General features: G+C 37.3%; 1 pseudogene; it reads left to right on the top strand.

Annotated features, from left to right (window-relative positions):
* The first annotated feature begins 31703 nt into the window (after window positions 1-31703).
* Window positions 31704-44381, top strand: LOC128779054 (transmembrane protein 258-like; annotated as a pseudogene).
* Window positions 44382-72089: the final 27708 nt, after the last annotated feature.

The following is a 72089-nucleotide window of genomic DNA, read 5'->3' as shown; positions in this document are numbered from 1 at the left end:
GGGGGGGGGGGTGAGAGTTCACCCTTAAGGTCAGGAACAAGATAAGGATGTCTTCTTTATCTTCCACCACTTTTATCGAACATTATACTGGAGGTCCTACCCAAAGCAGTCAGACAATTAATAAAAGCATTCAGTAAGGAAGAAGTAAAACTTTCACATTTGCAGATGACATGATACTATACATAGAAAACCCAAAATACTCCATCAAAAACCTATTGGAATGTATAAGTGAATTTGGTAAAATCACAGGATGCAAAATCAACGTACAGAAATCTGTTGCATTTCCGTACACCAGTAATGAAGCAGCAGAAATATAAATTAAGAAAAAAAATCCCATTTACCGTTGCACCAAAAATAATAAGATACCTAGGAATAAACCTAACCAAAGACGTGAAAGAATAGTACTCTGAAAACTAGAAAACATTGATGTAAGAAATTGAAGATGACACAAAGACATGGAAAGACATTACATGCTCATGGATTGGAAGAACAAATATGGTTAAAATGTCTATACTACCTAATGCTATCTGCACATTTAATGCAATCCCTATCAAAATACCAACAGCATTTTTGGGGCGCCTGGGTGGCTCAGTCAGTTAAGCATCCGATTTTGGCTCGGGTCATGATCTCACAGTTTATGAGTTTGAGCCCTGCATGGCACTCTGTGCTGACAGCTTGAAGCCTCGAGCCTGCTTCAGATTCTGTGTCTCCCTCTCTCTCTGCTCCTCCCCCTACTCATGCTCTGTTTCTCTCTCTCTCAAAAATAAACATTAAAAAAAATTTTAAAAATACCAACAGCATTTTTCACAGAGCTAGAACAAAGAATCAAAAATTTGTATGGAACCACAAAAGACCCCGAATATCCAAAGCAAGCTTGAAAAAGAAAAGAAAAGCTGGAGACCTCACAATTCTAGACTTCAGGTTATATTACAAAGATGTAGTGAACAAAACAGTATGGTACTAGCACAAAAATAGCCATATAGATCAACAGAACAGAATAGAAAACCAGGAAATAAACCCACAACTACATGGTCAAGTAATCTTCAACAAAGTAGGAAAGAATATCCAATGGGAAAAAGGCTGTCTCTTCAACAAATAGTGTTGGGAAAACTGGAAAGTTAGATGAAAAAGAATGAAACTGGACCACTTTCTTACACCATACACTAAAATAAATTCAAAATGGATAAAGACCTAAATGTGAGACCTAAAATCATTTTTAAAAATAGTAAAGAGCACAGTCAGTAATCTCTGACATCAGCAGTAGCAACTTCTTTCTAGACATGTCTCCTGAGGCAAAGAAAACAAAATCAAAACTAAATTATTAGGACTATATAAAAATAAAAATCTTCTACATAGAGAAGGAGACAATCAACAGAACTCAAGGGCAACCTACTGAATGGGAGAAAATATTTGCAAATGACATATCCAATAAAGGGTTAATATCCATTTATGTAAAGAACTTAAACAACTCAACACCCCAAAACCAAATAATCCCATTGAAATGGGCATAAGCAGACATTTCTTCAAAAAAGACATACAGGGGGCGCCTTGGTAGCTCAGTCGGTTAAGCGTATGGCTTCAGCTCAGGTCATGATTTCACAGTTCACGAGTTCGAGCCCCACATCAGGCTCTGTGCTGACAGCTCAGAGCCTGGAGGCTGCTTCGAATTCTGTGTCTTCCTCTCTCTCTGCTCCTCCCCCGCTCATGTTTTATCTCTCTCTCTCCTTCAAAGATAAATAAAAACATTAAAAAAAAAAAAGACACACAGATGGCTAACAGACACATGAAAAGATGTTTATCATCAGTTACCATCAGGGAAATGCAAATCAAAACTACAATGAGATATCACCTCATATCAGAATGGCTAAAATCAACAACACAAGAAACAAGTGTTGGGAAGGAGACAGAGAAAAAGGAACCCTCGTGTATGTTGGTGGGAATGCAAACTGGTGCAGCCATTGTGGAAAACAGAATGGAAGTGCCTCAGAAAGTTAAAACTAGAACTACTCTGTGATCCAGCAATCACACTACTGGGTATTTACCCACATAATATAAAAACACTAATTCAAAGTGATACATTCACCCCTATGTTTATAGCGACCTTATTTATAATAGGCAAGATATGGAAGTAGTCCAAGTATCCATCAATAAATTAATGGATAAAGAAGATGTGGTGTGTGTGTGTGTGTGTGTGTGTGTGCACAATGGAATATTATTCAGCCATAAAAGAGAATGAAATCTTGCCATTTGCAACAACATGGATGGAGCTAGAGAGTATAATGCTAAGTGAAATAAGTCAGTCAAAGACAAATTCCATATGATTTCACACACATGTGTAATTAAAGAAACAAAACAAACAAGCAAAGGAAAAAAAAGAATGAGAGGAAAAACAAGAAACACACTCTTAACTATAGTGAACAAACTGATGGTTACTAGAGGGGAGGTGGGTGGGAGGATAGGTGAGATAAGTGATGAGGATTAAGGAGTGCACTTGTGATGAGCACCTGGTGATTATAATAAAAATTTTAATGAATGAATGAATAGGTAGGTAGATAGATAGATACATAGATAGATAGATTAAGACTGAGAGAAAAGAGATAAAGCTTCCAATCTTGCTTTGCCACTAACAAGCTGTGTGATGTTGGGTTACTCACTTTTTTTTTCGGAACCTCAGTTTCCTTTTCTGTAAAATGAGGCTGGGGTATATTGCCTTTATTCTCTCTAGCCATGCTAAAATCCTGCTTCTTGTATTATATCCCTTTCCTCACATTCCTGATGTTATCTCAGATGAAATAAATATTTTTAAGAAAATAAGAATATACCATTAATAGGATTTTATATCAAAAGTTATCTGCAAACAAATGACTTAATTAATTCTGCAACTTATTCATTCTTTCATTCATTCAACAAAATTGGATTTCAAAGTTGAGTACCTATTATGAACCAGATACTGTGGTATCCTATAAAGTCTTCCCATATAAAGTATAAAAGTCAAAAGGACATTTTACCTACCCTCAAGGATTTTATATTCTGGTGGTGGAGACAGGCACATGATTTTAATAAAAGGTAGAAGTAAATGATAGAGGGAAGCACAGCAAACTTTTGGGAGAGAAATGATATACCCTCTTAAGATGGGGAAGGCTTCCTAGAGGAGGAGACACATGACCTAAAGAATGAGTAGGGGGTTATTATTCTAGGTAGAGAAGAAAGACTGTCAAAGTATAGAAGAGTAGAAGTAGAAAGAATTTTGAGATAGTAGTAGTAGCTAGAATGTAAAGCACAGAGTAAGGAACAATTGCATAAGAGGAGTAAGTAGTGGAAATTCTAAGGTACCTTTTAAAGGACCTTCATTTTGTCCCATAGATCAATGCTTTTCAAAGAAGCCAAGGATCCACATGTACCAGAATTACTTGAGACTTTTGTAAAAACAAAACAAACAAACAAAATCTGAGTTTTGATTTTAAGCTAAATCTGCTGATTCAGAATCCCTTGGGATGAGGCCTGGGGGTCTGTATATAAAAGAAATATTCCAGTATTTCAGATGCAACCTGAGGTTTGAGAATCATTTGTATTAGATATTTTTACATCCATTATTTTTACTTAATTTCCACCATGATATTATTAGTAATGGGAATTTGGGTTCCAAGAAAGATGCCATTCCCTAGGATAACTGATGAAAGCAAAATCAATATTATGAGCTGAATAAACATTGGGATCAATGAATAAATGACTATATCAGGAATAGAGAATAAAACTAGGACTTGGGTGCCAGAAGTATGTTCCAAATTGGGGATTTAATTTTTATAACAAGGCAGAATATCAAGGTGAATACTGAAGTATAAGATCAGACATAATAAACACTACAGTTTAAAACACTTTCTAAAATCTCAGTTTCTATCCTGTAAAATGGAAATAACATCTTTCAGAGGCACCTGGGTGGTTCAGTCGTTTAAGCCTCTGGCTTCAGCTCAGGTCATGATCTCGCTGTTCATGGGTTCGAGCATCACATAGGGCTTTCTGCTGTCAGTGCAGGGCCCGCTTCAGATCCTCTGTCCCCATCTCTCTCTGCCTCCCTCCCCCCACAACAAATAAATATTAAAAAAAAAAATAACATCCCCCATTGGAAGAACAAATATTGTTAAAATGGCAATACCATCCAAAGCAATCTACATATTCAATGCAATCTCTATCAAAATAACACCAGAAAACACCCCAAATAGCCAAAGCAATCTTGAAAAAGAAAACCAAAGCTGGAGGCATCACAATCCTGTACTTACAAGATGTAATACTGGTACAAAAACAGACACTCAGATCAATGGAACAGAATATAGAACCCAGAAGTGGACCCACAAACATATCGCAACTAATCTTTGACAAAGTAGGAAAGAATATCCAAGTCTCTTCAGCAAATGATGCTGGGAAAACTGGACAACAGCATGCAGAAAAATGAACCTGGACCACTTTCTTATACCATACACAAAAATAAACTCAAAATGGATGAAAGATTTCAATGTAAGGCAGGAAGCAAGGAGAAAGCAGGCAAAAACCTCTTTGATCTTGGCCGCAACAACTTCTTACTCAACACGTCTCCAGAGGCAAGGGAAACAAAAGCAAAAATGAACTATTGGGACCTCATCAAAATAAAAAGCTTCTGCATAGCGAAGGAAACAATCAGCAAAACTAAAAGGCAACCAACAGAATGGGAGAAGATATTTGCAAATGACATACCAGATAAAGGGTTAGTATCTAAATCTATAAAGAACTTATCAAACTCAACACCCAGAAAGCAAATAATCCACTGAATAAATGGGCAAAAGACATGAAGAGATACTTCTCCAAAGAAGACATCCAGATGAGTAACAGACACATGAAAAAATGCTCAACATCACTCATCATCAGGAAAATACAAATCAAAACCACAATGAGACACCACCTCACACCTGTCAGAATGGCTAACATTAACAACTCAGGCAACAACAGATGTTGGCGAGGATGCGGAGAAAGAGGATCTCTTTTGCACTGCTGGTGGGAATGCAAGGTGGTGCAGCCACTCTGGAAAACAGTATGGAGGTTCCTCAAAAAATTAAAAATAGAACTACCCTATGACCCAGCAATTGCACTACTAGGTATTTATCCAAGGGACACGGGTGTGCTGTTTCGAAGGGGCACATGCACCCCAATGTTTATAGCAGTACTATCAACAATAGCCAAAGTATGGAAAGAGCCCAAATGTCCATCAACTGGTGAATGGTTGAAGATTTGGTTTATATATACAATGGAGTATTACTCAGGATGAAGAAGAATGCAATCTTGCCATTTGCAACTATGTGGATGGAACTAGAAGGTATTACGCTAAGCGAAATTAGTCAGTTAGAGAAAGACAAATATCACATGACTTCACTCATAAAAGGAATTTAAGATACAAAACAGATGAACATAAGGGAAGGGAAACAAAAATAATATAAAAACAGGGAGGGGGACAAAACGTAAGAGACTCTTAAATATGGAGACAAAGGGTTGCTGGAAGGGTGGTGGGAGGTGGGGGGATGAGCTAAGTGGGAAAGGGGCATTAAGGAACCTATTCTTGAAATCATTGTTGCACTATATGATAACTAACTTGGGTGTAAATTTTAAAATTAATTAATTAATTAAAAAAATAAAGACAGAGCAGGCTGCAGGCTTGGAATATTCCAGCTACCTTAGAAAGCAAAACTTCAGTTATACTGTTTAGTTTGCAATCAATTTATTTTTATGATTCCTTTCTAATGATGGCAAGTGATACAGGTTTTCCATGTGGGGTGGTCTTCAAATAAAGTTGTTTTAAGGGGAAAAAACTCTTCCAAAGGACAATGTGGGGGTCTAAGATGCTACCCAACTTGCATGCTAATAGATTAGCCTGCTACAGTTTAATGGATGCTAGAAGACACAAAATCCCTGGTTCAGAGACAAAGAACAGTTTATGACTTATGGCAACAGCAGTAGCCACAGAGCCAGCATATCTGTGCTTGGTCTCCAAGGCCCATTTCCAAAAGGGAGCTGCAAAAAGAGGGTTCTTTACAAAATGGGAACGCTGAGTTTAAGAAACCTGACAGAAGGGGCACCTGGGTGGCTCAGTTGGTTAAGTGTCCAACTTCAGCTCAGGTCATAATCTCATGGTTCATGGGTTCAAGCCCTGCGTTGGGTTCTGTGCTGACGGCTCAGAAGCTGACGGCTTCCGATTCTGTGTCTCTCTCTCTCTGCCCCTCCCCTCCTCACGCTCTGTCTCTCTCTCTCAAAAATAAAATAAGAACATTAAAAACATAACATAAACAAATAAATAAAAGAAGCCTGACAGAAGACATTATCTCTATCTCCCAAAACTATTTGCTGTACAAGCATCCTTCAAAAATTAGTCTGAAACAAATGGGAACCAGTGCCTCACTCACAAGATGTGCAGAAATGTAAGAGACTGACAGAGAACTGACTCATTATGATATATATCTCACAGGCTGATATAATAATTAAATGGAGTAAAATATATAAATTACATAACAAGGTGTTTAGAACACAAAAATAGCTCAATAAAAGTAATTGCTATTATTACTGCTATAGAATTATCATTTTGGGTTTTGTTGCTGTTTAACATTACTCAAAGATTGTTTGTGGTTTACTTATTGGCCTGCAACTTACCTTGACCAAGAGAATTGACCCAGAAGCCTGGAGTTGGGTGGGTCCTGAAGGTGGGACTAAATAGCATGACTGGGGAAAGAAAAGTTAAAAGGCAGAGTGGTCATTAGAGATATGGCCCTTGGGAACCTCAGTGGGGACCACATTGTCAGTCCTCTGCAATCTGTGGTAACAGTAAGTGATGAATTGGTAATTGTTGTCAGAGGCTTCAACCTCTGCTATTTTATATCCTTCTCTACCCAAACAGAATCTGAAATTTCCTTACACAGCAAGCCTGTACCTGTAATGCCTTCCCTTCCCCTCTCTACCATCTGTTTTCTGGAAGGCAGCATATAATGGAAATAACCCAAGAAATCCTGGACTTAAATCCAATATTTGCAACTTACCAAAACTTTTTTTTAAAGTAGAAAATGGAATAAGTAACATTTAAATCTTTTGAATTTCCAGTGCCCAGAATAAGCTTAAGGCAAAGTGATGAGTTTTGACATAGGACTTGAATTTCTTTGCAGTCCAGCCCCTACCCATGGGATAGTTGACCTAGATCTGCCCTTCAAGATCTAGAATATAGGTTTTACTTCTCCTTTATCTTCCTAGGCTATTTGGAATTTGTAGTCTTTATTGAGCTTCTTCACAGGATTTGATCTTTCACATTGAAATACCTAATGGTGCTTTCAAGTAGCTTAATACTCTGCTAATGGCCAAAACTTTCTATCTACCCTAGAAGCACAAATCCAGCTGCTCGGTTATGGATTGCATATCCATTTGCAAACAGTAGGGCCTGTGCCTCTGGAAGAGAATAACATTTAAAATGGCCACTAGGCTTGGAGACAGACAGTCTGGGTTCAGAACCCAGTTTTATTACTTCCTAGTTCTCTGCGAGGCAGCATCTAAGGAGCTGCTAAGGAGCATCAAAACCTGCATCCAGATGGTTTTGAATCCTAGCTACTCACTAACTAGATGACTTCTGACTGACCACAAAACCTTTGTGAGCCTCACTTTTTCCATTTTTAAAATAAGAATGATAATACCTACCTGATGGAGCCTTCTGTGAGTAGTCAGTGAGATACCATGCTTACACAGTGCTCATCACATTATAGCACCCACCTAACAAGTGTGACATCCACTCCAGCCATTCAAGGTCTCATCATCCTCTGAACTCACAGCATGCGATGGCTCTGGCAGGAATGGAACACTTACATGCCTGTGGGCCCAGCACATAACTGAAGTCAATGAGTATAAGAAAAAGAACACTGCAATTTCAGGATACAAAGCAATTAAAAGTTGGCCTCAACATTGGGAAGAAAATAGTAAATGTTGAGGACTGTGGCAAACCAGGAAGTGTGTGTTTCATCTAACACACCTACCACTCCAGCCCATAGTTGCCCCATATTAACAGATCTGATTTTTCCTAAAAGAAGTCATATATTTGGATTTTTAGGTAAACGTTCTCAACTTTTAACTGTTGGCTCACTTAAACATACTCGGGGGCACCTGGGTGGCTCAGTCGGCTGAGTGTCCATCTTCGGCTCAGGTCATGATCTCATGGTTCTTGAGTTCAAGCCCCACATCAGGCCCTGTGCTGACAGCTCAGAACCTGGAGCCTGCCTCGGATTCTGTCTGTCTGTCTGTCTCTCTCTCTGCCCCTCCATCACTCATTCTCTCTCTCTTTCTCTCCAAAATAAATAAACATTAAAATAATTAAAAAATAAATTTAAAAAACATACACAAACAAACTTGGAACTAAAACAAAAAAAGCTTAGTCCAGACCACCAACTAGGAGACTCTATTTAACCACATTCACTCGATACCATTTAAGCCCAGAGCTTATATTACTCCTTGACTCTTTTTATTTTATTGTGTAATTTTTAGTGCTCAAGTTCTGTCTCCAATTATATTTTGTTAAGCTACTTGAGTAAGATATTTGAGAGCAGGGTTGGTGTCTTGCTCAGGAAATAGCCACAATTGGTAAACTCCCCTTTGGGTTATATGCTTTAATCCCTTGAAATGGCTTGCTTCCCTCCAGAAGAACGTATTGACTTCTTTGTGCCATGACACAGGAATACAACAGCTGGCTGCCTCTGGGAGGTTGAAAATAAACAGGTTCAGAAGCTCTGAGGACAGAAAATGGACATTGTAGGTGGAGAAACAGCCCAAAATAAATACAGCTGTTGAGGCAGAAAATTTTATTTACTTTGGCTCTTTTGAGGTCTATACTGGGGGAGGAAGAGTTGCAAATCCTGAGACTTTTCATATACTGATGACAGAGACCCCACTGAGGGACTGATCTCTAGTGCTAGGCACATTTATACTAATCATTCAGTGTATATTTGATGATTAACAGATTGACTAGATAGCTCAAATGATGGAGGACATTTTAACAAAATGAAAATGATGAATCAAAGGTCTCTGCATTGGAGGGCCTATGTTAATGTACATTCTAGTTTGGAATATAACTCACACTGAACATTCTTTAACAGCAAGCTTTTGTTTGCCACATAGACATAAGAGATAAGACATGACACTAGCTTCAAAGGCAGAAAATATGGCCTGTAGTCTTAATTAGCTAACTAGCCATATGACTTTAGTAAATCATCACAATATTCTGGGACCCAGTTTCTTCCACTATAGAGTGAAGGATTCAGAAAGAAGATCTAGAATGGGAGCAGTGGAAAAGTATGGGATGAAGAACCAGAAGGTCCACATTCACATCCTAGCTATGATCATTCATTCCTGTGAAAACTTGGATGGGAAAGAACACAATCCCCAAATCTCTCTCCACCTTTGCAGACAAGACAAATCACAGTCTTCTTCTGGTGTTGTAACCATGAATTAGAGAGTAGAATTTACATAAAAGTGCTTTAAATGGATATACAAGCATAAACATTGGTATCAGACAGAATCGGCTTTGAACCCTGACCCCCCCCCCACTTCCATGTGCTCATAGAAAGGTGACTTAAGACTTTTTACCTTACTTTCCTAATTCAGAAAATGCACATAATGATATCTACTTCATTGGGTTGCTATAATAATTAAATTATGTGTAGTAATATATGGAAATCACAAAGCACCATAAATAGTAATTATTATAGCTGGTAAAAGACAAATGGCATTGATATAAGATCTCTATTGCATTATTACATGGTACTAATTAGCTAAATCCAAAAACAAACTACTTTTTTTACGTTTTGATCTCAATAAAAATTATTCTCCCTTTACAAAACAAAACAAAACAAAAACACCAAACAATGAAACAGGGTGATCTAGTTTAAGTTGATCATGAACCTAGTTGTTTTCTGAAGCCCAGGAGAGAATAAAATCCAGACATCCAAACATTGTGGCTCAAGTTTAATTTGCCCTGCAAGGGCCTGTTGCATTGAGGTAAAAAATAATGGGAAAGTTTCTTTTAGAAAGAAAAGATCACAGCCCATTTTTCAGAAAGCACCCCATGGAAATACTTGGGTGTGTAGTGGTCCAGAAAGCAAAAGCAAAAATCCCAGACAGTCACTGTTGCAGATTGTGTTCTCAGGGCAACATTCCAGGCTTTTCTAAGATCCAGATCACAGGAGTAACTCTTTATCTTAATAGCTCTCCAGATCTTGCCAATATCATAGGGTACACTTGAAATCAAACTTCATCCAGATGGCAAGAAATGAATTGAAACTCTCTTTATCTGACAACTGAATTAATCACTCATTCATCCACTGATTTATTCATTTAAAACACAGCTATTATTAGTCTAATAATATGCACTATGCTAGATGCTACAACCATAAACTAGGCAAAGTCCCTGCTTTCAGTAATGATCTGAAATACAAAGATTCTCACACACATAACTCCAAATGTTTTGTAATGCCAGGTCTATAATGAGTAAATATTAAGATACATGAAATAATATTAAATGTGTCTACTCTATCACAAATATCTTACTGCTGACAATCTATCCTCCACAAAAGGGAAAGACTAATTATATATATAAACATGTTCATGGAACATTTTTCATGGTAGCAATATAAATGCCTAACAAATGGAATAATGGTTCAAAAAGCCAAGGTACATGAAAAAAATGGAATGCAGGCATTAAGAAGAATATAATTATAAAGATCAGCCAGATAAAAATAGCCTATTCATGTGAGATGATAGAAATAATACAAAATTATGATGTGTCAAAGACATTTAACTTGGGGTATAATTACATCTATTAAAAATACACATTTGTTTCTGAGTAAGGTCTGAAAGAGAATATAAAATTTTGTAGTTTTATAAAAGTAGTAAAATTTTAGTGATTTTTTTCTACCTTCTATAGTGTTGTTACATGTGTAAACAAAGTAAGAAGTTAACACATGCTGTGATTTGAGTAACAGGAGAAAGTGTTTCTTAACCTTATAAATATCTCCTTCAGTACCATTTCACCAAATACTGGCTTATCAGTTTTAAATTCTCTTTCAAATCTGGTCTCTTTCTGCATCCTCACTAATATGCTTTAGTTTAGCTTCTCAGTTCACCTGCTTTTTGCACCCATTAATTCACCCATGTCTCCATTTTCAGACTTCACAGGTGTTTGTCCATTCAACTAATATTTATTTTCCTTAAATATTCAGTCCTGGTAATCAAACAACCTTCCCTCAACCCACCAGACATGCACATGTATATCATGTCTGTGCCTTGGATTGCCATCGTCCCTGATATTAGAGATGCATGTAGAAAACATAAGCAGCTTTATGTTTTTTTGACATGACTCATTCTGAAATCCTTCCATTTGTTCCTGGGAGATAGAAGAGTGTACTTGGTAAGACTTTAGGTTCCACACAAGAATAGCTAAGACACTTCTGAAGAATTAGACTAAGGTGAGGAATTTGTTATACAAGATAGAAGACTAATTAACAAGCCAAAATAAGTAAAATAATGTGGGTACTCTGCTCCCAGTAATGATTGAGTAGCTCCTATCAGGCTAACCCTCCACATATAACAACTAAAATTCTGTAAAAACTATTAAAGAAAAAAAAACTCCCTGAAATAACTGAAAAACAACTAAAATCAGGTGGAAACTGGAGAGAAATTTACACTTAGATGAAGATAAATGAACTGAATTTTCCATTTTAAAATGGATTTTTATTTGAGGGCAAGCATTAGTTCACTAAAACTCAAGTAGAAGCCTATAATCTTAGTGGCTTGAAAACAAAATAACAGTTTGGGGCAAACACAGTAGCTGAAAAGTAAGGGGAGAAACCCAGGAAAGGGAAGATCCAGAAAGGGAGAGTCCCAAATTCTGCATATAAATTTTCCCCAAATCTCTGGCTGACCCTTAAACTGTGCATGTATGGAGGAGACTAAGTATTCCTGCTAAGGCTAAAGGGGTTAAACAGAGATTTTCACCTGCAAGGTAGACAGATTAGGAGTATGAGGTCAGCAAAATTAATTGCCTGCAAAACCAACAGTTTCAGGGGAATATAACAGAATTCAGAAACTACAAAATATCATTTACAGTGTCTAGGATATAATCCAAAATTATTAGACATATAAAAATAGAATAATTTAATAATGCATACTGAAGAGTAAAGGCAATTAGTGGAGACTAATAGATCAGATGTTGGAATTATAAAAAATGTTATTGTACCTAAAGGAAACTAGAAGAAACTAGAACATAGATGAAAACATATTCATAACGAATGAAAAAGTAGAAAATCCTCCAGCAGAGAAATAGTAACTATTTTTTTAATAAAAAACTTTAGAATAGAAAATACATATGAAATTTAAAAATAAGAGATTTTTTTCTCAGGAATAGATGGGATGAAAAATAAAACAAAATAAAAAGCCCAGAAGCAGATTCATGAAAGTGTAGATACTTGATATAGAACCGAACTGACATTGAAGACCAGTGGGTAAAAAATAGACATCCACACTAAAAAAAAAAAAAAAAAAGGATTACTCTCTCATACCACACGTGCAGTCAATTGTATACTGATTAAAGATTTAAATGTAAAAGGCAAAAATTTAAAAATTTTAGAGGATAATATACCAGAAAATATTCATGACCTTTTGGCTGATAAAGAATTCTAAACAAGAAACAAAAAGTACTAAACACAAAATTATAAACTGACAAATTTGAAAGTATTTAAAAAATTTTAAAGCTAGATATAACAGAGTATGCTACCATTTTTATCAGAAGAGAAAGTAGAGTGTATATACAGTTATTGTTGTAAAAGAAGCAGAGAAAAGATAACCAACAGATGAAAATGATTATCTATCTATATGGAGTAGAGTGGTTGGGAACTGGATGAAGAGTGAAGAAATAGAGATCATGACTTCTTTGAGCTAACAATTAATTATTAATGTTTCATCTTATTATATATTGCTAATAATATATAGTAATTATATATATTCTGTCAACATATAAATATTTTTAAAGTTAAGTAAAGATGATTTTTTTAAAACCCAAACTCTAAAATTGAACACAAACAGAAATATATGACTCTACCTATAAGTCAAATTGATAGAACACTTAACCACGCAGAGAAAATAATTCAAGTAAATTTTTTTTAACTTTTGAGAGCGAGGGTGCAAGCAGGGAAGAGGGCAGAGGGAGAGACAGAGAAAATCTTAAGCAGGCTCCATGCTCAGTGCAGGGTCCAATGCAGGACTCAATCCCACAATCCTGGGATCATGACCTAAGCCAAAATCAAGAGTCAGATATTCAATAGACTGAGCCATCCAGGCGCCCCTCAAGTAAATTTTAAACAGAATTACCTGACTGTTCACCTTTTGTATGATAGAGGATAAAAAAGTGCGGCAAATAAATTTGGAATTCGATTTAGTTTTGAATAACGGTACTGCTCTAAAACTGTTTTGTGTGCAGTGTAGAATAGAGCAAATGTATAAATGTTTGTGGTGTTGCTTGGGAAGCAGGGTTTTCACTATGGAAAAAGAGACATACCAAAATGGAATGAGAGAAGATAGCAAGTAACCCTGTGGTATTAGATCTGAATTCGAAGTATCAGCAAGAACTCAGGATTTTTTTAAGGGAATTTCCTGGTAGCTAGAAACAATGAGGCCCCAGTAGCAATGAGCACACCTAGAGCCCAGATGTTATGTACTAAATCTCAATCCCAGCTAAAAGGAACAGAGCTACCTGGAGAAATGTCTGATACCGGGTCTAGGATAAGGAGTGTACAAAATAAACCTGAAATATCACATGGTGCCAGAAAGCAAATGCATGCTTAATGACTAGCGGATTCATGTTGTTAACAGCAACAGAGCTACTTTCCAAATGAAAAATTATTTGCAACACTAATATGTGAAAGGGAAAAAGCAAAACCATCCCTGGTCTTTCACCCTCCATCTTATTTCATATCTTCATTCAGTGGCAGCCTCTCAGACCAAGATTTTGAGAACCATTGGTGTATTGAAAAGAGCCTGGATTTAAATGTCCAGAGACCTGGACTCTAACCCAAATTTGGCCAAACACTCCCATATAGTCTTAGATAATTATTTAGTCTCTCTGGGCTAAATTTACATATATTTACTTATATGTAAAGCAGGGCTAAAGCTACTAATTTGCGTATTTCACACTTGTGAGGGTCAAAGAAGATAATTGTGAATACTCTTTACAAGGTTAAATAGAATGGTTCTACACTAGTGTAATTTATTACACCCCATGGGACATTTAGACATATTCTTGTACACCATTTGGCAGCTGTCATTCTTAGCTGTTGCCAAATGGTAAGGTAACAATAACAGATATTTAATACATATCGGGGGAAGATGGAAGTTGCTCTTCACCCTTCCTTTCACCACAGCTTTACTAGTCACGTATGGTGTCAGGCATCTGACAGTACAAAGATAAAGATGCCATGTGTTCACTGTATAATAAAGGAAAAATAGCATAAATAAAATACTTTAATGTAGTATGAGGATGATGCTGGAAACACTTATATTACACTTGCAACCAGAAAACAATGCAATAGGCAGTGCCAGGATTCAGGGTAGAGAGGGGTGGCAGGGAACAAACACCACATAGAAATGAAGGTGCCAGAGGAGCCAAGATGGCAGAACAGCATGGAAGATTTTGTGTGTCTCACATCCATGAAATAGAGCCAGACCAACACTAGCCCATCCCACACACATAGAAAACTGATCAGAGGATTAACACAACAATCTGCACAACCTAAACCACAGAGTTCAGCAGGTACACAGTGCAGAGAGCTGAACATGGGGAGTGAGAAGCCATGAACGGTAGGGAACTGCTTTTGCGAGTGGAGAGAGGACTGAGACTGGGGAGGGGGAGAGAATACGGGAAAAGCACCCCTCCCCAAAAGCAGCTGGAGAGAAAGTGGAAAATTGGAAAGAGCCGCAGGGACTAAACTAAAAACGGAGAAAGGAGGAAGGAGAGGGTTTAAATTGTATTATGACTGTAAACAAGGGGAGCGCAAAGGCTGCAACTCCACAGTTTGATACCTGGTGGTACTCTGATGGAAAGAGCAAATCCCCAGGAACAGAGTGGGGTCTGGGAGGTTCTTGGGCCACATAGGAAAAACCGGTTACACTGCTGGAAGGACATTTGGTAGAGACTGTTGAAGCCACGTGGTCCCAGCAGACCCCAGAAAACAGCTACATCCACTGGTGCTGGGGCAAGGTCGTTAAGGGTGAAGCCTGGTACCAGATGTGTGTTGTGATTTTTCATAATCCCTGAAATGCTGCTGCTACACTATCTTGTGAAATTTTTCTGGGTTGGGCTGGCACCTGGCCGCAGTCTCAGGGCACTGGCAGCAGCAGGGTCCAGCAAGCGTTCCTGGGTGCAGCCAGCATTCAGCCATTTCTTGGTGAGACCCTCCCGCAGTGGGGTGGAAGGGGTCAAAACCGCAGTCCTTCAGAAGTAAGGAGCCAGAGAAAATAGCTGCATCTGAGACAAAACTTGGGAGAAAGGTACTGCCTGGGGCCTGGCCACAGAAAGTGAAAAAGCTGGGAGTGGACGAGAGCTAAAGACAGAGGACAGGTGTGTGATTGCTGATCTGGGAGAACAGACTGGGTAGCTGGGTGGCCCCATTTTCACCGCTCCCGCACATGCGCATACGCTCCTACCAGTGCTGCAACAATCCACCCCAGTAGGATAGCAGCACCATCTAGTGGAGGGCGGAGCTGTTACACTGAGTCCCACCCAACTGGGCCAACGTCACTCTTCAAGAACACAAGTCTCACTGCCGGCTTAATTTACGGACTATAAAGAGCTAAATAGACTGACTTCTATGGGAAAACGAAGCAATTTCAGTCCTACTTCAATCTGTTAGGTTCATCTATTCAATTTTCTTTCTTTTTTTTTCTTTTTCCTTTATCTCTTTTACACTTCTTTTCTTTTTCTTGAATACAGAAAGAGAAAAATTCATTTTTGTTTTGAATTTTTATTAAAAATACCTTTCTTTAATTTTTATTACTATATTTTTTACTTTTGTGTAAATTTTTTCAAATTCTACTTTACTTCCATCATTTTATTTTGTCTACTTCAGTGTACTCACCTTTTCGAATTTTCAAACAACTTCCTTTTTTTCCTTTTTCTTGAATGCAGAAAGAGAAAAACTTCATTTTTACTTTCAATTTCTATTAAAAATATTTTTCTTTAATTTTTTTACTTTATTTTTGCTTTTATGTAAATTTTTTCAAATTCTATTTATTTCCATAATTTTATTTTAGTCTACTACAGTGTATTCAATTTTTCAAATTTTCAAACGATTTCCTTTTTTTCTTTCTTTTTTAAAATCTGTTTTCTCTTTTTTGTTTCTTTTCTTTATCTTGAGTACAGGAAAAGAAAAGATTCAAATTTATTTTTAATTTTTATAAATTTTCTTTAATTTTTCTATTTTATTCTTTACTTTTATGTTATTTTTCAAATTCTATTTTACTCCCATAATCTCATTTTAGCCTACTTCGTTTATTCGTGTATTCATTTTTTCAAATTCTCAAACGATTTCCCTTTTTTTCTCCCCTTTTTTTTTTCCCTAATCTGTCAAACCACTTTCAACACCCAGACCAAAACACACCTAGAACCTAGCATCATCTATTTGATTTGTGTGTGTGTGTGTTTAATTTTTTAATTTTAATATTTTTTTAATTTTAATATTTTTTATTTTAATTTTTCTGCCTCATTAATCCCTTTTCTCCCTTCAAAATGACAAAACAACAGAATTCACCCCAAAAGAAAGAGCACGAAGAAATGACAGCCAGGGATTTAACCAACACAGATACAAATGAGATGTCTGAACCAGAATTTAGAACCACGAGAATAAGAATACTAGCTGGAGTCAAAAATAAATTAGAATCCCTTTCTGCAGAGATAAAAGAAGAAAAAATAGCCAGGATGAAATTAAAAATGCTATAACTGAGTCACGGATGGAAGCAGTGGCAGCAAGGATGGATGAGGCAGAACAGAGAATCAGCAATCTAGAGGACAAACTTATAGGGAATAATGAAGCAGAAAAAAAGAGGGAGATTAAGGCAAAAGAGCACAATTTAAGAATTAGAGAAATTGGGGAAGCGAAGTGCGTTCATCCCAAGCTAAGGACTTGTCGAGGAGGTCAGCATACTTAAAAGTGACACAGGTGGCTTTTACACTGCTAAGCACTGGAAATACCTGCAAGAGTCACAGTGCTGGCTTGAAGATGGCGGCATAAGAGGACGCTGGGCTCACCGTGTCCTGCGGATCACTTAGATTCCACCCACACCTGCCTAAATAACCCAGAAAAACACCAGAAGACTAGCAGAATGGATTCTCCAGAGCCAAGTGTAGTTGAGAGGCCCACAGAAGAGGGTAGGAAGGGCGGAGAGGCGGTATGCGCTACATGGACTGGCGGGAGGGAGCTGGGGCAGAGGGGGAGTTTCCTGGCAAAGCAGAGCCCCTGAGTCTGGCTTGCAAAAGCGGAGGGGCCGGATGGAGTGTGTTCTGACAGCAAGTGGGACTTAACATCTGGAAGGTTATAAGCTAACAGCTCTGCTCGGAGAGTGAAAGGGCTGGAGGACAATGGGAGGGAGAGTTGTTGAGCCCCAGACAACAGAGCACAGGTTGGCGGGGAACAAAAGCGCTTGCCAGCACCATCTCCCTCACCCATCCCCCAGCCAAAATCCCAAAGGGAACCAGTTCCTGTCAGGGAACTTGCTTGCACCACACAAACACCCAACACTGTGCTTCTGGGATCCATCCTGCGGGGGCGGGACTGACTGCTTCCCAGTGCCGCAGGGCCCCTCCCGAAGCAGATCACCTAAGGAAAAGCGAGCTGAGCCTGCCTCTCCCGCCCCTGTGCACCTTGCCGATCCACCCCAGCTACTACACCAGATGCCCAGCACCACAAGCCTGGCAATGTGCAATAAGCCCAGACAGGCCACGCCACCCCACAGTGAATCCCGCCCCTAGGAGAGGGGAACAGAAGGTACACACCAGTCTGACTGTGGCCCCAGCGGTGGGCTGAGGGCAGACATCAGGTCGGACTGCGGCCCCGCCCACCAACACAGGTTATTCAAGACAGCACAGGGGAAGTGCCCTGCAGTTCCGCACCACTCCAGGGACTATCCAAAATGACTAAACAGAAGAATTCTCCTCAAAAAAAACCTCCAGGAAATAACGACAGCTAACGAACTGATCAAAAACAATTTAAACAATATAACAGAAAGTGAATTTAGAATAATAGTCATAAAATTAATCACTGGGCTTGAAAACAGTATAAAGGACAGCGGAGAATCTATTGCTACAGAGATCAAGGGACTAAGGGACAGCCAGGAGGAGCTAAAAAATGCTATTAATGAGCTGCAAAATAAAATGGAGACAACCACAGCTCGGATTGAAGAGGCAGAGGAGAGAATAGGTGAACTAGAAGATAAAATTATGGAAAAAGAAGAAGCTGAGAAAAAGAAAGATAAAAAAACCCAGGAGTATGAGGGAAAAATTAGAGAACTAAGTGATGCACTAAAGAGAAATAATCTACGCATAATTGGTATTCTAGAGGAGGAAGAGAGAGGGAAAGGTGCTGAAGGTGTACTTGAAGAAATAATAGCTGAGAACTTCCCTGATTTGGGGAAGGAAAAAGGCATTGACATCCAACAGGCACAGAGAACTCCCTTCAGATGTAACTTGAATCCATCTTCTGCACGACATATCATAGTGAAACTGGCAAAATACAAGGATAAAGAGAAAATTCTGAAAGCAGCTAGGGATAAACACACTCTAAAATATAAAGGGGGACTGATAAGACTAGTGATGGATCTCTCTACTGAAACTTGGCAGGCCAGCAGACCAGAAAGGAATGTCAGGAAATCTTCAATGTGATGCACAGAAAAAGTATGCAGCCAAGAATTCTCTATCCAGGAAATCTGTCATTTAGAATAGAAGGAGAGATAAAGGTCTTCCCAAACAAACAAACACTGAAGGAACTCATCACCACTAAAACAGCCCTACAAAAGATCCTAAGGGGGATCCTGTGAGACAAGGTACCAGAGACATCATTACAAGCATGAAACTTACAGACATCAAAATGACTCTAAACCCATATCTTTCTATAATAACACTGAATATAAATGGACTAAATCACCAAACCAAAAGACATAGGGTATCAGAATGGATAAAAACACAAGACCCATCTATTTGCTGTCTACAAGAGACTCATTTTAGACCTGAGGACACCTTCAGATTGAGAGTGAGGGGATGGAGAACTATTTATCATGCCACTGGAAGTCAAAGAAAGCTGGAGTAGCCATACTTACATCAGACAAACTAGACTTTAAATTAAAGGCTGTAACAAGAGATGAAGAAGGGCATTATATAATAATTACAGGGTCTATCCATCAAGAAGAACTAACAATTATAAATGTCTATGCGCCGAATACAGGAGACCCCAAATGTATAAAAAAATTAATCACAAACATAAGCAACCTTATTGATAAGAATGCGGTAATTGCAGGGAACTTTAACACCCCACTTACAGAAATGGATAGATCATCTAGACACACGGTCAATAAAGAAACAAGGGCCCTGAATGATACACTGGATCAGATGGACTTGACAGATATATTTAGAACTCTGCATCCCAAAGCAACACAATATACTTTCTTCTCGAGTGCACATGGAACATTCTCCAAGATAGATCACATACTAGGTGATCATAAGTCCTTCATAAGTATACAAGAATTGAGGTCATACCATGCATACTTTTGGACCACAATGCTATGAAGCTTGAAATCAACCACAGGAAAAAGTCTGGAAAACCTCCAAAAGCATGGAGGTTAAAGAACACCCTACTAAAGAATGAGTGGGTCAACCAGGCAATTAGAGAAGAAATTAAAAAATATATGGAAACAAATGAAAATGAAAATACAACAATCCAAACGCTTTGGGGTGCAGCGAAGGCAGTCCTGAGAGGAAAATACATTGCAACCCAGGCCTATCTCCAGAAACAAGAAAAATCCCAAATACAAAATCTAATATCACACCTAAAAGAAATAGAAGCAGAGCAGCAAAGACACCCCAAACACAGCAGAAGAAGAGAAATAAAAAGATCAGAGCAGAAATAAACAATATAGAATCTAAAAAACTGTAGAGCAGATCAATGAAACCAAGATTTGTTTTTTTGAAAAAATAAAATTGATGAACCTCTAGCCAGGCTTCTCAAAAAGAAAAGGGAGAGGACCCAAATAGATAAAAAAATGAATGAAAATGGAATTATTACAACCAATCCCTCAGAAATACAAGCAATTATCAGGGAATACTATGAAAAATTATATGTCAACAAACTGGACAACCTGGAAGAAATCGACAAATTCCTAAACACCCACACACTTCCAAAACTCAAACTGGAAGGAATAGAAAGCTTGAACAGACACATAAGCAGCGAAGAAATTGAATCAGTTATCAAAAATCTCCCAAAAATAAGAGTCCATAACCAGATGGCTTCCCTGGGGAGTTCTACCAGACATTTAAAGCAGACATAATACCTATCCTTCTCAAGCTATTCCAAAAAACAGAAAAGGAAGGATAACTTCCAGACTCATACTATGAAGCCAGCATTACTTTGATTCCTAAACCAGACAGACATACAGTAAAAAAAGAGAACTACAGGCCAATATCCCTGATGAATACAGGTGCAAACATTCTCAATAAGATACTAGCAAATCGAATTCAACAGCATATAAAAAGAATTATTCACCACGATCACGTGGGATTCATTGCTGGGATGCAGGGCGGGTTCAACATTCACAAATCAATCAACGTGATACATCATATTAATAAAAGAAAAGATAAGAACCATCTGAGCCTGTCAATCAATGCAGAAAAGGCCTTTGACAAAATTCAGCACCCTTTCTTAATAAAAACCCTCGAGAAAGTCGGGATAGAAGGAACATACTTAAAGATCATCAAAGCCATTTATGAAAAGCCCACAGCTAATATCATCCTCAATGGGGAAAAACTGAGAGCTTTTTCCCTGAGATCAGGAACATGACAGGGATGTCCATTCTCACCACTGTTGTTTAACATAGTGTTGGAAGTGCTAGCATCAGCAATCAGACAACAAAAGGAAATCAAAGGCATCAAAATAGGCAAAGATGGAGTCAAGCTTTCACTTTTTGCAGATGACATGATATTATACATGGAAAATCCGATAGACTCCACCAAAAATCTGCTAGAACTGATACATGAATTCAGCAAAGTTGCAGGATACAAAATCAATGTACAGAAATTAGTTACATTCTTATACACTAATAATGAAGCAACAGAAAGACAAATAAAGAAAGTGATCCCATTCACAATTGCACCAGGAAGCATAAAATACCTAGAAATAAATCTAACCAAAGATGTAAAAGATCTGTATGCTGAAAACTATAGAAAGCTTATGAAGGAAATTGAAGAAGATATAAAGAAATGGAAAAACATTCCATGCTCATGGGTTGGAAGAATAAATATTGTTAAAATGTCAATACTACCCAAAGCTATCTACACATTCAACGCAATCCCAATCAAACTGCACCAGCATTCTTCTCGAAGCTAGAACAAGCAATCCTAAAATTTGTATGGAACCACAAAAGGCCCCGAATAGCCAAAGTAATTTTGAAGAAGAAGACCAAAGCAGGAGGCATCACAATCCCAGACTTTAGCCTCTACTACAAAGCTGTCATCATCAAGACAGCATGGTATTGGCACAAAAACAGACACATAGACCAATGGAATAGAATAGAAACCCCAGAACTAGACTGACCAACTAATCTTTGGCAAAGCAGGAAAGAATATCCAATGGAAAAAAGACAGTCTCTTTAACAAATGGTGCTGGGAGAACTGGACAGCAACATGCAGAAGAATGAAACTAGACCACTTTCTTACACCATTCACAAAAATAAACTCAAAATTGATACAGAACCTGAATGTGAGACAGGAAACCGTCAAAACCCTAGAGAAGAAAGCAGGAAAAGACCTCTCTGACCTCAGCCGCAGCAATTTCTTACTTGACACATCCCCAAAGGCAAGGGAATTAAAAGCAAAAATGAACTATTGGGACCTTATGAAGATAAAAACTTCTGCACAGCAAAGGAAACAATCAACAAAACTAAAAGGCAACCAACGGAATGGGAAAAGATATTTGCAAATGACATATCAGACAAAGCGCTAGTATCCAAAATCTATAAAGAGCTCACCAAACTCCACACCTGAAAAACAAATAATCCAGTGAAGAAATGGGCAGAAAAAATGCATAGACACTTCTCTAAAGAAGACATCCAGATGGCCAACAGGCACATGAAAAGATGCTCGACGTCGCTCCTCATCAGGGAAATACAAATCAAAACCACACTCACATATCACTTCACGCCAGTCAAAGTGGCCAAAATGAACAAATCAGGAGACTATAGATGCTGGAGAGGATGTGGAGAAATGGGAACCCTCTTGCACTGTTGGTGGGAATGCAAACTGGTGCAGCCACTCTGGAAAACCGTAGGGGGTTCCTCAAAAAATTAAAAATAGACCTACCCTATGACCCAGCAATAACACTGCTAGGAATTTACCCAAGGGATACAGGAGTACTGATGCATAGGGGCACTTGTACCCCAATGTTTATAACAGCACTCTCAACAATAGCCAAATTGTGGAAAGAGCCTAAATGTCCATCAACTGATGAATGGATAAAGAAATTGTGGTTTATATACACAATGGAGTACTACGTGGCAATGAGAAAGAATGAAATATGGCCCTTTGTAACAACGTGGATAGAACTGGAGAGTGTGATGCTAAGTGAAATAAGCCATACAGAGAAAGACAGATACCATATGTTTTCACTCTTATGTATATCCTGAGAAACTTAACAGAAACCCATGGGGGAGGAGAAGGAAAAAGAAAGTGGTTACAGTGGGAAAGAGCATAAGAGCATAAGAGATGCTTAAAAACTGAGAACAAAGTGAGGGTTGATGGGGGGTGGGAGGGAGGGGAGGGTAGGTGATGGGTATTGAAGAGGGCATCTTTTGGGATGAGCACTGAGTGTTGTATGGAAAATAATTTGACAATAAATTTTATATTTAAAAAAAAAAGAATTAGAGAAATCAGTGACTCATTAAAAAGGAACAACATCAGAATCATAGGGGTCCCAGAAGAGGAAGAGAGAGAGATAGGGGTGGAAAGGTTATAAGAGCAAATCATAGCAGAAAACTTTCCTAACCTGGGGAAAGACACAGACATCAAAATCCAGGAAGCACCGAGGACCCCCATTAGATTCAACAAAAACCGACCATCAACAAGGCATATCATAATCAAATTCACAAAATACTCAGGCAAGGAGAGAATCATGAAAGCAGCAAGGGAAAAAAAGTCCCTAACTTACAAGGGAAGACAGATCAGGTTTGCAGCAGACCTATCCACAGAAACTTAGCATGCCAGAAAGGAGTGACAGGATATATTCAGTGTGCTGAATCAGAAAAATACGCAGCCAAGAATTCTTTATCCAGCAAGGCTGTCATTCAAAATAGAAGGAGAGAGTAAAATTTCCCAGACAAACAAAAATTAAAGGAGTTTGTGGCCACTAAACCAGCCATGCAAGAAATTTTAAGGGGCACTCTCTGAGGGGAGAAAAGATGCATATATATATATATATATATATATATATATATATATATATACATACATGTATATACGTGTGTATATGTATATATACATGTATATATACGTATATACATGTGTGTGTGTGTATATATATATATATATATATATACCAAAAGCAGCAAAGATTAGAAAGGACCAGAGAACACCACCAGAAACTTGAACTCTACAAGCATCATAATGGCAAAAAATTCATATTTTTCACTCTAAAAGTCACTCTAAACTTCAAGGAATCAATGCTCCAATCAAAAGACACAGGGTAACAGAATGGATAAGAAAACAAGATCCATCTATATGCTGTTTACAAGAGATCCACTTTAGACCTAAAGACACCTTCAGATTGAAAATAAGGGGATGGAGAACCATCTATCATGATAATGGTCAACCAAAGAAAGCCGGAGTAGCCATACTTATATCAGACAATCTAGACTTTAAAATAAAGACTGTATCAAGAGATGCAGAAGGGCATTATATCATAATCAAGGGGTCTATACACCAAGAAGACCTAACAATTGTAAACATTTATGCGCCAAATGTGAGAGCACCCAAATATATAAATCAATTAATCACAAACACAAAGAAACTCATCAGAAGTAATACCATAATAGTAGGAGACTTCAACACCCCACTCACAGCAATGGACAGATCATCTAATCAAAAAATCAACAAGGAAACAACGACTTTGAATGACCACTGGACCAGATGGACTTAACAGATATATTCAGAACATTTCATCCTAAAGCAGCAGAATATACATTCTTCTCCAGTGCACATGGAATGTTCTCCAGAATAGACCATATACTGGGACACAAATCAGCCCTAAGTAAGTATAAAAAGATTGAGATCATACCGTGCATATTTTCAGACAACAATGCTGTGAAACTCAAAATCAACCATAAGAAAAAATTTGGAAAGGTAACAAATACTTGGAGACTAAAGAACATACTACTAAAGAATGAATGGGTTAATCAAGCAGTTAAAGAGGAAATCAAAAATATATGGAAGTCAATGAAAATGATAACACCACAACCCAAAACCGCTGGGACGCAGCAAAGGTAGCCATAAGAGGAAAGTATATAGCAATCCAAACCTTCCTAAAGAAGGAAGAAAGATCTCAGATATACAACCTAACCTTACAGCCTTAAGGAGCTGGAAAAAGAACAACAAATAAAACCCAAAACCAGCAGAAGACAGGAAATAATAAAGATTAGAGCAGAAATTAATGCTATCGAAACCAAAAAAAAAAAAAAAAAAATAGAACAGATCAATGAAACCAGAAGCTGGTTCTTTGAAAGAATTAACAAAATTGATAAACCACTAGCCAGTTTGATCAAAAAGAAAAAGGAAAGGACCCAAATAAATAAAATCAAGAATGAAAGAGGATAGATCACAACCAACACAGCAGAAATAAAATTAATAATAAGAGAATATTATGAGCAATTATATGCCAATAAAATGGGCAATCTGGAAGAAATGGACAAATTCCTGGAAACATATACACTACCAAAACTGAAACAGGAAGAAATAGAAAATTTGAACAGACCCATAACCAGTAAGGAAATCGAATAAGTAACCAAAAATCTGCCAAAAAACAAGACTCCAGGGCCAGATGGCTTTCCAGGGGAATTCTACCAAACATTTAAGGAAGAGTTAACACCTATTCTCTTGAAGCTATTCCAAAAAATAGAAATGGAAGGAAAACTTCCAAACTCTTTTTATGAAACCAGCATTACCTTGATTCCAAAACCAGAGACCCCACTAAAAAGGAGAATTATAGACCAATATCCCTGATGAACATGGATGCAAAAATCCTCAACAAGCTATTAGCCAACCGACCCCAACAATACATTAAAAAAATTATTCACCATGACCAAGCAGGATTTTTACCTGGGATGCAGGGCTGGTTCAATATCCACATAACAATTAACGTGATTCATCACATCAATAAAAGAAAGGACAAGAACCATATTATCCTCTCAATAGATGCAGAGAAAGCATTTAACAAAATACAGCATCTTTTCTTGATAAAACCCTCAACAAAGTAGGCATATAAGGAGCATACCTCGAGATCATAAAAGCCATATATGAATGACCCAATGCTAATATCATCCTCAATGGAGAAAAACTGAGAGCTTTCCCCCTAAGGTCAGGAACAAGACAGGGATGTCCATTGTCGCCAGTGTTATTCAACATAGTATTGGAAGTCTTAGCCTCTGCAATCAGATGACACAAAGAAATAAAAGGCATCCAAATCGGCCAGGAGGAGGTCAAACTTTCACTCTTCACAGATGACATGATACTCTATATGGAAAACCCAAAAGACTCCATCAAAAAACTGCTAGAATTGATTCATGAATTCAGCAAAGTTGCAGGATATAAAATCAATGCACGGAAATCGGTTGCATTCCTATACACCAACAATGAAGCGACACAAAGAGAAATCAAGGAATCGATCCCATTTACAGTTGCACAAAAAAAACATAAAATACCTACGAATAAATCTAACCAAAGAGGGGAAAAATCTATACACTGAAAACTATAGAAACCTTATGAAAGAAATTGAAGAAGACACAAAGAAATAGAAAAAGATTCCATGCTCCTGGATAGGAGAACAAATATTGTTAAAATGTTGATACTACCCAAAGCAATCTACATATTCAATGCAATCGCTATCAAAGTAACACCAGCATTCTTCACAGAGCGAGAACAAATAATACTAAAATTTGTATGGAACCAGAAAAGACTCCAAATAGCCAAAGTGATCTTGAAAAAGAAAACCAAAGCAACAGTTATCACAACCGCAGACTTCAAGCTATACTACAAAGCTGTAATCATCAAGACAGTATGGTACTGGCACAAGAACAGACACTCAGATCAATGGAACAGAATAGAGAACCCAGAAATGGACCCACAAACGTATGTCCAACTAATCTTTGACAAAGCAGGAAAGAATATCCAATGGAATAAAGACAACCTTTTCAGCAAGTGGTGCTGGGAAAACTGGACAGCGACATGCAGAAGAATGAACGTAGACCACTTTCTTACACCATACCCAAAAATAAACTCAAAATGGATGAAAGATTTCAATGTAAGGCAGGAAGCCATCAAAATCCTCGAGGAGAAAGCAGGCAAAAACCTCTTCGATCTTGGCCGCAACAACTTCTTACTCAACACGTTTCCAGAGGCAAGGGAAACAAAAGCAAAAATGAGCTACTGGGAACTCATCAAAATAAAATGCTTCTGCACAGCGAAGGAAACAATCAGCAAAATTAAAAGGCAACTGACAGAATGGGGGAAGATATTTGCAAATGACATACCAGATAAAGGGTTAGTATCCAAAATCTATAAAGAACTTACCAAACTCAACACCCAAAAAACAAATAATCCACTGAAGAAATGGGCGAAAGACATGAATAGACACTTCTCCAAAGAAGACATCCAGATGGCCAACCGACACATGAAAAAATGCTCAACATCACTCATCATCAGGGAAATACAAATCAAAACCACAATGAGATACCACCTAAAACCTGTCAGAATGGCTAACATTAACAACTCAGGCAACAACAGATGTTGGCGAGGATGCGGAGAAAGAGGATCTCTTTTGCATTGTTGATGGGAATGCAAGGTGGTGCAGCCACTCTGGCAAACAGTATGGAGGTTGCTCAAAAAATTAAAAATAGAACTACCCTATGACCCAGCAATTGCACTACTAGGCATTTATCCATGGGATACAGGTGTGCTGTTTCAAAGGGACACATGCACCCCCATGTTTATAGCAGCACTATCAACAATAGCCAAAGTATGGAAAGAGCCCAAATGTCCATCTATGGATGAATGGATAAAGAAGATGTAGTATATATATACAATAGAGTATTACACGGCAATCAAAAAAAATGAAATCTTGCCATTTGCAACTACGTGGATGGAACTGGAGGGTATTATGCTAAGTGAAATTAGTCAATCAGAGAAAGACAAAAATCATATGACTTCACTCATATGAGGACTTTAAGAGACAAAACAGATGAACATAAGAGAAGAGAAACAAAAATAATATAAAAACAAGGAGGGGTACAAAACAGAAGAGACTCATAAATATGGAGAACAAACTGAGGGTTACTGGAGGGGTTGTGGGAGGGGGGATGGGTTAAATGGGTAAGGGGCATTAAGGATTCTACTTCTGAAATCATTGTTGCACTATATGCTAACTAATTTGGATGTAAATTTTAAAAAATGAAAAATAAAATTAAAAAAATAAATAAATTGATATAACCACTTAAATAAATAAATAAACAGACTTATCATTTAGAAAAAAAAAGAAATGAAAGTGCCAACATAGTAAAACATCTGGCAAAAATTAATGAGTATTAACCTGTAGGTAAATATGGCAGACTGAAAATAGGCACTTAATTTCAGTCACCCTTGAAATCCTACTAAAATGGCAATTTACACCTGGCAGTATAGCAAAATAATATAAGATAAACAAAAATGTGTTTAAACCAGCAAATCAGGGGGAGTTTAACAGTTTAAAAAAAGTTGATCAATGTAATTTGCCATGTTAAGAAGTTAAAGAAGAGGGGCGCCTGGGTGGCTCAGTTGGTTAAGCAGCTGACTCTTGATTTCTGCTCCGGTCATGATCTCACTGTTCATGGGATTGAGCCCCATGTGGGGTTCTGAACTGACAGTTAAGATCCTGCTTGGGATTCTCTCTCTCCCTCTCTCTTTGCCCTACCCTGATTTGCATGCTCTCTCTCTTTCTCTCTCTCTCTCAAAATAAATAAATAAACTTAAAAAAAGAAGTTAAAGAAGAAAAATTGTACAATCAGTTCAATAGATGTAGAAAAACATGTGATAAAATTCAACATACTTTCATGATTAAAAAGAAAAAGCTCAGGAAACTTAAAACACAAGAGATCATTTTTATAAAAAAATAAATAAAAATCAATCTTAACCCACAAGCAAACATAATTTTTAATGCAAAGACACTGAAAGTTATCTTTTTGATGTAACAAAATAAGGATGCCTCTGTCCCATTTCTTGTCATCATTGCCCTAAGGGTCCTAGCCAAAACTATAAAGCAAAATGAAGAAATATAATGTATAAGGGTTAAACACAAAATACAACTGTCATTATTTGCAAGTGTTATGATTGTGTTCCTAGAAATACAAAAATAATCTAGTGATAATTAATTCAGTTTAGCAAGGTTGCTAGATACAACATCAATATAAAATTTATTTCTATATATGAGCAACAAACATTTAAAAAACAAAAGTTAAAATAATATGCCATTTATTATATTATCAAAATTTAAGTAATTAGGAATAATTATAGCCTAAGATTTGTAAGGCGTATATGGCAAAAGACTACGAAATTTTAATAAAGAAAGTTAAAGGAGACCTAAACAAGTACAGAGACTAAGCACATGGATTTGGGGTCTCTCTATTATTAAATAACAGTTCTCCACAAATATATCTACAATTTCAATGCAATTGAATAAAAATCTCAATAGGTCTGAAGAAATAATAACAAGCCAATTCTAAAATATATATATATATATATATATATATATATATATATTACAAAAAAAAACCAAACCAAGACTAGAATACACAAGAAACAATTATAGTAAGGACCTTGGCTCTACCAAAAATAAAGATATTACAGTACAGCACTTAAAAGAAGGTAGTGGAGAAAGAATGAAATCTGGCCGTTTGTAGCAATGTGGATGGAACTGGAGAGTGTTATGCTAAGTGAAATAAGTCAGAGAAAGACAGATAACATATGTTTTCACTCATATGCGGATCCTAAGAAACTTAACAGAAAACCATGGGGGAGGGGAAGGGGGAAAAAAAAGTTACAGAGAGGGAAGGAGGCAAACCATAAGAGACTTTTAAATACTGAGAACAAACAGGGTTGATGGGGGGTACAGGGGAGGGGAAAGTGGGTGATGGACATTGAGGAAGGCACCTGTTGGGATGAGCACTGGCTGTTGTATGGAAATCAATTTGACAATACATTATATTTTAAAAAACAAAAATAAATAAATAAAATAAAAGAAGGTAGTGGTGCAAGGACAGGTCAATAGACAAATCAAATAAAATATGTGTGCTCCAGAAACTGACTTACACGTATATGGGTACTTGACTTATGACAAGTCATAATAATAAGGTAGAGTAGTTAGAAGTGGGTGGTCTTTTCAGTACATAATGACAGGAATGTTGAGCATCCTTTTGGGGAAAAATGATATTGGAACACTTACTATGCAACGAAATCAAAATCAATTCCACCTAGCTCATGGCACTGAATAGGAAAGGCAAAATAATAAACCCTTTTAGAAGATAATATAGGTGAATATTTTCAGAACTTCAGGGTAAGGATATAGTCCCAAACAAAACACACAAAAAAATATAAGGCTAATATTAATAAAAATATTAATAAATTTGACAAAATTTGAACTAAATACTTCTGTTCATGAAATTACACCACCAAAATAAACAATGACACTCCAGGAGTGATGAATGCCCTTTGTATCTAGATTGTAATCTCATTATACTATTTCTCCAAAAAGAGAACCAGAGCACCTTTTAGTGATGGCAGTTCCAAATCTGTAACACCAAATGTACAGGATGAATCAGAGATATCTTGTCCAGCCTGAAAGCAAGAAAGTTATCAATGGCTACTAGTATCATACTGAAAGAACACAGGAGCCAATTAGAAGGGGCTCATACTGACCAAAGATGGGACAACTGAATCATCTAAAAAAATAATGGCTCCAATGAATTGAAGTATATCAAATATATACAAATCCATTTTTCATAATGATAGTCCAAAAATAAAAACTCAATTATCACTTTTAGAAGTTGCTACAGCAAGAAATCCTTATCCTAAAAATGATAAAAGGAAAGAATCAAGTTTTTATACTGCTTTCCCTGTACATTGCACTGCAGGTTAACAAAATAAATGACTAAGGAAATGTCTTCTTTATAAAAGAATCACAGGTAGTAAATTCAAGATTGATAGCATTAGAAAATCACCAGTTTACATCCCCCTAATGAAATAATTCATTTACGCAACATCAGTGGTTCCGAAATACTAACTGAAAGGTTGAAGGAGAACTTTTTAATGGAAAGATCATGTTGGTACTATCTCAACTCAAATCTAAGAATTACTATGAGTGGGAAAAACTGGCATTATGTGCCTCCAGACATGATGGAGAGGAACTATATAGCATTACACATATATACTGACAACAGAGATTTGGAAATTGACATTAAAGAGGATTACCACTTATGACAGCAACAAAAATAACAAATACTTATGGTGACCTTGGGTTAAGCAAAGATTTCTTAGATATGATGCCAAAAACAATTCATAACAAATTCATAAATTGGACTTCAACAAAATTTAAAACTTTTGCTCTGTAAAAATACACCATTTTTCTTTAAATGAAAGAATGAAAATTAAATAAAAGAATGAGAATGAAAAGGCAAGCGACATACTGGGAAAAATCTTTGCAAAGCATATATCTGATAAAAGACTTGTATCCAGATTATATAAAGAACACTCAAAGCTCAGTCATAAGAGAAAAAAACAAGACAATTAAAAATTAGGTAAAAGATTTAATCAGATATTTCACCAAAGAAGATCTATAAAGGGCACATGAAAATGAGTTCAATATCATTGGTCATTAGGGAAATGCAAATTAAAAGCACAATGAGGTACCACTAGAATGGCTAAAATTTAAAAGACAGACTTTATGAGTGTGGGTGGGATGTAGAAAACTGAAACTTTCCTACACTGCTGGTCTGCATGTAAAATGGCACAACCACATTGAAAAACATTTTGGCAGTTTCTTTAAAAGTTAAACATATACCGCTTCTGCCAATGTGTTATTCTGGTGGTGGTGGTGGATCACCCTTTGCCTGGCAAAATGGACACTGAGGCCATGAGCAGATACACCAACCCAATGAACTTTGGTTGTCCTCTCCCATCTGACTGTGGTGCTGTTGACCATTGGCATGTTCTTCACTGCCTGGTTCTTCATTTATGAGGTTACCTCCACTAAGTACATTTATCTACAAACAGCTTCTCATCTACTTGGTGGCCTTGCTTTTCATGGGCTTTGGAGTCCTCTTCCTGTTGCTCTGGGTTGTCATCTATGTATGGGCTCCCAATGGTTCCAACCAGGTGGCTTCACTGAATATCTGCTTTTGCAAATTAATTTTTTTACTATTGCTGGAAGTGTCCCATTTGCTGCTCACAATAAAGGCAGATGTGTGACCAAAAAAAAAAAAAAAAGTTAAACTATACCTATAATATTATCCAGTCATTTAATTCCTAGGTATTTACCCAAGAGAAAGGGAGATACATGTCCACACAAAGACTTGCACATGAAGCATATGGCTTTATTTTTAATAGCCAAAAAGTGGAAACAACTCAAATGTCTATCAGCAGATGAATAGATAAATTGTGGTATATCCATACAATGGAAGGCTCAGCAATAACAGGGCAGGAACTAGTGATATAACAACATGAATGAATCTTAAATTACTTATGCTGAATGAAAGAGTATACACTGTGTGATTCCATTTACATAAAATTCTAGAAAATTCAAACTCATTTATAGAGATACATAGAAGATCAGTGGTCATGTAGGAAGAGTAAAATGGAGGGATTAACAAGGGTCATAAGGCTGGTCACAGGCCCATTGCATGGTGTCAGAGCACCAGTAAAATGATGACAGCGTAAAAGTGGGAGAGGAACGAGCAGCAGTGATGGGATTGCATAAAAGAAATTGATCAATTGGGTAAATATGTTAAGGATAATGGAATCAGTTTCCTGTTGGGAAAAAGGGAGTAAATGTGTGGAAAGAAGGAAAACTAGAATGAACCTTCTGGTGCTAAAATAAAATTAGAGTTGTCACTGTAGATTCATAGTTTTCAACACATAGATTGATAGGTAAATATAGATGTAAATGTGTATTGTTATATGTGAATATATTTTATTTTATTATTTTATTTTGTTTATTTAAATCCAAATTAGTTAACATATAGTATAATAATGGTTTTAGGAGTAGAATTTAGTGATTTATCACTTACATATAACAGTGCTTATCCCAAGTGCCCTTCTTAATGTCCATCACCCATTTAACCCATCCCCCCATCTAACACCCTTCCAGCAACCATCAGTTTGTTCTCTGTATTTAAGAGTCTCTTAGGGTTTCTCTCTCTGTTTTATGATATGTTAAATAAGCCAGTCAGAGAAAGACAAATATCATATGATTTCACTCATATGTAGAATTTAAGAAACTAAACAGATGAACATAGGGGAAGGGAAGGGAAGGGAAAATAAGATAAAAACAGAGAATGAATATTATATATCTATGATATATATGATATATATGCATATATACATACATATATACATATAAATGTATACATACACATACATATATTCTCTAGCTATGTCCGCTAAGAGAACATGTGAGCAGTAATACCTTCAAAAGCAATAAGCACATCTAGTATCCAGATCTTATTCTCTAAATCCACTAAGTGGAATCTTGGAATTAAATTTCTTGGAGAAATAGTCAGTTTCAAGATAAGGTCAGGAAAAGTAGAACATGATCCTGGAATATTCTTTCTTTTTGTGCCAGAAAATAAGGAATGGCTTAAAGAATGATGGTGATATGTCAAAATGGCAAAGACTTGTCTTGAAGGGACTATCCCACACGTCTGGGATGATTTAAGCATCACAGTAAATCATATGTTAAAGCACTATAATCCTTTGAATAAAATTGGAAACCATGACTCAACATAAATTTAAAAATTAATAAGCTGAGTTTCATAAGATATTTAAATGAGGTACTTCAATATCATCAAAGAATCTCCCCACAAAATATCTGTTAATTATAAAGGACAAAAGAGTAAATTTGCAGCTGAGAAGGCTAGCAAACTTAACTACTTTAATCAAGTGATCAAAACTAACAACATCAATAACAGAACAAATAGAAATTATATGCCACCTGGTAGAATGCAATGAAAAGAACATAACATCACTTTTTTTTTAATTTTTAAAAAATCTTTATTTATTTTTGAGAGAGAGAGAGACAGAGTGCGAGCAGGGGAGGGGCAGAGGGAGAGGAAGACACAGAATCCGAAGCAGGCTGCAGGCTCTGAGTTGTCAGCACTGAGCTCAATGTGGGGCTTGAACCCACTAACGGGGAGATCATGACCTGAGCTGATGTCGGACGCTTAACCAACTGAGCCACCCAGGCGCCCCGTGAACATAACATCACTTTTATAATTTTCTTGGCAAAGATGCATAAAGTAAATCTAATCAAGAGTAAATATCAGATAAGCTTAAATGGAGCGACATTTTACAAAATAATTGACCTATAATCTGCAAAAGCTTCATGGTTATGACTGTCAAAGAAAATTGGAGGAACTGTTTTGAATTGAATTGAAGAAGCCTCAAGAGTGTGTGATTCTGAACTGGAGGTTTTGAATTTTGGAATTGCAAATTAGGGAGTAGGTATAAAAGACAGTATTGAGACAATGTGCAAAACTTGAATGGAATCTAAGGATTAGATGGTATGGTACCAATGCTAATTTCCTGCTTTTGATGGTTGTATTGAGGTTATACAATAGAATGTTCTTGTTTATAAGAAACACATACTAATCTACTCCTGAAATCACTGGTTCACTATATGCTAACTAATTTGGATGTAAATTTTTAAAAATAAAAAATAAAATTAAAAAAAATAAATTTTTAAAGAAAAAAAAAGAAACACATACTAAAGTATCCCAGAAGTAAAGGGCATTATGGAGAATTATATGGGACATATTAGCAGTTTATTCTCGTATAGTGTAAAAAAATTATGTACCATATTTTCAACTTTTCTATAAATTTATTTCAGAGAAATTTTATTTTTTTTTAACGTTTATTTATTTTTGAGACAGAGAGAGACAGAGCATGAACAGGGGAGGGGCAAGAGAGAGGGAGACACAGAATCTGAAACAGGCCCCAGGCTCTGAGCTGTCAGCACAGAGCCCGACGCAGGGCTCGAACTCACGGACCGTGAGATCATGACCTGAGCCGAAGTCGGACGCTTAACCAACTGAGCCACCCAGGGGCCCCAATTTCAGAGAAATTTTAAATGGAAAATTAAAGTCAGGCACTATATGTATGTATGTGTGTATATATATATATATATATATATATATATATATATATATATATAATATATATGTATATAATATAAATATATATATTGTGGGTGTGATTTAATTTATCTAAAGTTAAAAAACAGACAAAACTATTTGTTTAGGGATGTGTAATTTGGTGGCAAAACTAAAATGAAAACCAAGGAAATTAATACATAAAAGTTAGGTTAGTGGTTACCACTAATGGCATGGGAGAGGATGATGATTGAGAAGGGAAATGCTTGGAGCTTCTTGGGTGCTGGGAATCTTGTACTATTTGACCTAGGTGATAGTTAAACACACGTTCATTTTACAAATATTCATTAAATTGTACACTTATGTTTTATGCACTTTCCTGTAAGTTTGTTGTATTTCATAGTATAAAATTGTGAAAAGGAATTTTAAGAAAGAAAACAAAATGAGACAATCACTTATCTTCAAATTTTAGATTTTTTCAGATTTTAGAAATATGGTGGATATGATATATTTTCTATAACTCCCCAAGTGGATCACTTGCTATAATCACTATAATCAAACACATCAAAATTTCTTCAGCAAAGCATCTAAATAATCACACCAGGTAGCATAAGTAAGAACTATAAGTAGCCAGATATGTTCAAATCAGATGTTGCTGTCAAATGAATTTTCTGCCAATGTAAAATTTTGTTTTATTTTGTTTTGGTTTTGGTCTTCAGAGCTTTTTGAATTTTGAAATTGTAAATTAAGGATTGTAGATGTGTATTAACTTTATAAAATGTACAGAAAAGGAATAGAAATCATCATATGCTATGCAGTTTAGCTATGAAAAGCACTTATATACTAAATGACATGCATAAACAGTGAAAATCATTCAACTGAAAACAATGGTATAACCATATTGCAAGATTGTACTGGGAAGTACACATTAATAATATAACTTTTATTTCCTGAAAATTGCTAGTCTGTATGTATGTAAAGAGAGATAAATCCCTACATAGATACCGCCTAAAACTGAAAAAAGAGGCAGCAATACAGGCATTATTTAGCAACATAGAGTTAAACACCAAGACATTCTAAAAAAGGTAAAAATGATTGTTTCTACATTCTGGAAAATGGGAGAGTGGTAAGAGAGAATCATAACTCTGTTACTTTTCATAAGCCTCAACAGTTTTATTTGGCTCTTTAAATTGTGTGGAAGAAATATGTAAACCTTTTTAAAAAAGTAATTGTTAAGTACCTAGTATGTTCAGGATACTGTACATAAGTAAGATATAAAAACCATTCTCAAAGTATTCTATTTCGGGTCAGCCATGTATCCATAAATAAAATGACCAGGACTACCAAATGTATATGATAACAGTCATTGGAGGTTTAGCCAACAGCAATTCAGAAGAGGGCAGAGAATGATTATTAAAGGAGTATGCCTGAGCTGAGACTTAAAAATGGGTAGAATCAATATTTGTGCTCATGTTACACCCTTGCTAACAAAAGGGCTTCCACTCTGGTCTGAGATTTGGATATCTGAAATGAAGACTTGGGGAAATGATATTGTTGATGGGGTCTTCAATTGGCAAAGAAATGGAAATGCCATTAAATAAAAGCCAAAGGGAAGGCAAAGAATCACAACAAAACAAAAGTATATCTTCTAACATTAATTCCAGAAATAGGTGGTTTCCACTTCATTCTACTAGAGCAGTGGTTCTCAACTGGGGGCTGTTTTGTTGCCTTGAGTATATCTGACAATGTCTAAAGATGTTTTTCAGTGGAGAAGTGCTACTGGCAAAGTGGGTAAAGGCCAGAGATGCTACTAAACATCCTACAATGCACAGGCAGCACACACAACAGAGAATAATCCCATGCAAAATGCCTGCAATGCTGAGATTGAGAAACTTTGTCCTAGATTATCCAATCATGTTCCCTGTGCAGAGGTGGCCTTAGAAAGGGGGGAACAGGAATTGGCACAGGTATTATATCTTAAAAGATTCCAGGAAAACCTCCTAAGCACACTTGTCTCCACGGGTTGATTACTGGTACTCTAAAGTTTACCATTAAAAGTATCCCTTTGGGTTAAAATATTGCATATCTGGAAGTTCCCAATTAAAAGGAAGAAGTAACCCACTAAAGCAGCAATATCAAATGAGTTTCATCTTAAGACTGAATCTGACCAACTGGAAGGGGTTACCAAGAATACTATGTTAAAAAGATTCTGAAGACTCATTTGGGTTCTGTATAGGAAAGGACCATGGCTGACTCATGATACGTAAACAGACACAGGAGAATGAGTGGGGACATGTCCTACATGTTTGCCTTTAACATCTTCTATTGAGTTCAATTATCAGGTCTGTTTTTCAGCTTTGTAAGGAATCATTGGAGAAATAAAATTCTTGACTGCAAAATTAAAGACGAGTATGGTAGATTAAAGACTCTAGAAAGATGTTCATGCCCTAATTTCCAGAACCTGTGAATAAGTTACGTTACACAGCAAGAGAGAGTGAAGACGAAAGAAGGAATTAAGGCTGACCTCAAAACAGGGAAATTATCCTGGGTTATTCAGGTGGGCCCAAAGTGATCACAGACATAAAAATTGAAAGTAAAAGGAGGAAAGTAAGAGTCAGAGTGAAATATGATGACAAAAGCAAAGTCAGAGAGATATATAAGAGAAAGCCTCCACCAGCCACTGCTGGCTTTGAAGATGGAAGGGCCATGAGGAAAGCACGGAAAAAGCAAGAAAATGGATTCTCTCCTAAAATCTCCAGGAAGGAATGCAGCCCTGCTGACACCCTGATTTTAACCCAATGACACCATTTCAGACTTCTGACCTTCAGGACTGTCTGATAATAAATTTGTGCTGTTTTAAGCCCTAAGATTGTGGTAACTTGTTGAAACGACAGTAAACTAATGTAGTGGGGAAGCAAAAAAATTGGGGAGAATTATCATTAGCAATATTGGGCCAAATAGGGAAAACCAAAGTAGGGCTTCAATGTGGTGAACTTTGAGCCTCTAGAGGGTAGCAGTATAGTTCTGAGAACTGGCAGATAGACCCCAAGGGGAAAGGGTCCTGAGTGAAAACAGTTTATGACAAACCTGACTTGTTAATTGTGTTCCTAAATGCAAGGTCCCCAGGGAAAGATGGGAGTAGAGCAGGTTTTCCTTGTAGAGTCTGGCAGGTAGATTCCTGAAGGAGGAGTAGAGACTTGCTGAATAGCCCAAGGGAATCAGGTCACTTTATTTTTCCCAACAGGCACTCTAGTTTCCCTAACATAAGCCTGGCCAGCATCTTACCTGAATTAACATGAGGGACAGCCTTCCCAACCAGCTCACAAGTTACAAATCTGGGACATTTTTGAGGTTTGACTCGAAGTTATTCCTGCAATCCTTGAATAATTGCCATCTCCACTCAAGCCCAATGCATGTTTTATTTGTGTAAAAACTCTTAGCCAGAGTCCTTTATTACTTTCAGTTATATGACTGATTACCTTAAACCACACTAGCAGTAGCACAAAGGATCAAAAACAGAAAAATCTGCTTACGCAGTCTTTGGACCTGAGAACCAAGTGGAAACATTAATACCTTAAAGCTGAAAGCAGTTACTGGATAAAACTCCTAAGGAACCTTGAACAACCTATTCAACCCAAACAACATCCTGTCCCACAAATGTTTCAATTCACGTTGTGAAATAAAACAGACATTATGTTTTTACCCTTAGAACATAAAACATGGTATTGACCTTCCAGTGCTATGAAAGAGATATACAATTTCAGAAAGTAGAATAGGTCTACAGTTTTGTTGGAAAACAGTTATGGCTTCATGTTTGTTTTTTTCAGGTTGAACCTATTGCCAGATAATTATTTCAAAATGAATCTCTTTCCCAATCCTCTGAAAAAGAATGCTTGGCATGTTTTGATTGGTCAGTGTGCCATCATGCATTTTATGAGCTCTTCACTTAATCTGATGTTAATGTATGCTTTTTAGGCAAAGGAGAAAGACTATGCCCAGAGGTTATAGTAATAACACCTGAATTACTCAACACATATTTACTTGGTTTAATATGCCAGAGAAAGGAAGGCAACTCTGTCTTTTTTTTTGTAAATCATATTCTTCTATAAAGCCTTCCCTGACTAGCTTGAAAAGCACCATGCACTTCTCCATCATAATTCTCACTGCATATATTCAATGTCTGAATGAGTAATAACCTATTCAATGTCTTCCCTGTTATATATTGTAAGTTCCAAGAGAGTAAAGACCATGTTGGTTTTATTCTATGTCCTACTTCTATTGCCTAATACTATGCTTTTACAGTAAATTTTATTTGAACTTATTCTGTTAATAAATGAACAAGCAATTACTTCCTTCCCTAAGAGCTGAGAAGTTTAATCCCAAGACATCTCGGTGCTCTCAAAATAGCTCTTTCTAGACAAATATAAATGACATGGAAATTTTCTCAATATAGTGTTTTTTGAGGAAACATTTTACTTATTCTGCCACACTATGAAAACACTCTTATCTGGCAATCTCTTCAGCACATTTACGTTTAGTGTGTATTTGGTATTTCTTCTTTTCTAACTTTTTATTATGCTTATATCTTATCAAATCATATTGTTTATGTCTTTACTTTGCATGCTCTTAGACTCCCTCTCTGCCTGCTCTAGTTTTTGGATACATCAAGTAAAGCACTTTAGCTATCCTACTTCAGGTTCAATGTTAAATACTGGCCTTAGCCCATCCCAGCCCCTCAAGAAAAGTAGGTGAATTTACAAGGGGATGACTTACTGGTTTATGTTTTCAGGTTTCAAGAAATACAGCCTCCAGAGGAAAGGTGGGTCTAAGCAGAATTATATCTGTGCTCAAATTTGTTGTTCATTTTGTACCATTTCAACTCTTTCCTTCCTCCAGTCTTCAAAAAATGTGGATTTTGGTAACTGTCAACCTTGCCTCTTACTGCAAAAAAAAATGTTTTGCCATTTAGTGACAGGAATATAGTCTGTTAAAAAATGCTCAAGTGGTGCCAAAAGCATTATTGTGTGAGAGTTCTCAACTTTGCCTCTCTGTGACTATGTGCTTACCTCCTGGCATTGGAAGATAATAGCCTTAGGATATTTATTTTTTAATCTTAAAAAGAGAAAAAAAAACCTTCTTTGTTGTGGGGGGGGGGGAGCCATGGGGGAGGCGGGGCGTGGAGACCAGAACTCTGAGTGTATATAGGGATGATAAATAGATTTGGTGGGCTGAGAGAGTCTTTGGAAAGAACTTTAGAGTGGGTAGGGAATGGGACGAGTGATGAAGTAATTTTAAGGAGTTCTCCTAGATATTATTTTGTCATTCTTTGAGAGTCTTGGCAAATATTCGAATTACCTTCTGATTAGTCTCTATTGTCAAACTTGTATTTATTTGAATGTGATGCATCATACAGACTGTATCAAATGGGGCCCAATGTTTAAATGGGATCTTTCTCCCTTGTTCCCCTCATCTCTAATTATAGGGAAACCACTATAAGTGGGACACAACCAATCAGAATTTTCTAAGCTAATTTAACCTTTATTTTCCCAGAGGACTCATAGGAGACACAAATAAGTGAAAGAGAGTTATTCTGTTAGAACAAGAAATTCTGTTAGAACACACATACACACAACTGTTGGAGGATAGATACATTTCAATCTTTAATACTTCCTCCATCTACAGCTCTAATCTATAAAAGATGAGCACTCAGCTCAAGCTCAGAATGATGACCCTGAGATACTATTAAAATCTCACTTTTTGTACATACTAAAGAAAGAAAAATAACCAGAAGAGATTTTGACATAAGACACAATCCTTTCTAGCCCTGAGCATTGTACTTAAGGGCAGTTTGCTGCACACCTGTTTGGCAACCTTAAAGACACAAACAATTCAAAAAGGGATCAGTGACTTGTGACCATATAGATGAGAATGAAATCCCACCTTAACACACCAATAATTTTTGTTCTGTTTCTTCTTTTCAAAAGATGGGACAATATGAGCAGCACCTCAAAGAAACACACTGGAACCTCTATGTCCTGAGGAAACTCTAAACCACTGAAGGGCAAAACCAGTAAACCTTTCTCTTTCCCACTGGAAACTTTTCCTCAAAATGACAAATTTCTACCAGTTTTATTTATACTTCCTGAACAAGGACAAAGAATCAGTCCCTCACACTCGCACAGCATTTATAGGCATTACTGTGGTCAGCTTTTTTGGCCTCCTTTCAATTCTGTTGAGAAGAAAACCCTGAATTCCAACCTCTGTTGATGGCTCTCATCCCAGGCCACACAATTGGCAAAACTCTGAGTCCCGAGACCTCCAAAAAAGATGCTTAGGAATCTGAAATAGGTACCCACTGCTTATTTTAGCAATAGAGATTTGTGTTTCATTTGCCACTGTTACTTAAACAATTCTTTAGACATGACTTTCAAGTCCCTCACTTGATCTTTTTTCCATTGACATATTTACCCCAATTCTCTCCTCCTCTTCTCAGGCTTTCACTCTTGACATCTCTGCTAGTACTGATATCAACACCATGGTTGTGTTTAGTCTCCCCCTAGTGCCAGGCTCACTGATGTGGTGAGTGGAGTTCTGGAAAGTGGAGCCGAGGGGGTTGAGTCATCAGTCAGCATCTCCTGTCTCCCTGGATCTGACCACAATGACAGAGGCTCATCTCACTCAAGTGTCACTGGGAGGCCACAGCCAGAAGGAGGTGGAGGACTTCTCCCATTGGACTGGAACCACTTTAAGAAAGGATACATTTTTGGCACAGCAATGGAGAGATGTTAGTACAGAAATATCAGTGCAGCTTCCACTCCCTGTTGTCCTTCAGGCCACAGCTTAAATGTGACTTTTTTTTTTAATGTTTATTTGCTTGTTTGTTGTTTTTATTTATTTTGAGAGAAGGAGAGTGTGCACAAGCAGGGGAGGGACAGAGAGAGAAAGAGGAGATGAATCCATGCTGAGCATAGAGCCCAACGTGGGGCTCAATCCCAAGACCATGAGATCATGACCTGAGCTGAAATCAAAAGTTGGATGCTTAACCAACTGAGCCACCCAGGCACCCCTAAATGTGCCTGTTTCTAAATGCATAAACCATTTTAGAAAGCAACTAAATCTAAACATATATATATATGCCTATTCTGTGACCCAATGTTTCCACTTCTGACTACATATGTCTAGGTATATATATAATATGTTCACATTATATATTCAGGTTATATACCATATATTCAATAAACTATATATGCATATAAGTAATATAAATTTTTTCATGTGTTCACCAAAAGATATGCATAAAAATGTTCAGAACAGCACTATTTATAATACTAAAGACAAGAACTACCTAAGTATCCATCAATAGTTTAATGGATAAATTGTGATTCTGTTACATCAATAGAATATCAAAATATTCTTTGATAGAATACTATAAAGGACTGAGAATTTTAAAAACTATAAATATGTACAATTAGGATGAATACTACCAAATATAATAAAAAAGAAAGCATATCAAAAATAGTAAATACTGTGTGGCTTCATAAGTTAAAAAGTAGGCAAAATTTATACTCTTAAAAGTTAGGATAGAGGTTACCACTGGGGGTTATGACTGGAAAGGAGTACAAGGGGGTCTTCTGTAGCACTAGTAATTTTAGATTTTTTATCTAGGTGTTGCTTACCCTGATGCGTTTAAGTGGTGAAGGAGTTATCAACTTTTCTCTTTGTATGTGATACTTCAATTAAAAATTTTTTTAGGGGAACTACTGGGACCTCATCAAAATAAAAACCTTCTACACAGCAAAGGAAACAATCAGCAAAACTAAAAGGCAACCAACAGAATGGGAGAAGATATTTGCAAATGACATACCAGATAAAGGATTAGTATCCAAAATCTATAAAGAACTTATCAAACTCAACACCCAAAAAACAAATAATCCACTGAAGAAATAGGCGAAAGACATGAAGAGATACTTCTCCAAAGAAGACATCCAGATGGCCAACCGACACATGAAAAAATGCTCAACATCACTCATCATCAGGGAAATACAAATCAAAACCACAATGAGATACCACCTAAACCTGTCAGAATGGCTAACATTCACAACTCAGGCAACAACAGATGTTGGCGAGGATGCGGAGAAAGAGGATCTCTTTTGCATTGTTGGTGGGAATGCAAGGTGGTGCAGCCACTCTGGAAAACAGTATGGAGGTTCCTCAAAAAACTAAAAATAGAACTACCCTATGACTCAGCAATTGCACTACTAGGCATTTATCCGTGGGATACAGGTGTGCTGTTTCGAAGGGACACATGCACCCCCATGTTTATAGCAGCACTATCAACAATAGCCAAAGTATGGAAAGAGCCCAAATGTCCATCTATGGATGAATGGATAAAGAAGATGTAGTATATCTATACAATGGAGTATTACTTGGCAATCAAAAAGAATGAAACCTTGCCATTTGCAACTATGTGGATGGAACTGGAGGGTATTATGCTAAGTGAAATTAGTCAATCAGAGAAAGACAAAAATCATATGGCTTCACTCATGAGGACTTTAATATACAAAACAGATGAACATAAAGGCAGGGAAACAAAAATAAAAAAAAACAGGGAGGGGGACAAAACAGAAGAGACTCACAAATATGGAGAACAAAATGAGGGTTACTGGAGGGGTTGTGGGAGGGGGGATGGGCTAAATGGATAGGGGGATTAAGAAATCTACTGAAATCATTGTTGCACTATATGCTAACTAATTTGGATGTAAATTTTAAAAAATAGAAAATAAAACAAGTTAAAATTTAAAAAAAAATTTTAAAGCCATCTTCTCACACACGCTATGACATGGATGAAACTTGAAGACATGCTGAGTGAAATAAGCCACTCACAGAAGGACAAATATTGTATGATTTCACTTCTATGAGGTACCTAGAATTGGCAAATTCATAGTACCAGAAAGTAGAATAGCAGTTACCAGAGGCTGAAGGGATGGAGAAATGGGGAGTTATTTTTTTTAATGGGCATAGAGTTTTGTTTGTGATGGTTCTCTGAGGCTCAGACTCCTCAGGAATTAGCTTTAGGGAAAAACCAACAGACAAGTCACTGAGGCCAGAGAAGTGGTAGCTAAGGAAGGGGAGGATTTAGAACGGTCACTGGAGGACGAAAGACAATGAATATCAGCTGGAAACTGTAACTTCTTCACTAGGAATGGAGGCTCATTAGAACCCTGGAGGAGCTGCTGCCAAGAAGCATGAAGGGTGGACTGTGGCAGCCATGGATGCTGACTGCTCAGAACTCCCTTCAAGAAAGAACTTGCCAGCAGCTTCAGCTATTAATGCTTTCAGGATCTGCCTTAACTTTCAAGTTGAAGCCACATTCTTCTAAGCCATTCCCGGCCAATGACAACACAACAGAGACACTAGTGCCTCACCATTAATGCATACTCTAAAAAGCAATCTTTGCTTTAGACGTCCCCACCAGGTTGGCTGATGTTTTGTCAGATCTGAGGCTCTCCCTATCCATTCCTGTTTTCCATTTCTCTTCCTTTGCAGGTGTCAGAGCTGTATCATATTCTGAAGGCTCTCCCTGCCAAATCCCACTTCTTTCCCCTTTTGCCTGTCACAGATAGTATCTCCCAATAAACCTCTTGCACTTCCAACTTTGTCTCAGGGTCTGCTTACTCTAGGACCCAACTGACACAAATGGTTTTGAGTACAAACTCCAAATTTAATGCCACAAGGGCAAACACAAAAATTATAAGCATTCATTCAGGAAAGGAAAACTTATTTACAAGCATCAAAAACTCTATGTGGTGGGCTCCAGGTATGTTTTTTATTTAATGATCATAAACAATTCCTTTGAGGAATGTAAGAGAGGCCATCCAGAAATAAAATCATAGTTGAAATCCATTGAAAAGTTACTATGCACCTAACTCTTGACATACAACTTTCCACCTATTTCTCACAATGCCTTATGAAGTGTGTATTATTTTTATTATTCCCTTATACAAATGAAAACAAATGGAGGTTAGTTTTATTGCCCAATGACATAATTAGTAAGTTAAAAAAATCAGAATTTGTACCAAGGTAAGCTTAAGCTATTAACTTCTGTACTGTTTCAGCTACCCAGCATTGATTTGTATTGTTAATGACTGAAGAATCCTAACAGATAGGAATATGGATCCGGGGATCAAATTATAGGGTAGAGAGCCATAAGAGAATTGTGCACTCATAGAAACAAATTTAGCCCCATCTGAAAGTATCATCTCTGTATCCGAGCCAAGTAGCCTCAATATCTATTTCTAAAAAGATTGCTTTTTTTTTTTTTGCTAGTTGAGTTTGCCAATTCCTGTGATGTTTTCAGAAATTTCTTTTGAAATGTCCAGTTGTGCACATGACCACAGGGAAAAATAGGATGTGGTCCTAGTCCCTAGTCTCCTGACAGTAGATGTAGCATGAGGGGATTATCAGCTTCCTCCTGAAAGAGAGCTTTCAGTGTAGCAAAAAGTATAGTTTCTATAAATGAGAAAGACAGAAAGGCTTCCTTATGCAATGAAATTTCAGTGGTGGTGGTGGTGGTGTGTGTATGTGTTTTAAAGAGGGATTGGTTGCTTGGAAATCTTTGATTCCTTCTTCAACTCTTATAGTAATCTCAGCCCTATAGCTATAAGAGTTAGGGATTCTTGTGGCATGCTGATCATAAAAAAATAAGGAATTTTAGTTTGTCTCCTTGAAAATAAAACCCTGAGTTTGATCTTCTAGATTATAGGTTGGATTTACAGTCTTGTCAATTCTCTTATATAAAAATCCTGGACATTTATTTTTAAAGAGTTCCCTTACCAGAGACTCTATTCAATATGCCCACTAGAGTATCATGTCATTAAGAGTGGCTGGTATACTGGGAACTCATGTAAAGGAATAGTTTAAATACCCCAATAGTAGCTGTTGGAAACATGAATAAGTAGAACATATTTGTTTAGGATCTATCTTGTGAGGTCAAATGGGTTTAGATATTTCTCATGCTAGCATGTGAATAGTGTCAGGGAACATATCCAAGCTATGCCTCATACAAAAGAAAGGTATATAGAATAGCTGAGGAAGTTGGCAGGCATCCTTAGATATGTGGATTCCTCAAGCCAACTATATCAGTATCCTCCAGCCAATGTGTCTTTTGAGGGCCAGGGAATCTACACTACGCTAACGTTAGGGTGGTTAGTTCCTGATAACCCTTTCTAAACTATCTTGCTGTCATCTGCTAGGTAAATGTTTATTGAGTATGGCTGTGAGCTTAATTGCCAGCATGCAATCCAAGAGATCCTCACTTCAAATCCATTATGTTAGTGGCAGCAGTAGAATCATAGTAACTTACTTTAAAAGTGGGGCAAGACACATGGGAAGAATTTTTATTCCCTAGATTTCATGGTGGTATTTCAGTTCAGTTCACTGGATGGCTACAAAGATCATAGAAATATGATTGGTACTGTACTTGAGCTGGAACTTTTGCTTACCTCTAGGCAGTGCATCATTCAGGGGTCAGTTATAGAAAACAGAAACCACATTAGCTATTTTCAGCAGAAAGGAATGTAAGAAATGCAGAGAATTGGGTGTATATAAAATATTGGAAAAGATGGGGAAACAAATTTGAGGCAGGGCCTCCAGGAATGACTCCCAGAAGACAGAACTGGCCTGCCAAGAAACCAGCTACCATGGCATAATCAAAAAGGTAGAGAATCAGGAAACTGCCATGGAATTGAAATCACAATGCCCCACTGCTATAGCTCTTGTCTCTGAAGTTACACTGCTCCTGCTTGACCAGTATCAGCAAAACCTGCATGTCCAGTATCCCATGCCTTGAGCCCAATGGAGCTAGTGACTAGGTATTGTGATGCTGCTACAGAAAGCCCAACCCCTCCACACCATGCTTGCCTGCAGAAACAGAAACAACAGCACTCCTCCATACTTATATCTGTCTTCCAAATATCCCACAAGTGCATCCCACAAGTGATTGGCCAAATTTAAATCACATTTGCAGCCCTAAACAGAGATACAGTTTTTGGTTTCCCAGCCTATGAGGTACAGACAAGCATCCTAAATGTAGGGGCAAAGGATGAACCTCAGCCAGCCGGCTCTGTCCATGGAGGAAGGAGAGAGCAATGAGTAGTGAAAAGCCACAGGTGAAGGCATTTGCTGGCTTGCAAAGAGCAGAAATGGAATCAGAAGAGAAGAGAGAAAAGCATAGCTCAATGGAACATTCAGGCAGGTTTGATGTGGAGAATTTTTTCTGTGTTTCTGGAATACCTATCAAATGCTGCCCTCTGATGTTTGTGGAATAAACTACTCTTGAGAAACACTGAAATATAACCAGATGATGGAATGCATCTAGCTGTAGTTTTCTTGGATGAGTAGCTATAGATGTCTAAACTTCTTGGAAACTGGGAAAAACCCACTGGACACCAAAACTACTTCCAAATTATTTGGCCAATTAACATCCAAATCAAACTTTGCCAAGGTGTTACTGACTCAAACTTCTAGGTATAGGTTATTTTTCCCTTTATAATCAGAATGGAGAAATTTTATTCCTTTTGGTAAATTCAATGATCAGAAAAGCAGATGATCAATTAATTTATGAATGATTTATACAAATTATGGACCAAAGTGAAGACTTCCAGTAAAATAATTTAATTTATTGTCAGTGTCATTAATTTGACATTTCTTGGTTTGTAATCTATATTTACAAGGTCTTCCCAACAACAGTTAGGAAAAGAGTGACATCATTGATTTTCAGAATTTTAATTTAATTTTAATTTATTTTTATTTTTTATTATTCTTTTATTTTAGAAAGAGAGAGGGAATGTGGGAGGAGAGGGGCAGAGGGAGAAAGAGAATCTTAAGCAAACTCCACACTCAGCACGGAGCCTGACACAGGGCTCAATCCCAAGACCCTGGTATCATGACCTGAGCTAAAATCAAGAGTCAGCTGTTCAACCAACTGAGCCACCCAGGTGCCCCATGATTTTCAGAATTTTATATGCCAGTAGGAACAAGCATATGTCAACAGATGAAAACAGAATTCTGAATAAAGTATTGTTCAGTGCATCCAAAAAATGAAGGCTACTATATTTAAAATTATTAAATCCAAAGCCACCAACTGTAATCCAAAACACTTGCCAGAATCATAAATTAAATAAATCCATGGATCAGGGGCTGTCCCTTATACACACCAAGAATGCTCCTGCCTCAGTGCCTTTACTTTCTCCCTGCTTGGAGCCTGGTTTCCTCCAATGTGGCATCCATAGGAGTGTGATTCTCTCATCTTCCTTCCAAGTTGATATAGATCCAGGGTCCATGTTCACAGGAAGTAAATTGTCATAACCTCCTCACTTCCCTCTTCTTTCCTTAGGGACTTTTTGTGGCAAACCAGAACTATGGTTCGGGATCTTTGGGTGAAGTTACATTAGAATAGGTACTACCTAAAGGAAGCTTTAGAAAACTTTAGTTGTGTATATTGGGGTTGCAGGGTCAGAAGCACATTTATCAACCATGCGTTACTTTGTATTCCTTTGCTAACCTTTCTTCCTTGTATGTCTTTCTTGGCTATTCTTTGGTAAGATTTAAATCTTCATGGGTCTCTGGCTACAGTAATTTCTAGTATCATCTCTCTCTCACTCTGATTTCTAATTGGATCCAGACTAGAAGAGCCTAGGAGATTAATGACAAAAGGCCATCATGGCTGGAGTTGTAGCACTTTTTTCTGAGAACTGTTTCTACTCCAAGACCACCATCTCTGAGAACCTCTAAATATGTGGGAACTCTTTAACAAACAGTAAGAAACCATCCAAGTTTGAGGCTAGAGCTGAACTAAAATATGACAAGCTGGAGATGCTCAGCATAAACCACTTCTTATATTGCTTCATACAGATTAACCTTCAGTTTCCAGGTGCCAGAGCTGTCCCCATTCCCACTTCTCTCTTCAGTCCTCTGGCACTAAAGGAAAGAAGTTGTTTGCAAACAAGTCACTGCAGAGATCAGAGCCATCTGCACAGCCTGGGGGACTAGCATCTTGCTCTTCCCACTCCACTGTTTGTTTTCCCACTGGGGAAGAGATGGACTGAAGGATGTAGGGATGAAAGGCTGCAGAAAACAACAAGCTTGAAGCTGTGTGGGGTCAGGGCTGTGTGTATTTAGTCAGTAAGGGGTCCTGATCTGCTGATATGCTTCAAAGCTTTGGAATTTAACTTAAGGGATGTCATCCTGCTGGGTTCACTGAAGAAATTCCCAGAGGCTAGGGTGAGGTCTGGCCACAAAAGTGAGATGTAGATGGAGAAGCACTTTGAAAAGACTTTGTAGGGCTGTTGTTAGGATAATGACAACAATAAGCACAAGGACCCTCCCAAGGCTGTCAAATCCCCCATGTTGATTAGTTTAGTCATAGTACTACAAAATAGTGTGGCTTTGAGATCAAAATGAATGTAGGCTAGAGAAACAAGTTCAATGCTCACAAACAAAAGACAGATTAAACAAATTATGGTAATCTCTACAGTCGAATAATAAGCAGTCATTAAAAAGTTATGCAGTGCTCACATACTGCTAGGGGTATGTAATTGGCACTACTTCTGTGGAAGGCAACTTGGCACCACAGATCAAAATTACAAATGCATATACCTCCAATTGGCATTTTCACTTTAAGGAATTTATCTTATATATGTTCACAGAGGTGCTAAAAACATGTGTAAACATGTACAAGACTATTTATGGCAGCATTTTTTTTTTTTTTTTTGTAACAGCTAAAGTTGAGAAACAATCAATCATTAGGGAATCTGGTTTTGGTTTTTTGTTTTGTTTTTTTTTTTAGGTTGTGGCTATAGCCATGCAATGGAATACAGCACAGGCTTAAAAAACAAACAAAAAAACAAAAAACAAAAAAAAACAAAAAAAACAAAAAAAAAACAGAAGCAGTTCTCTATGCTTCTTTTTCTTTTAGATACACTGCTAATGTAAAACAGTAATAATAACAACAAAATCAAAAACAGTAAGTATATTACACTACCATTTGAGGTTAACAGATTGAGTGAGAGAGCCTGGGAAGAATATATGCTGAATGAAACACAGCCAGAGCCCAATCCAGCTTGCTTCAGCCTCTATTGCCTTCAACCTCAGCCATCTGGGCACTGAGCTGTTCCTGAACGGAGCAGCCTGAGTTGAGAAAGCATATGTATGTATGCCAATGCAGTAGATTTTAAATTTTAGTAGGCATAAGAATCATCTGGATTGCTTGCAGAAAATGAAGATCCAAGTGGTCTTTCCTCAGAGATTGTGACTCTATAGGCCTGGGATTAGGTGCTGGAATTGGTGGGGTTTTTTTATTTTGTAAACAGACTATTTTTTAGAACAGTTTTAGATTCAAAATTGAGAGGAAGGTACAGAGATTTCCAATATACCTCATGCCCCCACACAGCATAGCCTCCCCATTATCAACATCCCCCATCAGAGTAATACACTTGTTACAATCGATTAACCTACACTGACAAATTATTATCACTCAAAGTCCATAGTTCACATTACAGCTCACCTTTGTTGTACATACTATGGGTTTGGACAAAGGTATAATGACATATACCTACCATTATAATATCACCCAGAGTAGTTTCACTGACCTAAAAATCCTCTATATTCCACCCTATCATCCCTCTCTCTCCACCTACCTCTGAAAACCACTTATCTTTTTACTGTCTCTATAATTTTGCCTTTTCTAGAATGCCATACATGTAGTTGTAACCTTACAGTACATAGTCTTTTCTGATTAGTTTCTTTCACTTAATAATATGTATTTAAGTTCCTCCATGTCTTTTCACAGCTTGATAGCTCATTTCTTGTTTGAGCTAAATAATATTCCATTGTCTGGTTATACCACAATTTATTTATCCATTCACCTACTGAAGCACATCGTGGTTGCTTCCAGGTTTGTTTTTTTTTTAATTTTTTAATGTTTTATTATTTATTTTTGAGAGAGAGACAGAGTGTGAGTGGGGGAGGGGCAGAGAGAAGGGAGACACAGAATCCAAAGCAGATCCAGGCTCTGAGCCATCAGCACAGAGCCCAACACGGGGCTCAAACCCACAAGCTGTGAGATCATGACCTAAGCCAAAGTCGGATGCTCAACCGACTGAGCCACCCAGGCACCCCGGTTGTTTCCAGGTTTTAGCAATTATGAATAAAGTAGCTGTGAACGTTCAAGTGCAGGTTTTTGTGTGGATGTAAGTTTTTAACTCCTTGGGGTAAATATGATTAATGGATTGTATGGTAAGAGTACGTTTATTTTGTAAGAAAATGTTAAATTGTCTTCCAAAGTAGCTGTACCATTTTGCATTCCCACCAGCAATCAATGGGAGTTCCTGCTATTCCACATCCTCACCAGCATTTAGTGTTGTCCATGTTCTAGATTTTGGCCTTTCTAATAGGTAGTAGTAGTAGTATCTTATTGTTGTTTTAATTTGTATTTTATTTATAGGATGAAAAGCACCTTTTCATGTGCTTATCTGCCATCTACAAATCTTTGATGAAGTGTTTCCTAAGATCTTTGACCCATTTGGTATCTTTTTTATCAAGCACAACAGGTGATTCTGATTCAGCAGGTCCTTGGACCAGTCTTTGAGAAACAGTGTTAGAGTAACCACAGAACTCATATCTGGGGTGAAATAAGTCTTCTCACTAAGTTGAAGTCAGATCCAGGATCTATGAGAGGTCAAACCATTCCATTTAGCAAGCTCGGCCTCAAAAGGGCCCTGAAATTTGGCTAGTGTTCATGGGCAAATTTGTTCACAGAAGCAAGAAGTCCTCCACAAATATTCATATTTTGGTACTTTTGAGCTTGAGGCTATCTATATCATTTTCTAAGAACTATAATGGAAGTACAGTAAAGGTCATTCCTGGTCATCCAGAGTTATTCACAGATGGAAAGATGGATTTATGAGCACAAAACAATTGGCTACCCAGTTGATGACTTAAGAATGTTTTATCTACTTCAATTTATATGGTGACACTTTTCTTCTCAGAGAGCAACATGAGATAGACATCCTTTAAATGATAGTTCATACAATTTTATGCAATTATATGCATTATATATACTATGTGATCATATAGTTTATTTACACACTACATAAGTATTGTAATTTCACTGGTCTGTCAATATTCTTGTAGTCTAACTATTAGTTGTCTTTTGCCACTTATTTTTCATTTACTTTGTTATTTTTAGATGTCATTCAGGTAAAGTAGAAGTGCAAATACATGTGTAACATTCATACATTTTTCTTATACCACTATTCTTTTCATCAGCTCTGCAATATTTTTCAAATCCATCAATATTCAGTTCCATTTGCAATTTTAAAAGTTTACTCAAGAAATTTCTAAATTTACGTTTTTTTCAGGAAGGTACAACATAACATTTGTTACATACTAGATGGGTGAGAACTTAGGCACTGTATTTTCACAGAAGTATGTTCCATTATAAGACACATCTCCTGATAATGTAGTGCTTACTATGTAAGGTACTATTCTAAATGCAGTATAAACATCACTAATTTGATCTTCAAACAAGACTATAATGAAAGTGCTATTCTTACTGTACCATGCTGATTCTCAATATTGAGAAATTTTGTAAAAGTTAGTCTTCTGACCCTAATTGAAATTCATCTTTAATTGCAATCTCCCTATCCTACATAAATTCTAAGATTAAGGGGTCTCAAAAGGCGAATGCTCTGTGGCTTCCTCAGTGCTCTCAGAAGAGAGAGTTTTCCCTACATATTTTACTACTCCAGGTTAGTCCCCCAAACTGCAAGGTGTCTTGATAGTTTCTGCTTGAACTGGGGTCCTTGTTTGCACCCTGCCCTTCTTGCCATGTTGCCCAGCCTTTGTGCTAGAAACCTTCTCTTGTGTGTTTGCTTATCTCGCCTCATCCTGCTTCCTGAGGCATTACTTGTTTCTACTTACCTGAGCATTGCCTGTTGTTTACATTCCCTCTGAACACTGCACATTTCACCTTCACCCTACCCTTAATTAGGCCACTGGATTGGACATCCTAAAGACTATTGTCTTTTTGATCTACTTAACAGTTCAGTAAAAGCACTTCAAGCACTGACAATAATCCCACAACTGGGCCAGTTTCTCCTGACCCAGTTCTGACTTTCTAACTCCATTTCTTTGGGTGCTAAACATATGTAGTACAGAAATCTACCTAAGCTATGACACTTTTGTGTCAAAAGTAGACATTCCTTTGAATTAGGAATGATAAAATCTCTGAGAAACTAGGTTTCAGTGATGTGACTGAAAGCATAAATCTCTATCATACAAGAAGGTTGTTATACATGTTATACAAACTGTAAGTTTTTTGTTTTGATTTTTTATCAGAGTACCCTTATAGAAATCCCTAGAAGGGTTTAAAATGTTTAAATGATGGATCTTAGTGACACAAATATATACCAACTTGAGAAGTCTTCAGTTGTAAGTCTACTTTCATTCATCTTTTATTCAACATTTACTGAGGGCTGAGCATATGCCAGGCACAGTTCTAGCTAGGTATGGCAGAGAACAAAACAAAGATTTCTGCTATCATGGAATTTACATCCAAAATGGCAATAAATCCTAAATATAATGAGTAAATTATATAGTGCTTAGAAGATGTTAAGGCCTATAGAATAAAGAAAGAGTGAAGTAGAAGAGATCAAAGTATAGTGAGGAAGATATAGGTTGCCATTTTATTTTTTTATTTTTTTTTTTCAATATATGACGTTTATTGTCAAATTGGTTTCCATACAACACCCAGTGCTCATCCCAAAAGGTGCCCTCCTCAATACCCATCACCCACCCCCCCTCCCTCCCCCCCCTCCCCCCTCACCCCCCTCCCCCCCCTCCCCCCTCACCCCCCTCCCCCCCTCCCCCCTCCCCCTCCCCCCTCCCCCCTCCTCCCTCACCCCCCCCATCAATTGTTCTCTGTTGTTTTTTTTTAATTTTTTTTTCAAAGTTTTATTTATTTTTGAGACAGGGAGAGACAGAGCATGAACAGGGGAGGGTCAGAGAGAGGGAGACACAGAATCTGAAACAGGCTCCAGGCTCTGAGCTGTCAGCACAGAGCCCGACGCGGGGCTCAAACTCACGGACCGCGAGATCATGACCTGAGCCGAAGTCGGCCGCTTAACCGACTGAGCCACCCAGGCGCCCCTCAGTTTTTAAGAGTCTCTTATGCTTTGGCTCTCTTCCACTCTAACGTCTTTTTTTTTTTCCTTCCCCTCCCCCATGGGTTTCTGTTAAGTTTCTCAGGATCCACATAAGAGTGAAACCATATGGTATCTGTCTTTCCCTGTATTAGGTTGCCATTTTAAAGAATGTTCAGAATGGCCTTTAATAAAAGATGACATTTGAAGAAAGACTTGAAGAAAGTTATGGAGAGGAGCATGCCCCAGAAGTGGACCTATGGTCTGGTGGGGGAGAAGTGGGTGGAATGAGGTGAGTTATAGATAGAATAGGAGATGAAGTCAGATGATGAATTAATCACAGCAGCACTATTTGCTTTGGTTCAAAAGTGAGACAGACTTTACTACTTTGTGTAGGGATTTATTCTTCTGTATATTCCCAATAAAATTTTATTTTAATATTTATGAAAACTTTAAACATATTTTATCAACTATATGATATATAAACGGTACAATTCAATTAATTCTTTACATTACACCTATGAACTCATCACCATATGCAAGTTACAGAACATTTCCATCATCCTTATGAGCTTCCCTAAAACCCTTTGTAGTCCATCCCTCTCTTCACTGGCAGCCCCAGTCACTACCAGTCTGATTTGTGTCCATATAAATTGGTTTGTGTTTTCTAGAATTTTTATATAAATGGAATCATACAGAATATACTCTTTTATGTCTGGCTTCTTTCAATCAACACAATGCTTTTCAAATTCATTCATCCTAATGTATATATAAGTACGTCATTCGTTTTTGTTGCTGTGTATAAACATACCATATTGACTTTTGGGGAAGATGGCAGAGTAGGATAAGTCTAGGCTCACCTCATCCCACAGATACAACTAGAGAACACCCAATAGCAGTCTAAATAACTCAGAAAATGGCAGAATAAACTCCACAACTAACTGTGGAGAAGAGTGCACATGGAAAAGGGTAGGAGGGTGGAGACACAGTCAGGAGCTAAATGACTTAACACCTGAAATTAGAAAAAAAAAAAAAATCAGTGGGCTCAGCTTTGGGAGAGTAAGGAGGTTGAGAGGACACTGAGTCCTCCCGACCCCCTTAAAAAGCACAACAAACAGCTGGTGGATATACAGCATCTAAGCAGCAGTTTGAAAGGTGCCTGGGGCATATGGGAGGAAGAGTCATTTACTCATCTCAGAGAGTGTCTGGAGGCATAGAAATCACTGGGGAAGTCCTCTAGGAACAAAGGAACTGGCAGGCACCATTTTCCTTCCCTGTCCCCTACCTAACTTGCTAACACTGCCACCCTGCCTCTACATGCTGTGCTTCCACCAATCCACCCCTCTGGAAGGGCAGCTTTAGTCCGGTGTAACAGGGCCCCTTCTGCAATGAAACAGTCATGCACCACCCCCTTACCGCACTGCTGCCATGCACTGTGTTTCGGTGGAGACTGATGGGTACTTCAGTGCTGGTGCTACAGAGCCCCTCCCATGACCTACAAGCTTGAAGGCATCTCTCCGGCCCCCCTTCATGACACTACTGTGCCTCAAGGGAACCACCCTCTCCAAGGGGCACTCTTGAACACAGTTACAGGGCAATGCTGCAGGTTTGGCAGTGTGCAAGCAGCCCCTATGGTGGCCAGCAGAACTCCAAAGTGACTCCTGCTCCAGAGAGAGGGAAAGATAATCACACACACCCATCAGACAGAGACGTCAGCAGTGGGCTGGAGGCAAACTACTAGTCTGACTGTAGGTCCCGTCCACCAATGAAAACTTCTCAGGGGATAACACAGGGAAAGCACCCAACAGTTTGGTGTTACTGAATCTCAAATAAATGCCTGGTCTGATTCAACTCAAGCCCAAGGAGTCCCCAGATTGGCCCACTAATACTGCAAGGAAGCCATTACAGATGACTGCACTGAAGGAAAAAGTGACCCAGCCATAATAGCAAGGCACATGCAACACATACAAGAGAACTTCCTGAAGCAACAGATTCTTGCAAACATGGGACACTACACAGCAGAGCACTACAAGACCCCTTCTCCATTAGGCCACTACTTTCCAGTGCAGGAGACATAGCTGATTTTTCTAACACACAGAAACAGACACATAACGTTAGACAAAATGAGGAGACAGAGGAACATGTCCTAAATGAAAGAACAGGACAGAACCACAGCAAGAGACTTAACCAAACAGTTATAAAAAATATGCCTGATAGAGAATTTAAAATAATGATCGCAAAGATACTCACTGCACTTGAGAAAATAGGGGAGGACATCAGTAAAATCCTTAACAAAGAGAAAGAAAAAAAATATCAGAATTGAAGAACACAATAAATTAAATTAAAAATACACTTGATGGAATACACAGCAGGCTAAAGAAAGCAGAGGAATGAATTAGTGATCTGGAAAACAGGGTAATGGAAATTAATCAAGCTGAGCAAATGGGGGAAAAAAAGAATTATGCAAAACAAGAATAGCCTTAGGGAACTCAGTGACTCCATCAATTGTAATGATTTTGCATTATAAGGATCCTAGAAAAAGAACAGAGTGAAAAAATGGCAGAAAATATGTTTGAAGACATAATAGCTGAAAACTTCCCTAATATGGGAAGGAAATAGATACTAAGATCCAGGAGGCACAGAGATTCCCCCCAAAATCAAACCAAGGAGATCCACACCAAGATACATAGTAATTAAAATGCCAAAAAGTAGCAACAAAGAAAAATATTTAAAAGCAGCAAAAGAAAACAGTCACATACCAGGGAAACCCCATAAGGCTATCAGTGGATTTTTCAACAGGAATTTTACAGGCCAGAAGGAACTGGCATGATATATTCAAAGTGGTGAGAGGGAAAATCTGCAGCCAAGAATACTCTATCCAGCAAGGTTATCATTCAGAATAGAAGGAGAGATAGAGAAGTTGTTGGATAAACAAAACTAAAGGAATTCATGACCACTAAACCAGACTCACAAGAAATGTAAAGGGGATTCTATGAGTGAAAAGGAAAGACCATAAATGAGAGTATAAAAAATAAATATATATGTAAAAATCAGCCAAAAGATACACAAAATAAAAGAATGTAAAATATGACAACATATACCTAAAATGAAGGGAGGAGAGGAGTAAATAATGGGTTCAAACTTAAGCAACCATCAACTTAATATAGACTGAGATATGCAAAAAATGTTACATACAACCCTATTGATAACCACAAATCAAAAACCAGTAATAGATATGCAAAGAATAAAGAAAAAGGAATCCAAGTATATCACTAGAGAAAACCAGCAAACCATGAAACAGTACAAGAAAAGATCAAAGACAAACTATGGAAACAAAACAAGTAACAAAATGGCAAGAAATACATATCTATCAGTAATTACTTTGAATGTAAATGGACTCAACAATCCAATAAAAAAAATAGGATGACAGTATAGATTTTAAAAAAATCCATCTATCTGCTGCCTACAAGAGACTCATTTCAGACCAAAAGACACCCACAAACTGGAAGTGAAGGGATGTACAAACATTTATCATGCAAATGGATATCGAAAGAAAGCCAAGATAGGAAAACTTACATCGGATAAAATAGACTTACAAAACAAAAAAAGACTGTAACAAGAGACAAAGAAGGACACTAATAATCAAAGGGACAATCCAACAAGAAGCTATAACAACTGTAAATATTTATGGAACCAATATGGAACATCTAAATACATGAAACAGTTAATAACAAACATAAAGGACTAATTGATAGCAATTCAATAATAATAGGGACTTTAACAGGCCACTTACATAAATGAAAAGATGATCCAAATAGAAATGGAACAAGGAAACAGTGGCTTTGAATAACACACTGGACCAGATGGATTTAACAGATATATTCAGAACATCCCATGCTAAGACAGCTGAATACAAATTCTTTTCAAGTGCATATGGAACATTCTCCACAATATCTCACATATTAGGGCACAAAACAAGCCTTAACAAACTCAAAGAGATTGAGGTCATGCCATGCATCTTTTCTGACCACAATGCTATAAAATTAGAAATCACCCACCATAAAAAAAAAAATCTGGAAAGACCACAAACACATGGAGTTTAAATAACATACTACTAAGTAATGACTAGGTCAGCCAGGAAATCAAAGAAGAAATAAAAAGTACATGGAAACAAATGAAAATGAAAACACAAGGATCCAAAACCTTTGGGATGCAGGAAAAGCAATTCTAAAAGAGAAGCTTATGGCAATACAGGCGTACCTCAAGAAGCAAGAAAAATCTCAAATAAACAACCTAACTCTACACCTAAAGGAGCTAGAAAAAGAACAAACAAAACCCAAAACTAGCAGATGGAAAGAAATGAAGATTAGAGCAGAAATAAATGATATAGAAACTAAAAAAACAAAAGTACAGATCAATGAAACCAAGAGATGGTTCCTTGCAAATATCAACAAAATTGACAAACCTCTAGTTAGACTCATGAAAGAAAGAAAAGAGAGAAAAGATTCAAACATAACCACAAATGAAAGAGGAGAAATAACCAACACTACAGAATTACAAACAATTGTAACAAAATATTATGAAAAGCTGTATGTCAACAAACTGGACAACCCAGAGGAAATGGATAAATTCCTAGAAACATATAACCTAACAAAACTGAAGGAGGAAGAAATAGAAAATTTGAACAGATTGATTACTAGCAAGGAAATTCAATCAGTAATCAAAAAACTCCCAACAAAAAAAGTCTAGGACCAGACTGCTTCACAGGTAAATTCTACCAAAGATTTTAAGAATAGAACCTATTTTTCTCAAACTATTCCAAAAAACAGTAAAGGAAGGAAGCCTTCCAAATTCATTCTATCAGGCCAGCATCACCCTGATAACCAAACCAGTAAAGATGCCATAAAAGAAGAGAACTACAGGCCAGTATCTGACTAACACAGATGTGGAAATCTTCAACAAAATACTAGCAAAACAAATCCAACAATATATTAAAAATCATTCACCACAGTCAAGTGGGATTTATTCCCAGCATGCAAGAGTGGCTAAATATTTGCAAATCAATCAACATAATACATTTCATCCATTAAAGAAATGATAAAGCCATATGATCATTTCAATAGATGCAGAAAAAGCATTTGAAAAGTACAACATCCATTCATGATAAAAACCCTCAACAAAGTAGCTTTAGAGGCAACATAACTCAACATATTAAAGCGTATATATGAAAAACCCATGGCAAACATCATACTCAAAAGAAAAAACAAAAACAAAACTGAGAGCTTTCCTGTAAGGTCAGGAAAAGATAAGGATGTCCACTCTCACCACTTTTGTTCAAGATAGCACTGGAAGTCCTAGCCACAGCAACCAGACAACAAAAAGAAATTAAAAGGCATCCAAATTGGTAAGGAAGAAGTAAAACTTTCACTATTGGCAGATGACACGATACTATATAGAAAACCTGAAAGACTCTACCAAACAAAAAACAAACAAAACAAAACAAAACAAAACCCCCAAAACTGCTAGAACTGATCATGAATTCAGTAAAGTCACAGGAATACAAAATCTTTACAGAGATCAGTTGATTTCTATGTACTAATAATGAAGCAGCAGAAAGAGAAATTAAGAAAACAATCCCATTTAGGGACACCTGGGTGGCTCAGTCAGTTAAGCATCTGACTTCAGCCCAGGTCATGATCTCACAGTCCATGGGTTCAAGCCCCACATTGGGCTCTGTGCTAACAGCTCAGAGCCTGAAGCCTGCTTCTGATTCTGTCTCCCTCTCTCTCTATCCCTCCCCTTCTCGTGCTCTATCTCTCTCTCTCTCTCTCAAAATAAATAAACATTAAATTTTTTTAAGAAAAGAAAAAAATCACTTATAATTGCACCAAAAATGTAAAGTACCTAGGAATATACTCAACCAAAGAGATGAAAGACCTATACCCTGAAAACTATAAAGCATTGATAAAAGAAATGGAAGATGACACAAAGAAATGGAAACACATTCCATACTCCTGGATTGGAAGAACAAATATTGTTAAAATATCTATACTACCCAAAGCAATCTACACATTTAATGCAATCCTTATCAAAATATCAATAGCAGCTTTCACAAAACTAGAAAAACAACCCTAAAATTTGTATGGAACCACAAAAGACCCCAAATAGCCAAATCAATCCTGAAAAAGAAAAGCAAATCTGGAGGCATCACAATTCCAGACTTCAAGTTACACTACAGAGCTGTAGTAATTAAAACATCATGGCACTGGTATCAAAATAGACACATAGATGAATGGAATAGAATAGAAAGTCCAGAAATAAATCTACAGTCACATGATCAATTAATCTTTGACAAAGGAGGAAAGAATATGAAATGGGAAAAAAGTCTCCTCAACCAATAGTGTTGGGAAAACTGTAAAGTTATATGCAAAAGAATGAAACTGGAGCACTTTCTCACACCTTACACAAAAATAAATTCCAAATGGATTAGAGACCTAAATGTCCTGAACCATAAATATTTGTGAAGAGAGCACAGGCAATAATATTTGTAACATTAGCTGTAGCAATATTTTTCTAGATACGTCTCCTGAGGCAAGGGAAAAAAAAAGCAAAAATAAACTATTGGGGACTACATCAAAATAAAAAGCTTCTGCACAGCAAAGGAAACAACAAAACTCAAAGACAACTTACTGAGGGGCGCCTGGGTGGCTCAGTTGGTTAAGCATCCAACTTTGGCTCCAGTCATGATCTTGTGGCTCGTGAGTTCGAGCCCTGCATCAGACTTTGTGTGACAGCTCAGAGCCTGGACCCTGCTTCAGATTCTGTGTCTCCCTCTCTCTCTGCCACTCCCCTGCTCATGCTCTGTCTCTCTGTCTCTCATTAATAAAATAAACATTAAAAAAATTTATTAAAAAAAGACAATCTACTGAATGGAGAAAGTATTTGCAAATGATATATCCAATAAAGGGTTAGTACCCAAGATATGTAAGGAACTTCCACAACTACACACCCAAAAAACACATAAAACAATTTAAAAATGGGCAGAAGACATGAACAGACATTTCTCCAAAAAGACATCCAGATGGCCAACAGACTGATGAAAAAAAATGCTGAATATCAGGGAAATGCAAATCAAAACTACAATGAGATATCACCTCACACCTGTCAGAATAGCTAAAATCAACAATACAAGAAACAACAGGTATTGGCGAGGATGTGGAGAAAAAAGGAACCCTCATGCATGTTGGTGGGAATGCAAATTGGTGCAGCCACTATGGAAAACAGTATGGAGATTCCTCAAAAAGTTAAAACTAGAACTACCCTATGATCTAGCAATCATGCTACTGGGTATTTACCCAAAAAATAAAAGAACATTAACTTAAAGGGATACGTGCATCCCTATATTTATAGCAACATTACTAATAAAAGCCAAAATATGAAAGCTACCCAAGTGTCCATCAATAGATGAATGGATAAAGAAGAAGATGTGGCATGTGTGTATACACACACACACACACACACACACACACAAACACATTTACCAATGGAATATTATTAAGCCACAAAAAAGAATGAAATCTTGCCATTTGCAACATGGATGAAGCTATAAAGTATAATGCTAAGTAAAGTAAGTCAGTGAGAGAAAGATAAACACCATATGATTTCATTCATATGTGGAATTTAAGGAAAAAGAACCAAATAAGCAAAGAAAAAGAAAAGGAGAGACAAATCAAGAAATAGACTATTAACTATAGAGAACAAACTGATGGTTACCAGAGGGGAGGTAGGTGGGAGAGATGGGTGAAATAGGCGATAGGGATTAAGGAGTGTGCTTATCATGATGAGCACTGATGTATGGAATTGTTGAATCACTACTTTGTACATCTGAAATGGTGTTAACTATATAGGAATTAAAATTAAAATTTAATAAAAATTTTAAAAAGAAAATATTTGCCTTTTAAGCTTCACTAACATGGAATAACTGCAAACACTGCCTATACCCATGAGATTACTTGTTCAGTGTTTGTTTTATCAAAACAAATCATGTGGTTCAAAAAAAAGGTATATATATACTTTTTAACATAAGAAGTATATATAATATATACATATATATGTATAATTCAGTTTATCCTTAATATATTGTTGCATTTATTAACTATATTCTAATAGAAATTATAATGATCCCACGATCCAGAAATTCTAAGTACTTAAAGTCTGTGGATACAGGAAATTTAAAAGCTCAATCCAAATTTATATCCATATTTTTGCTCTACAGAATTATGATAAAGTAATAAACAAAAGACATTTAAGGATGAGAATATATTACATTAGTAGGATAAAATTCTATGGAGGGTGTGGAATGGAAATAATGGGAAATTTCCCAGTGAAATGAAGTTATAATGTTACACTATGGTTTTTACCCCCCATTTTATCCATTTAAAGAAATGATGACTTATCTTTTTAAATCAATATTTATGATATGCTAGAAATTTAATACTTTACAACTCTTTAAACTCTAGCTTAAAGTATAGTATAAAATTCTATATACTAATTTTAAAATGTGAATGTGAAAATTAAAAAATAAAGCCAAAAAGTTTGAGTACCCCTTCTCTCAGGTCCCATCCCTAGAGGATGATCTTTAAGTAGCCTGGGGTGTGCAGGAACATCATGGGGTTTTTAAAGTTCCCCAGGTTATTCTAGTGTGTAGCCAAAATTGAGAAAAGCTGTAGTTTAAAAACAGTAGTCTCTCTCAATAAGATAACTCTGGACAAGAAGCAGAAAAAATGAAAGTTACATAGTTTACCACTTGCCTGAGAGTGTTAGTTGCCTGGCAAGTAATGATTTGCAAGGTTTATAAAAACATCAAATCAATTGTCCTTATAGAACTTAAACACAAAAATGTTAACTGGCAGCTGTGGCTGATAATTATGGTGCCTTGCAATGATGAAATGCTATTATTTGTAAGGCATTGTGCCAACTATTTTAAGTAAATGACATTATCTCCTCTGTAGATAATCCGAGGCCTAGAACACTGAACCATGGGAGGTGTGGTGACAGAAAACCCCCAGAAGGTAGTAATTCAATTGTACATAAACTAACCATTGCTCCTGGGTTCATCTATTAGCCTTTTTTTTCCACAGCAGTATTTAGTTTTGCTACTCTCCCAAATCTTGAGTCAGCAAATTAACTTTGTTTTCTACTTCCCTATTTCTCCTCTATTCTTGTTTTCTGCCTTAGCTTTTTTTTCTTCTCTTATTTCTTGTTATGATTTATTGTTAAACAATAAATGTATGTATATTGTTAAACAATGGGACTAGGATTTGGCCTCAAAGGCCAAATTCCACAATTCATTAGCCATGTAACCTAGTAAAATAATGCAAAATGAGGGTCATCATTACCCTGCACAGTGGGCTGAATGGTAGAGATTCCAGAAGAATATGTTCACATCCTAATCCCTAAGACCTGTGAATATCACCTTATGTGGCAAAAGATGTGATTAAGTTAAGGATCTTGAGAGGAGAATCTTATCCAGGGTTATCTGAGTGGAACCAAAATGCAATTACATGTATGCCTGAATGAGAAAGGCAGAGGGGGTTCTGAGACATATACACAGAAGAAAAGTGATGGGAAAACAGAGCAGAGAGAGAGATAGAGCTACCACAGCCAAGAAATGCCAACAACCACCAGAAAGCTGGAAAAAACAAAGATTCTCCCCTTCAGCCTTTGGAGGGATTATGGCCCTGCTGAACCATTGATTTTGGATTTCTGGTTCCCTATACTATTAGGGAAATAGTTTCTATTGTTTTAAGTCACTGAGTGGCAATTTGTTCCAGAAGCCATGCTGCTTACCTCCCAAGCCAAAGAACAAGCTAAGGAATGTACAAGTATTTTGTAAACTGAACTGCTATACAAATACAAGCTCTTCTCACTGGTCACTTTTACAAGGACCTCCAAGACCATGCAAATAACCATCATCATAAATCAGTCTTCATGGAACAGAGGTATGAAGAGTTCCTGGGGCTTATGTCTTTGTATACCCTTCCCTTTAATCCTTCTCTTCCCATAAGCCTAGTATTTCTTTTGGTGGTTGTGTGGATATTGCTAATGGTAGCAACTCCTAAAGAAAATAAATTAGAACTACCTTAGCTATGTCTCTTAAATCTTGCTAGCTATTGTTCTTCTCTTTATTCCAATATCTTATGATAGTCCAGAATTTAGAGCAGGTTTTCTCAACAGCAGCAAGATTGACACTTCGAACTAGACAATTCTTTGTTGTGGGGACTATCTTGCATATTGTATGTTTAGCAGCAGCCTTGTCCTCTATTCATTTAATGCTTGTAGTATTGCCCCCAGTTGCGGCAATCAAAATTCCTCCAGACAAAAAGGCCAAATATTCTGAGGGGCAAAATTGCCAGCCCTCCCTCCAATCCCCACCATATTAGAACCACTTATTTAAAGAATGATCACACAGTGCTCGCTTTGGCAGCACATATACTAAAGAATGATCACACAGACTGTCCAAAGATCTATCTGATATGGCTCTATTCTTGGTAGATTACCCCAATCTCCTTTCATAAAATATTAAGATCTGTTATAGACCTAAAGAAAGGATGTATCTCCTAGTAGCCTGCTGATTCATCATTAAATTAATCTTTTAGATAATTTCATCAGTGTTTTTCAAAGTATAATCAATATTCAATTTCTGGCAGAATCATTTGAGCTTCTTGTTGATCTATTGAGATGCCCCCAAACTTGCATTACATGTTTTGCAGATGATTCTTACTTTAATTTGTTAAAGACTGATTTTGATGAACTTCAGATTCCAGGTGGGTGATGTACTTTATTCCTCTTTCTTGGTTCTAGAACATGACTCTGGTTCCCAAAATAAAGTCCTTCACACATGTGGTCAGTTGAACACCAGATTTCATACACTACAACCTAGCCTCTGCTTATTCAGACACCTCAGGTGATACATCAGTACTGTGAGTGAAGATATAGGATCTGCGTAGTATGATCTCCTTAGGTGTACTCTCAAATTTCCTCAGATACATACAAGGCTTGGTATTGAGAGTTTAGCTAAACTAGTCCCTAATATTGCTGCCTCAGCAACCAGCCTCAAGCTGACACTAGCCCCTCCCTTGAACTCTTGCCTTAGTTAACAGCCTTCAGAATTACAAGTAAATATAAGTTCCTGATATGACTCCCTCAACCACCCTCATAATAAACATTCTCCCCCACCTCCCAGGACCTTCATCTTGTGTGCCCTTCAGATAAGACCCCCAGAATTTTACCAAAATCCACATTTTCTGGTTTGAGTTGACCAATCTGAATTTAGCCTGGGAACCCCATAGCACTCCACCCAAGGACCCTAATAAAGGTATGTTCCCAGGACCTGTATTACTCTTTCTCTACCTGCACCCTGTCTTGACCTCCCTGAATGGCCCCTCCAGACATTTGGAGTACCTCCTTCAGGACCTGTGAGTAATATACATCTCTATTTCACTTTATTTTCAAGTATTTTGTTGAACTTTGGCTTACTGACACCCCAGAGCTCTACTTAACAAATGTTAAGTGAATAAAGTCACAACACTATGATTATCTCTATACAAATTAACCCTTAGCTTTATCCATTGTAACAATGTAGCAATGTAGCAATGTACCAATGTATCTCTCAATCCTCCCAACTTCACCATTTTTGTGTAAATGCCTACAATCTAAATCCTGGCCTTGTCCTGCCTCTTTGACTATGGAAACAATAACTTAGAGAGGTAAGAAATCCACAGATCTAGGCAGAGAAATGGCTAAGTTGAGGAACAAATTCTTCAGCATTCCCATCTTGGTTGCTCAAAGAAACTTGGGAATAATTTTTTAAATATGTTTCTCTGTTTCATCTCTCATATATCATCAATTACCAGGTCCTATGAATTCAACCTATTGAATATGTCTTGAACCAACCTAATTATCATCATCCCCAATATAAGGCTTTGGATGTGCTGTTTCCTCTGTCTTTCTACTACAGAAGACTACTAGCTACATACTGGCCACCTCACTGTTAGGTTAACCAATAATCATGCTCCAAAATTGTTCCAAGAACAAATTTATGCATCTGCCAAATGCAAGTTAATATGAAGATGTCACTGATAAGACAAAATAATAAAAATATCAAAAAACACCAATTTTACCACAGATTCGGTGCAATCCTTATCAGAATCCCAGCCAACTTCTTTGCATAAATTGCCAAGCTGATCCTAAAATTCACATGGAAAGAGAATCCAGAATAGCCAAAACAATCTTGAAAGTGCTGAGCAAAGTTGAAAAATTCACACTTCCCAGTTATAAAACTTACTACAAATCTACAGTAATTAAGACAGTGTGCTACTGGCAGAAAGACAGACATACAGATTAATCTATTAGAACTGAGACTTCAAAAATAGACCTGTATATTTGTGGCAAATTGATTTTTCACAAGGATATCAAGATAAGCCAATGGGCTAAAATAATCTTTTCAACAAATAGTGCTAGAACAACAGATATCCACAAGCAAAAGAATGAAGTTTGACTCCCACCTCACACCATACACAAAAATAAACTCCCTGTGTAACCTTAATACAAAAATTAAAAATGGATTATAGATCTAAATGTAAGAGCCAAACTATAAAACAGAAGAAAATAGAGGGTAAATCTTCATAAATTTAGATTTGGCAATTGTTTCACAGACATGACACCAAAACATAGGGGAAAAAAAGAAAAAATAAACTGGACATCATCAAAATTAAAACTTGTGCTGCAAGCAATATATTATCAATGAAGTAAAAGACAACCCCCAGAATGGGAGAAAATATTTGTGATTCACGTATCTCATAAGGGACTTAAATCTAGACTATAAAGAACTTTTTAAACTCTATAATAAAAAGATAACCCAGTCTTAAATATGTCAAAAAATCTGAATAGACATTTCTCTAAAGAAGATATACAAAATGACTAATAAACACATGAAAAAATGCTTGATATCTTTAGTCATTATGCAAAACACAAGTTAAAATCAAAAGGATGGCTATAATAAAAGATTAAAAACAAGTGTTATACAGAGAACAGATAGGTGATTATCAGAGGTGAGTGTTGGGCGGGTAGACAAAAGGGGTGAAAGTGGTGGGTAAAAGGTACAAATTTTAGTTATAAAATAAACAAGCCCTCAGGATGTAATGTACAGCATGGTGACTATAATTAATAATACTGCATTGCATATCTTCTGAGAATAGATCTTCATATCACAAGAGCAAAAATCTTTGTAACTGTGTATGGATGACAGACGTTAATTGGACTTATTTGGTGATCATTTTGCAAAGTATACAAACAATGAATCATTATGTTGTACATCTGAAAACAATGTAATAGCATATGTCAATTATATCTCAATAAAAAAAAAGAAAAAGTGGTAGCAAGAATGTGGAGAGGTTAGAAAGAACCCTCATACATTGCTGGTGGAAATGTAAAGTGGTCATATAAGCCAGCACTTCCTAGGTACATACTCAAGAAAAAGAAACATAGACTGCTCACAATACCTGTAACATTTAGCACTCAATAATTAAAATGGAAGACAGTACATATAATTGTTAAGAGTCAGGTCAGTGTTTGAATCCTGGCCAACCTCCCAAGAGCCCTAGGAATATGAAATCTTATTCATAGTATTCTCTTTATTTCCTCAAAATATCTGTGGGTGTTTTGGCTCTCTACTTAAAAAGGAGTTACGATGGCAGAGGGGTGGGAGACCCTAGGCTTGCTTCGGTCCTCAAACACAGCTAGATGAAAAACAAATCAGTTTGAACTCCCAATTGATCTGAGGACCAAGAGAAGAAAAATGCACAAGTAGAGGTGAAAAAACTGCCACATAGTGGAAGGTAGGAGTTGCAGAGAGTTGATTTAGGGGAGAGAAGAGCTGCGGGTTCTGTGGAGGAAAGGGAGATCTGATCGCAGAGAGGAGTGAGAGAGAAAAAGTGAAAGTACACAGGGGAATTGCACAAGAAAAACTCTTCCCCAAAACCACTGACTGGGAAAAGGAGAGGGACTGAATACCACAAGTTTTTATAAATAACAATGTAGATTCTGAAGTTTTGGAGGTCTGCACCATCACCAGGGTTGGGCTTAGTGGGCTTTAGCAGTACTCCAGTGGGGAAGGAGGGCAGAGACCCTGGAGCCAGCAACATGTTCTGAGCTTCCCCTGAAATGCACAGGGAGAAGCAGTTCTCCTGCTTGGAGTGCATTTGGGAGAGGGCATGGCCTCTCCCAGGGGCAAAAGACCCAACAGACACCATTGAGCTAACCCATTCACTAACATAAAAATGGGACACTGGTTGAGGGCAGCATGACTTGGTACCAGGTTTCTGTTGCACTTTACCATAAACTCTGAACCTGCATTGTTGCACAACTGATTTCTGGGATAAGCAGGGATTGGCCACAGCACTGTGAGATCCTCCCCCAGAGACCAGTGTGGATGCACTGCACAGATCTCTAAAATTTGGAGTTTTGAAACCTAGCCTTGTGCCTGAGATAAAACACAGAACTGCTGTGCCACCTGGCTGGCAGGCAGACAGCTCAGATACAGGCAGGGTGAAGGTGGGGATCTGATGAAAGCCAGAGATACTAGAGAGGTGATTGTTTGCTCTTCTGTGAGGGCTTAGAGAGTGGTAGGCACGATCTCCCCACTGCAGGGACAAGAGAGAGGGGTGACATAATTTTCAGCTCACGCATCAGCACTGACCAACTTCAGTGAGCAAAACAGAACTACCAAGTGGAGGCCAGAGCAGCTTACACCAAGCATTGTCCCCCTGCTCCTGGAAGGTGCATCTCCACTAGGGCAAGTCCACCTGAAAATCAGTGAAGCAGGCCCGCCTCCAGAAGACTAGCACAAACCTCACACACACCAAATCTACTGATCGTACAGTGCTACAAAGTTTCGGTTCTAGGGGAAATAGGATCTAGCCTCTTTGGTTTGGGGGTTTGTTTGTTTTTCTCTTAGGATACAAAAGAGCCAATTTTTTTCAATTAATTAATTAATTAATTAATTAATTAAATGGATCTAGCTTCTTTTAAGAAGCAGACCAAAACACACATAGGATCAAGCTCTTTTGTTTGTTTGTTTGCCATGACAATATGACAAGATGGAGGAATTCACCCCAAAAGAAAGTACAGGAAGAAGTGACAGCCAGAGATTTAATCAATACAGATAATATGATGTCTGAACTAGAATTTAAAACAATTATAAGGATAGTAGCTGGTCTTGAAAAAAGCATAGAAGACACTAGAGAATCCCTTACTGCAGAGACAGAAGAACTAAAAAGTAGTCAGGCAACGGGTGCCTGGGTGACTCAGTTGCTTAAGCATCCAACTCTTGATTTTGGCTCAGGTCATGAACTCATGGTTCATGAATTCGAGCCAGCACATCTGTGCTGACAGTTCAGAACCTGCTTGGAATTCTCTTTCTTTTCTTTTGTCTCTGTCCCTCCTCCCACTCTCTGAAAATAAATAAATGAATGTTACAAAACAAAAACAAAAAAACTAGGGAGGCCAAAATTAAAAATGCTGTAACTGAGATGCAAACCCAAATGGATGACATGACAATGAAGATGGATGAAGCAGAGGAATGAATCAGTGATATAGAAGATAAAATTACACAAAATAATGAAGCTGAAAAGAAGAAGGGGGGAAAAAAGGTTTGGATCATAAATTAGGCTTAAGGAATTCAGTGACTCTTTAAAGTGTAATAACATTCATATCATAGAAGTCCCAGAAGATGAAGAGAGAGAAAAGGGGGGCAGAACGTTTTTTGAGCAAATTATAGCTGAAACCTTCCCTAATCTGGGAAGGAAACAGATATCAAAATCCAAGAAGCACAGAGAACTCCCATTAAATTCATCACCAAGACACAGTCAAATTCACAAAATACACAGACAAAGAAACAATCCTGAAAGCAACAAGGGAAAAAAAATACTTAACTGACAAGGGTAGACAGATCACATTTGCAACAGATCTGTCCACAGAAACGTGGCGGGACAGAGGGAGTGGCACAATATATTCTATGTGTTGAATGGGAATAATATGCAGCCCAGAATACTTTGTCCAGCAAGCCTGTCATTAAGAATAGGAGAGACAAAGTTTTCCCAGACAAAACCTAAAGGAGTTCGTGACAACTAAACCAGCCCTGCAAGAAATATTAAAGGGAACTATTTAGTGGTGAAAAAAAAGGACCAAAAACAAAAAAAAGACTAGAAAGGAACAGAGAACATCATCAGAAACATCACTTTACAAGTAACACAAAGGCACTAAGTTCATATTTATCAGTAATCATTCTGAATGTAAATGAACTAAATGCTCCAATCAAAAAACATAGGGTATCAGAATGGATAAAAAAAAAAAAAAAGACCAAATCTATATGCTCCCTACAAGAGACTCATTTTAGACCTAAAGACACCTGCAGATTGAAAGTAAAGGGATGGAGAACCATCTACCATGGTAATGGACCTCAAAAGAAAGCTAGAAGAGCAGTACTTATAACAGACAAACTAGATTTTAAAATTTTTTTAATGTTTATTTATTTTTGAGAGAGACAGAGCATGAGCGAGGTAGGATAGAGAGAGAGAGGGAGACATAGAATCCAAAGCAGGCTCCAAGCTCTGAGCTGTCAGCACAGAGCCCAAGGTGGGGCTTGAACCCACAAACCGTGAGATCATGACCTGAGCCAAAGTCGGATGCTTAACTGACTGAGCCACCCAGGTGCTCCCAGAAAAACTAGATTTTAAACAAAAGACTGTAAAAAGAGATGAAGAAGGCCATTATGTCAAAATTAAGGGGTCTACCCACCAAGATCTAAAATTGTAAACATCTGTGCCCCAAACATGAGAACACCCAAATATATAAATCCATTAATCACAAACATAAAGAAACTCACTGATAATAATACCATAATAGTAGGGGACTTCAATACCTCACAGACAACAATGGACACATCATATAAGCAGAAAATCAGCAAGGAAACAATGATTTTGAATGACATACTGGACTAGATGGACTTAACAGATATATTCAGAACATTTCATCCAAAAGCAGCAGAATACACATTCTTCTCAAGTGCACATGGAACGTTCTCCAGAATAGCTCACATACTGGGACACAAATCAGCCTTCAACATGTACAAAAAGATTGAGATCATACCATGCATGTTTTCAGACCACAACACTATGAAACTTGAAATCAACCACAAGAAAAAATTTGGAAAGATTGGTGGAAAGACCACGAATACTTGGAGATTAAAGAACATCCTATTAAAGAATGAATGGTTTAACCAAGAAATTAAAGAGGAAATTAAAAAGTACATGGAAGCCAATGAAAATGAAAACACAACCCAAAACCTCTGGGATGCAGCAAAGGGGATCATAAGAGGAAAATATATAGCAATCCAGGCCTTCCTAAAGAAGGAAGAAAGGTCTCAGATATACAACCTAACCTTACACCTTAAAGAGCTGAAAAAAGAACAGCAAATAAAGCCCTAAACCAGCAGAATACAGAAAATAATAAACATTAGAACAGAAATCAATGATACAGAAACTAACAAATAAACAAAAACAGTAGGACAGATAAAAAAAACTAAGGGCTGGTTCTTTGAAAAAATTAATAAAATTGAGAAACTGCTGGCCAGACTATCAAAAAGAGACCCAAATAAATAAATATCCCAAATGAAAGAGGAGATCACAACCAACATCACAGAAATCCAAACAATTATAAGAGAATATGATAAAAAATTATATGCCAACAAACTGGGCAATCTAGAAGAAATGGACAAATTCCTACAAATATACAAACTACCATAACTGAAATAGGAAGAAATAGAAAATTTGAACAGACCTATAACCAGCAAAGCAATTGAATCAGTAAGCAAAAACCTCC

Source organism: Panthera pardus, unplaced genomic scaffold, assembly GCF_024362965.1.
Source record: "Panthera pardus isolate Hobbes unplaced genomic scaffold, ASM2436296v1 HiC_scaffold_22, whole genome shotgun sequence".
Lineage (NCBI taxonomy): Eukaryota > Metazoa > Chordata > Mammalia > Carnivora > Felidae > Panthera > Panthera pardus.
The sequence above is the reverse complement of the archived record's forward strand: the minus strand, read 5'-3'. Positions and strand labels throughout refer to the sequence as shown.